Source organism: Mus caroli, unplaced genomic scaffold (genome assembly GCF_978045245.1).
Source record: "Mus caroli unplaced genomic scaffold, Mus_caroli_1 scaffold_13, whole genome shotgun sequence".
In the NCBI taxonomy this organism is placed as follows: domain Eukaryota; kingdom Metazoa; phylum Chordata; class Mammalia; order Rodentia; family Muridae; genus Mus; species Mus caroli.
In genome coordinates, this window is record NW_028227268.1 from 107,228,425 (window position 1) to 107,300,513 (window position 72,089).

At 38.4% G+C, this 72,089-nt stretch overlaps 1 protein-coding gene and 1 pseudogene across 3 annotated transcripts; both read right to left on the minus strand.

The window, feature by feature from the left end:
* Positions 1–6,958: 6,958 nt before the first annotated feature.
* On the minus strand, positions 6,959–39,639 carry Vstm2a (V-set and transmembrane domain containing 2A). 3 transcript variants are annotated; one of them, XM_021177967.3, is made up of 5 exons: positions 39,193–39,639; positions 37,288–37,454; positions 35,736–35,786; positions 33,992–34,328; positions 6,959–12,783 (listed from the first exon to the last, which is right to left on the minus strand). In XM_021177967.3, exons 1-5 carry the CDS (start codon positions 39,269–39,271, stop codon positions 12,707–12,709), a joined length of 711 nt encoding a protein of 236 aa, XP_021033626.1. In that variant the 5' UTR covers positions 39,272–39,639; the 3' UTR covers positions 6,959–12,706. The 3 variants fall into 3 exon arrangements, with proteins under 3 accessions (XP_021033626.1, XP_021033625.1, XP_029340077.1); XM_021177966.3 differs by having other exon boundaries at positions 6,959–12,661; positions 39,193–39,637; XM_029484217.2 differs by having other exon boundaries at positions 12,749–12,921.
* Positions 39,640–57,684: 18,045 nt separating this feature from the next.
* LOC110306045 (large ribosomal subunit protein eL13 pseudogene) lies at positions 57,685–58,304 on the minus strand (annotated as a pseudogene).
* Positions 58,305–72,089: the final 13,785 nt, after the last annotated feature.

Here is a 72,089-nt window from a genome sequence, read left to right on the forward strand (position 1 = left end):
TTAGGTCAGCCTGGCATGTTTCTTGATACTTTCAATTTTTTTTCTATTATTTGAGAGTTTTATGTGTTGGGGGACTCTGTTTTGATCAAATCTACTCCCTATTCTTTCTTTCTCTGTCCATCCAACCACTCTTACTCACCATTTCATGGGCTGTGATTTTAAACCTACTGAGTCCACTTAGTACAGCCTCCTCTATGGCACTAGAGTAGGACGACCTACTGGATCATGTGCAGCCTCTCAGGGATCACATTCCAGAACTAATTCTACATCTGTCTCCCAGAGTGGGAGAAACAGCTCTTCATAGAGGATCGTAGCAGAGGATCTATGAATAACTGTTACTCTTGGTATTGTTATTGCTGCTTGTTCATGTATACGTTTTTATATCCATCAAGTGTCTTTAATGGAGGAACACCATGCTTGGTGTATGAATATGCCATCTTTCTCCATGTCAGCAACTACTAGTTAGAAGTTGTCTGTTTATTTTATGTTTTGCAGCTGTCACTATGCCTCCTTGAATTTGTGATAATTATTTTCTTTCAGGTTTTTCCTTTAATTTTACCATTTTTACTGGTTCAATGATCAGGTAACTATTATATTTTAAATAGTATTGGAGATCTTGTGTATGTTTCTAAGCTAAATGACAGTGTTCATATAGTTTAAATGTTAGCTTAAGACACATTTCTTTTGCCTTGGTTAGAACTTGAATTTTAAATTCAAATTTAAAAAGTGTGTGTGTGTGTGTGTGTGTGTGTGTGTTTGTGTGTATGCTTGGGAAATTTTGTACTGAGTAAGTTCTATGTGTTGTCTATAAAAGTGATCACTATATTTTATAGCCTTCTTAACATCTTTCCTCATCTTAAACTCTTAAAAGTGTGTAGACTTAGAGACAGGTCTTACCAGACAGACACATATGCCTCTACCAGGTGAAAAAAAATCACTATATCACAGTGTATGACTGCCATCTGTCCTTTGAGCTCCTCACTCCATAGAATCTATTGTAGGTTATCATGATATGTTTGTACATAATTTTGTGGTATTTGTATTCCTTATTGATTTACACACATATTTTGTCCACTTTATTCTATAGTATTAATATACTATATATAATATATATATATTGCTGGAAATTACACTTGTTTTATTACTTATTTGAGAAAATTTATCTTGTATTTAGTCTTTGAAGTTTTCTGTAACACAATTAATTATTTTGTCTTTATTTATTTATTATTATTTCTTATATTTTGTTTCACTTACCTGGTTCTTTTATCCTTCTTGGATAGAAATGCCACTTATGCATTTTTTAAAATTTGATTCCAAAACAGTTTGGAATATATATTTTTCTAAAATTCCAATTTCTATATGAAAAACAGTCTTTTCTCACTCCATTTGGGCTGTTAAAAATGCTAGACTAGATGTGTTTAACCATACAGATTTATGTTTCATAATTCTGGAGGGAGCAGCATCAAACATGACATTTTTGGAGGATTACTTCCTAATTCTGACATGATTATCTTCTTGCTGTGACCTCAGTGTGTGGGGGATGCTGGTGTGGAGGGTTAGTGAGGAAGGAGAAGAACATACTGTAGCAGGTCTCCTGTATAAAGGGCACTAACCCCACTCATGGGGCTCTGATTTCCTGATCTCATACTGGAGTTAGAATGTGGAAGAGAACAAATGCTTAGACCATCACAATCAAGGTACAGTTGGTTTCTTTTGTTTCAACAATTGGACATTTTTATGTTCATCTATCTTGGCTATTTATGCTTCCTAAAAATCATAATCATTTGTTGATTTTTTTACATCACTGAGGTGATTTTCTTTATATTACATTAAAAATATGCTGGATATTGAGTTTTGGATCATTATATGTATTGAGGAGGATATTTCTCTGCAGTTCACCTACGAATTTGAAAAATTACATATAATTTAAGTTCCTCACTATTGTTGAGAAATAGGACACTCACAGACACTCCTAAAGTAGAGTGGAATAGAAAATCTATATTACTGACTGGCAACTGCATAGGGAACTTGCCCAATTCACCCAGTCCTGAGACTCTCTTGTACTTCTATGAACAAAACTTATATTCTGGTTTGATGCACTTCAGTTAGAGAGAAGTTATCCAGAAGCAAAAACTACAGAAAGCAAAAAGCAAGATTAGAGATTTCAGAACTTTCCTGGAGTTTGGAACTACGTTCTAGGTCTTTGATAGATTAGGTTTTGTTCCTGTTTTGGCAGATGCTGGGGCCTACCTGCCAGGTTCTAAGGTCAGAATGGTGCCTTAGACTCGGTATTAGTTGTGGTAAGGTATCAGAACCTGTAAATCTTTTCTTACTTGTTGTTCCCTTTCTTTGGCCTCTTTCCCGCAATTATCTATTACTACAGGGTTACTTATAATTTCCATCAGTCATTTGAGATGGTCTTATTCTCTTTCTTTTCTTTCCTCTTTTTTCTCTTGTCCTCACATTCCAATTTTTTGCCGTTTAAGATCTGTTTGGCGTTTAGTCATATTTTGTATGCACTCTAGATATTTTAAAACAAGAGAATTTTCTGGTTGCAAGTCCATTTGTAGGTCAGGTTTAGAATTTTTCCTCATAAATCGCAAGTGCATGTGGTGATAAAGGGTGGACATCCTATATATAGGACTGACAGTGTGATAGGAACAGATACTCAGGCTTATGATATGTTTGTGAAAATTATGTGTTTATCCTATTCACTTTTTCCTATTTCCTTCTGAACTGGCTGTTTTTGTGTGACATCTTGACAAAAAGTAGAGGCAACAGTGAGGGGGAGCCTCTGTTGAAGAAATGCCTCCAGGAGATCCAGTTATAAGGAGTTTTCTCAATTAGTGATCAATGGGGGGCACCCATCCCATTGTGGGTGGTGTCATCCCTGAGCTGGTGGTTCTGCATTGTCTAAGAAGGCAGTCAGAGCACGCCATTTAAAAGAAAACCAGTAAGCGGCACTCCTCCATGGCTTCTGCATCAATTTCTACCTCCAGGATCCAGCCCTGCTTTAGTTTCTGTCCTGACATTTTCCAATGATAGTTTATGATTTGAAAGTGTGAGCCAAATACACTCTTTCCTCCAAACTTTCTTTTTGGTCATGTTATTTTTATTGTAGCAATAGGAACCCTGGCTAAGAAAACTTCCTAACCGATGACCTTGCTATGGTGTTATTGTTGTTCTTGTCTGTTGTTAAATCAGTGACTTGCTACAGAACACAAGACTGTGCTAAAATGTCTGCTTGTCTTCAGCGCCATGTTCTTATGAAGATTTCAGTGGCTGCCAATAATTTGACATTGTTGATAATGAGACACCTTGCACTCCAGAGCACCTATATTATCATACTGGTTAAAGCGAGCTTTTTTATCATTGCCTGGACCAGGCTTTTTCCCTTGGTTTACAGTGAAAATTGGCAGGCTTCCAGGTCTGCAGAAAACAAATCAATCATTGACCTGGTGGTAGCATGTGTTCTTCCAGAATCCAAAGGGAAGCACTAAACACATGTCTATTCTTAGTGTTGGGTACATAAGGGTCCAGTGACTCTTCTTTGAAAACGAATTTTCAGACATGCTTCAGTATCTGATTTAATTGCATGATTCTCTCTCTCTCTCTCTCTCTCTCTCTCTCTGTGTGTGTGTGTGTGTGCTAGTGGGTGAATACCCACACATTTGGACTGTGTGTAAAAGTCCATACATCACTTGCTTGCATTTTCTCTTTATGTTTTGAGACAGTGTCACAATTTGAAGCCCCAACTCATGGATTCAGTCAGGCAGTGTGGCCAATGAGCCTAAAGAATCTACTGCTCTACCCTGCCCTCTCAAGGGAAGGAGTTATAGGAATGTAGCACTTTGCTGGGCTTTAATGTGGATTATGAGGGTCTGAACTCAGGTCTTTGCGTTGCTTGGTAGGCACTTTACCAATGGATTCCTCTCCCAAGTCCTATTTCTATTTTGCTTAGAAAGTAAACAAAATGCCCCCAAACAGGAATTTAATGTATGTATGTATGTATGTATATCTACATGATCATACGTACATACACACATGTGTATACACACAGAATATATATCTATATAGAATGTAGATAATATATAACACACATTACTTTATGGCTTTAATCAGTCAAGATGATTTTAAGATTCATCCATAATGAATGTTATTGTAGAAAGTGCTAGTTTATTATTTTCTCCAGTTTCTCTTTGGTAAACAAACCTATGGTTTATATGCTTTTCTATATTGGCCCTTTATGGTTTCCTTAACTAGAGATCATTAAATGCTTCCCATACAAGCTTTCTCCATTTTTGTCTATAAAGGGCAAGTGTCTAATCAAGAACAAATAGTTAATTTTGCCAAATGTGTTTTGTTTCCTCCTGTGCAATATATGTAAGCTTGTTCTCTTTGGGTGTGGAAACACTTGCTACAGCAGGAGCTGTCATGGCCCATAGTTACAGTAGCAGTTCATTATGTGCAAACACATCCCCAGCTGTCAAAACCTGTACTTCTTTTACTTAATATGGTCTTGGAAGCTGCACAGGGCTTGCTGTATTCTGTTCAGGGATAGTGAATTTTATACTATGTGTGGTTCTTCATGAGGTGAAATACTCTTTGCTAATACATTTTTGTATTTCTTCTTCTACTATTCATGGTCCTGAATAAATAAAGTAATTGTAAACAAGCCCTCATCTGGTGCCTACTGTGAAGTACTCTTTTCTAAGACTACTGAGAATGTCATTGGTGGCTTTTTCAATTTACTTTTCTAGAATACATCATGTTCATGTCATATGATGTATTATATTTTGCTGTGTTTGCTTGGTCAACTGTAGTCATGAGCTAGAGTGATCTGTACATTTCCATTTCTTTTACATGTCATTGTCAAATTTTCTAGCAAAGTAATATTTGTCTCACAAATGAACTGAGGAGTATACCATAAATTTTTATTCACTGTGAAAGACTAGAAGTAATACTTTGTTGGGTATTTAAAATTTTTGAAGCCAAATCTTGTCTATACTTTTATAGAGCTTATCTACCACCATATAGACTGTATTTATATTCTCAGATCTGTAGGGTACTATTATTTCCTGCCGTCTGGACCTTTTGAGAATGCTACCATAGGATCTGGCCGAGCAGAGTGTGGTTAAGACCTGGAAACTCAATTCAACCTTGAGATGAAACAAATGATACAGAGACAATAATTGTATACCTTCCAGGTTTAAAAATATCTTGTTTTAAGGAATTCTAATTACAATAAACTAGAAGGTTACTCAAGGATTGACTTTGTGGCAGGTGTTGAGAATGCTGCTCATTTTTCCCCAGGAAGTAAGCTGCACCTGGACCAGCAGCTATAATTGCATGCAGCATATGATTATGCTATGATTATCCATACTCAAGACTCAGCTGCCTTTCATATCACTAAAACCAGATATACAGGCTTTATCCTTGTAGCTGATAGTATCATAGTTCCTTCATTTTTCAAGAGAAAACTAATTGTTTTCTGTTGACTGTTTTGGTACAGAGGAGAAATTTCAGGACCCTTTTTACATATTTAGCAACTGCCTGGCAGGACAGAAAAATCATAGTGGACTCTTTTTTTTTTTTTTTTTTTTCTATTTCTAAAGCTACACATTTCAATTATGTGCTGCAAGCCAGGGAAATGACTTCTGGTAGAAACAGTGGCCTCATAGGCCTGTAAGGACTCTTACATTCTGCTGGTCATTGGTCCCAGGGTCCTCAGAATGTAACAGTTGTCCTGAGCCACAGTCTGAGAACGCAATCAGATGTAGGCATTTCTCTTTTTCTCACATTTTTTTCAAAAAGCTTCAATTCTGAGTAAGGATAAAAGAAGTATTCCTGCTAGGATGCCCAAAATATTTTTAGGATAGGTGCTTTCTTTTAGATAATGCTCTAGCTTCATTAAATGACTTTGGTAGCAGAGTGGTAGGCTCTGACTTTATTATGACTTTGGTTGTGAACAATAATTTTATTATAATGTTTAGATCTCTGCTCTCAAGGAATGGAGGATTTTTATTAGGCCATATAAATCAAAATCAACTGAGAATTGACATCCTTCTGCTTCCTTCAAGACTCCACAATCAATCTACCATTCAAACTAGGTCACTAAATTCTGTGACTCTTTCCTTGTCCTTGGGCAACAGGGGCAGCATGGAGACTTGCTTGAATGCTGAGGTATTACTCACCCAGGTGCTCCTCAAATCTTCATAGATGAAATGTCTGTTGCCAACTAAACTTAGCTTAGCAGCCAGTTATAGAAGGCAGAAAGAAGAACGCCAAGCCTGGTCATAGTCACCATCAGAGGACAGAGCATGTTTCTTTGTGTCTGGTTCATCTTTGACTGTCCATTTTTCAATAACACAGTGCAAATTTACTTGGCATTTAGTTGTGCTTCAGAATAAAAGATATCTCTGATTGTTTTAAGGTATATTTGTAAAGTCAAATTAATGTGTTATAATCAGCACGAGTAAAAAAGGGATAAAATGAAAGTACTAACATGCTTGAACAAAACAATGGGATAATTTTGCAAATATTTTCATGTATAGTGAAATACTTCACTATTCTTTACATTTAACACAATTTTAAATTTCATATGGTATATAGTTTGTTATGTTTATGTACTTATAGCTCCATGTTTAATTATAGCTGTAGTTGGGACACACAGTGAAGCATTGCTTATTAATGTCCCCACATGTGGGGTTGGCAAGATGATTCAATAGTTAAAAATGGATCCTGTTCTATAGAGTAACTGAGTTTGGGGCTCAATACTCTTGTAGAGCAGCAAACAGTCACCTGTCACTGGAGCTCCAGAAGGCACAAAGACCTCTTTCGGCTCTTCATGGGCATCTTCATCTCATGCACACACACATACTTACATAGTTCAAAAAAATATTAAAAGAGTCAAAATATAGCATTTTTCAAAGAACCTTGTCTATTACAGGGTGTTTTTATTGTTTTAACAGTGAAAATATAACAGAAATAATTTAAGATGATTTGGAGTCAGTCAAATTTCCCCTGAAAACACTGTAATCTTTTGTTTCATTTGTTTAGACAAAGATCTTATTCTGATGTCTAGGCCAGCCTTTCTTCTTGCCTCAGCCTACAGGTATGTAAAGACACACCTGGCTTGGGCTCAAACCACCTAAGTGTTTAATCTACTGTATTCTGAGATATTATTGTGGAGAGTGCCACAATCTTAATTTCTGATTTTTAAAAATAAACATATCTATTTGTGGTTACACCATAGAATCAATTCTCTACCTTTGAAAAAGTCTTTCCAATAAATATGTAAGAATGTGTTTCTATTCTTCTAATCTGTACTCCCTTTCCATATGAATAAAGAAATCCCTCCCCTCTTACTCATTGCAGAAAGGGATGTGTTTCAAGATCCCCAGTAGGTGCCAAATGCCACAGGTAGTACAGCATATTCTGTATACTCATTTTTTTCTATATGCACTCAACTTCAATGTAGTTGAGAACATTTATCACTTTTCTTAAAGTAAGCATTTCACAGCATCTCTTTTTCCTACCTGAATTGCTACCATCACTTCTCTTGTGACAGTAGTTAGTTGAAGGTAAGACCCAGGATATCATTGCAATGCTCTTGCTGACTTAGATAGGTGTCAAGTGCATAATGGGTATATAGTGTGTATTTCCTTAAGAAAAGATTGATTCACAGAGTGATGTGCATTTTATTACACTACTGAACATAACATACACTTGAGTTTTCCATTTACTATTTCCAAACTATAGTTAACAGCAGGTAGCTTGAACTAGAGAGGGAGCAAATGTACCCATGCCTTTATTTTAAATCACCTATGCAGTTACAGTTACTAGTTCATTGCCAAATTTTAAACAGTCCCAAACTTCTTTCAATCTCCTCTTTTGCACCTGAAGAGTATCAACTGTGTATTAGCATTCAGACTTCTTAATGTCCCACATGTCCTGTATACTTTCATACTGATACTATCCTACAGTATTAGTATGAAAGTATGACTCGTTAAGGTCTAGGGAGATAATTCAGTGGGTAAAATCATGGCTACACAGTATGGGCAAGGATGAAAATGCAAGTAAACACAGGAGATGGGCAATTCCTGGACCTGCCATCTTCCAGCATTGGATCCAGGTTCAGTGAGAGACTCTGTCTCAAGGGAATGAGGTAGAGAAAGAGAAAGCAGGACACCTGACATCCTCTGTACACAACATGCACTCACAAACACATACCACACACACAAGCCTATACATCTCTCTCTGACACACACAAACACACATACAAACATACAATGCACACTTACAAACACACAAAGACACACAAAAACATACAAACACACAAACATACACAAAGACACATGCTCACACATACAAACACACAAAGACACACATGGTCATACATACATACAAATTCTCTCTCTCTCTCTCTCTCTCTCTCTCTCTCTCTCTCTCTCTCTCTCATATACACCACAACCAATTTGGAAACTTCAGTGTTGTAACCAAAAAGACTTGCTAACACAATAAATTTCAGAAAAGCTTCAGGATGGCAGAAAAGGCCTGTCTTCTAGGAAAAGAATAAAACTTTTAACAGCTCTTTGCAAGCTCTAGCTTGGCTTTGTGTCTGGTCTCAGTACCCTCTGAAGATTCCTTGACTAGGCCTACATCATGCTCTCTCTCATGTTCCTCCCCTGCCACTCTCTCTTTTTCTGTATGCCCTTGTTCACAGCCTAGGTCTTGGACAAAGCTACCTGACGTTTGCTTCAGGAGCTTGGCATTGCTGCTCCCTCTTTGAAATCCTGCATATCCTATCACATAGAATGGCATGCCTGCATCCCCAGGGCAACCTCCTCTGACTTCTCAGTCACTCTCCTTATAGCCTCCTTATGGGTTTTCATCAAATTTATTGACATCAAATATTTTATTGCTTTTGAATACTTTTTGTTGTCTCTCACTTTGTATAGGGAAAACCCTTATCTACTTCATGACTGAGGCGCTTCAAATTTTACATTTCCTGAATGAATGGCAGGCAAGGAGCTTCCTTTGCTAATGAACAATTCTAAAATAAATTCTTTCGGTATAAATACTTGAAACTTAGTGCACTCAAGATGTTTTAGCTTCATAGTCTTACTTCTAAGATACAATCATCAGTATATGTATTACCCTAAGAAAGATTGTCTTTACCTTTTGTGAATATTCCTTATACAAATTAACAGTACATTCTATATTTTACTTTCTAAGTAGGATTAATACAGGAATAGTATCTGTGTGCTTTTTGCAAAAAATAAACTAGCATATTTTATTTTAATTTTTAATGAATCAGGGTTTTACCATGTAGACAGGTTGAACTTGCATTAACTAGTTTCCTGTTCCAATCTCCTGAGTACTGTGATTACAGGGATGTGTCACCATGCCTTTTTAAAAATTAGCATCTGTTATAAAAGTCAACAAATATTACTCTATCTATCATTCCATCCCATGTATAATAAATTTAAAAAATTTTTCTAGGCCTAAAAATATATGTTTTATTTGCCAGATGTGGGTGTGTATATACTAATATAGTTATCTGAACACATCTTTCTTCTGAGAACTTTTAAGTTAAATAACTTAAAACAAATTGTAATAAGGACTTCTTCGGTTCTCAAAATCATGTATATATTTCTTTATCAGGGAGAACACCATGATTAAATTACTTCTCATAATCAATGCATGCTGAGGATCATCTCTATCAAATGAATATTGGAATATCCATGTATATCTAGCTCTTGCCCTAGCATCTGTAGATAGATGGCTGTATAAGCCAGTCATTGGCTATCAAATTGTGTGGGTACTCAAGTCTCTTAGATAAAATGGAATAATATTATGATATACACAGCCTCCTATACTTTAAATTATCTCCAGGGATTTAATATAGCACAAATACCACATGGATAGTTGCTACAATGTGCTTTTTAAGGACATGGAGGGCTGACTGCAGAGCCGGTTACTAGACTCCATGAAGTCTACTTACTAACACAGATTACAGCTTCTATTTTCAAGAATTACATCATCTTACTTTGTTCAGGAGTATTTTTATTTGCTTTCTTTGCTTTTTAGACTGTCTATAAGTCTTTAAGAAACAGAGTAAGCAATTTCAGCTTTCTATAAGTCTCTCTTATAAAAAAAAAAACAAAAAACTGTATAAACTTGAAAACAAGGTTGAGAAAGCCAGATACTTCTCCTTTGCATTTCTATCCACTTCCATTGTCATGGTTACATAAAAAGTTATATTCCCAAAGGAATATGATGTAGTATACAAGTGTCTAGAATGTCTCATTGATCTGCTGTGTTTTCTGCTCTAATATTGAAAGTTCCATACTCTTTTGGAGTTTGGAGCAAACAGGTGGTTTGCGGTATTCTTTTTACAAAGTGGAGGGTGGGGTGGACTTTGGTCACACAGTGATAAACAGGTCTTTATTATTTTGGACACTGATACAATAAATCTAATGAGCATTCTTCCCAAACTAGCATATGCCCTTTTATTACAAGCATGGTGAACATTACTGATATGGGTACACATTTGGCTTGCTGTAAAATTAGCTGAATCCATTACCTAGACATTGAGTAAAAGTATAATACACGATTTTTTCCCCCAGTTTGATGTTAAATCAGTATTCTAATATATACTGCAATGTATGGGATTCTTAAAGCTTAAAGAAACCGAATGAGTAATATTTCTCTACCATCATTTTATACAACTTTCAGATATTTAACTTAGAAAGAAAGTACATTTGTATATTAATAAAGTATCATAATTAAACCTTTATTTTCTTCATTAGAATGAAATAATGAATCAAATGAAAGAAGAAAAATGGCAAGGAAAGATTTACCATAAAACAATATTTGTTAAAGGAGAATGTCAAGCATGTTATGAAAATATTCACATTGCTTATAAGTGCATGTCAGAGGCCAGTCCTTTACCATAAAAAAACAAATGTATTTCTTGCCTTCAAGCTACAATTTATGGCCTTACATTAGGAATGGATCATTCCTACATATATGGTTTCTGGTTTTATAATGAAAATAAAATAATCTCTCTGGAAGACCATCTGGATATGTTCTTTCTTAAGCCACAACCCTTCCATACTGTAAAAGTAATGTATTGATTGTTCTATCTTTCTTTGCCAGAGAAAGATGTGATTAGAACAGGTCTAAACAAAATATCATAAGGTCAAAAAATAATGATGGACTATTTAAAATTATAATTATTGAGTGAAGATTAAACATCTATTTTCTTCAGTCTGGGCTTTGTAGTCATTTGCATATTGTATTCAGCCAACAATCACATTTTAATTTTTAATTAGTAGACATTAAAATATAATTAGCAGCAAATAACAGAAAGACAAAGCTACAAAAAAGTCTTGAAGAACAAAAGAAGCAACATTATTTAGTCAAGAGTGTGAAGTGCTCTTCCAGGATCTTGGGAAGTCAAAATGTCTTCTTAGTTTTCCCACTTGGTGTCTTTCTTTCTCTGAGATAGAATATTGGTAACGTGAGGAACTCTGTCAAAAACCAGGTCTGCATTCTCCAGACCCAACTCAAGATCCCCAAACCTTAATAAATACATGTTGAAAAGAACACAGCAAATTCCAACATAGCATACACACAACAAAATTAATTCATTTATCAGAGACATACACAATTTTAAATTTTTCCAGAAGGAAGTAGAGGACAACAGAGACAAACTGTAGCGGTCAAAACAGCAGAACAGAGAAATACACTACAAAATTCACACAATACATGAGGTACAAATGAAAAATAATTCTTTAGGAAAAGAAGTTGGTGGCCTAATATGTGCTCATGTATATATTTGTATCTAGAATGAAGAAAGTCAGCTTGCATGAGCGTCATAGCCTATCTACCTTGAAGTCATATCACACATACTATAAGCAATTTACAGAATTTGCCAGGTTTGCCTATACAGAAATTGCCAAATGAATTAAAATACATTGATATATACCACACTCAATGTAAATGAATATAAACCTCCCAGGATTGACGAGGATTGGCCATAATTGGCACTTGCTACCATTGAACGAAAACGGCAATCAAGGAAAAAAGGGAAACTCCAAGATAAATTCCAGGGGGCAAAAAGGAAGTAAAAAAAAAACTTTTCTTTGATTATTCCATATGTAAAATAAAGTTGTCTGTTGTTGATTTGCCATGTTCAGCATTTAGCTTTTTGTTTTGTTCCTCAGCTGGGGTGCTGTTTGAGACAGTTTGTGTTTCTTAGGTTTTCCATCTTTGTTTGCTTCTTGAAGATTAGGTGTCCCTTGTTAGGAAATTGGTGGAATCCATGGAAATATTTAGTATACTGATGTCATTCAGGCCAACTCCTGAGCAGTCAGTGAAATGCAGGTTTTATTTGTTGAAATAAAAGGAAAAAAATTGGTCTTGTAATTAGAAAATGTCCTATCTCTTCCCATTAATTCTCTTGAAATAAAAGATCAGCAACTTCCCAAAGAAAATATTATCAATAAAGCGTGTGACACTGTCTTCACTTATGCTTCCGGAAGCTGATGCTCCTTGTGTAGATAACTAGAGTACAGGGGTGCAGAATGGTGCTTGGAGTATAGGGTCAACTTTGCTGTCCGCTCCGTAGATTTTACAGGCGATTTGCTCTTTGCTTTAAGAAGAGAAAGTGATATTGGAAAAAAGTCAGCACTTTAGATTAAAGCAAAGCACCCTTCACAAAGCCACAAACAAGAAGCAGGACAGAAAGTCCATGGCTTGTAGCTATCCTCGCACCTGCGGAAGAAGTTATAAGATATTCGCTCATCTTGAAGATTTCCAATGCTCCTTATTAGGCTGTTTTAAACATATACATATATATATTTAATTAGCTCGCCAGCTTGGCTCTGGTGCTCATGAATGTCTTGGCATGCACTGCAAACAACAACACATACAAAACATTTCAGTCCCAAGAAGCTGGTGGTGTCTGTTTTCAAACAATGCCATCCCGCGGCTGGGAACTCTGAGAACAAACGAATCCAAACACTTTTCCCTTGAGAAATTGTGTGAGTATCACTTCCTATGGTCATTTGGTTATTCCTACCCTTGTCCCCGAGACAAGGTATTCCAGTAGTGTGTTAGTGTGAAAGTGCAGGAGAAATCCAAATCTTAAGAGCTCTGTGCTGATCAATGCTGAGGACTGTGGTGGAGGATACAGCCTCTTGATAACAACTTAGGGTATGAGCGTTCTCAATCTTTATTCCTCAAGTATAGGGAAGAGCTAGTGATGTCAGTAATGAACAAGCTCTGAAACTAGTTGGTTATAGTAGGGAGGGCATTAAATTGTGTTGTCACAATCCTTCATTACCCAGTCAACTTAATGACATATGAGTAACTATTAGAGTGATGAGGGGCAAAAAACCATGCTTTTTTCTTTGTTTGTTTAGTTAGGGAATGGTTATAAGGAATTGGAAAAGGGTGAGAATTAAAATTTTTCAACGTTTCAGTGAAAACACATCAGTTCTTTAATTGTAATGACAGAAACTGATTCATTCAAAGAGCTGCTGCTGAGTAAATGTGGAGGTTTGGAATGGCCCTTTAAAGACCCACATTTTGGAATTTTTGCCAGGTTTCTCTGATGCTGACTCTAATTTGCTTTCTAGGCAGAAGCCTGTGTAAGGTACCTGGTATCTCTTTCCATCCGCCTAAGGCCTGGAGGCTCTGTAAGTGCTCTGTATTCAACTTGTGTGGAAAAAGTTCAGAGACCCAAAAGTTACCCTCATTCCCCATGTGGCTCTAAGTAAAGAGATCATGCAAAAAAAAAAAAAAAAAACCCACAACAACAACAACAACAACAAAACCCATGTATTCTAATCCACTGTTTGCAATTAAGTGTGTGTTCATGTTAGATTTTGAAGAAAGATATTTGACATAAAGAAAACGACAAATTATGAACAGTTCTCTTAATAGCTGATTGAAATTGATTGGACAAAAGTGTTATTCAACCCAGAGAAATTTTAAAAAGGATGAAAGTAGCATATCTTGAAAAAAGAATTCACTCTGGGTGTTATTTTGTGAAATAGCAGTTCCCTTCCCAGGGGGAGTGCTAGATGTTGGCTTCTAACTGAAATTGCAGTTTTCTGATGCTCATTTCTTAGATCTGCTCTTTCCACACCATGCCTGGTCCATCATCCCTCTAACACATTAATAAAAGAACAGCTGCTTCATTCACACTTGGCATTTCCTATCATATGTCTAGCATGTGCAAGTTAAAGCATAATTTACATGAATGTTTTAATGGAAAATAGATAAGCCAGTTGTCCATGGTTGAAAATATCTGAAGGCCACTGGAAGTCTGAATTGCCTTCGGATGCACAATCCACCATTGGAATACAGAACTTTCCTTTTTCCCAGGCTGGAATCTTTCATCCACTCTAGATGCATGTGCTCACTAGCACACTAGATGAGCTTAATTCTCTTGCACAATCCTAAAATTTTGTTCTATGTGGAAATTCTACACCCTGTTTCATCACATCACGAAGTGGTTTTCACTTCCTTTTGTGTCTTGCGTGGAGATGGACTCCTCAATGAAATTTGAGGCTCTAAACTGCTGTAATCGGTCTTATGTGATTGTAACAAGTTGCCAACATCACTGTTTTCATTAATATTCATACTGTTTTCAAAACACAATATTGTCAGCCAACATACTCTTGTTTGTTACATAGAAATATTAAAAGTACTGGTTTTTTTTGTTTGGTTGTTTTTGTTTTTTTCAATTTTTTGTTTAGTTTTGTCAAGAAAAAAAAGAGCACCCCCTCTGGTACTCTTCTCATTTTCCCATACAGAAACATTTCACTTTTGTGGGACAGTAAGCCAAGCTAAAGTCAGAGGCTCCGAGTTCCAACTTCTATTGTTCACTTCTGAGATTTCAAATGAGGCATTTACTTATTATATGTCTTATAAAATTACCCTAACTACACATGTATTATATATTTTTTCTTTTTGGCCCATTTCACACTATTAAGCCAGATCTGCCTTAGAAAAGAGTCACCTGCTTTATTTCATTTAGTGTTCTTTCCTCTATTCCTGGGTCAACCGTGTAACCTATTACTTGCCCTAAATTATTATACATTTAAGCAATCATTGTCCTCAGGTGACCTGTTGTACACTGTATCTTTTTTTTTCTTCACAGGATTGGACATTCTGGCCTCTGAAATTTGCAAGTATTTTGATTCTGTTTCTCCTGCCTCGTCACATTGTTAATATTGTTTGCAATTAATTTTCTTTATATATTATCTCACTGACCATACCAGTGATCCATTAAAAACAAAGAAGTGAATCTGTTTAAGCATTTGTTAAATATGCACTGTATATATATATATATATATATATATATATATATATATATATATATATGCCTTTAGAGGTTTTAAACTTTCATCTCTAATATAAAATGTTCTGTGAAGAGGAAAGACATTATTTAGGAAACTGTTGGAAGAAAATGTGCAGGTAGTAAGTCTGGGCTAGGAGAGGCCAGATCTGACAAAGAGCTTTTTTCCAGTTTCAGAAGTTATACCCCTTAGAATGTAGCTAGCCAATAATGGCACCTGCCCACACTCTACTGTCCTTAATCATGTTCCTATGGCACTTTCGGGTATTATCCCCATGTCTGTGAAAGCTTCTCTATTGTAAATAGAAAAAGAGATGTCCAAGATGTCTTAAAAGTCTGTGAAATGTGGAAGCTTAGGTCCCATTTCTTTGAGGTATCATGGTTTTTGCATTGTCTCCAAAGATGCAGACAAACATGCAATTCTTTGAGGTGTGAGAAATGAGTCTTACCAAGGAGCAATGAAGAAAAGGCTTAGCAATTCCTTCATCATCATCATCGTCGTCGTCATCATCATCGTCACCATTATCATTGTCATTATCACCACTATCATCATTATTGTTGTATAATAGACTAGGTCACTTGTTTATTTTTAAATAAGTTAAAAAAATGACTCAAGCTCAACAGTCAAGAGTTGGTAACTTCCTCAACTGAGCCAGCAATGGTATGTGTTACACAGCCTTCTGATATCTAATGTTCCACCAGCTCTGCTTTGTCCCAGGTCGTCAACAGAGATCACATTCTAAAGGGGCTCATACTCCATCTTCTCCTTAGTTGTTGAGTCTGTGCCAGCAGGTAAATTGTTTCTTTCCTCTTACCCCATGCCACTCTCCTCTGCCAGATGGAAGAATTTAGCTTCCTTGCCCCACACCATACTTTCCATTAGCATTCATTTGAACTGCACAAGTTATGCTTATGATCTACAAAATAGGTAAGATGTATGGAGGAGCTAGTATGTATCAAGACAGTAAACATTTATAGACAGAGTCTTATTCCTCAGAGCAATACCAGATGCTTAATGCTCAGATTAAGAACACAATCCTCAGTGACATTAAGTCACTCAGTCTGAGATACACAGAAAACAGAGTAGGGAAAAGTCACATACAAGAAGCCTGAGTAGACTCAGCTAAGAGCCCTGCCAAGCTCCTGTCTGAGCTCTGGGGCAGTGACAGTGCTTCAAGAGCCTTAACTTTGTTAGGGCATTATTGGAAGAGTATGCTCGAGAGATAAACCTATTTCACATATATATTTTTTTTTGCTATGACTTGATACATGTTGGATATGGATTCATCCCCATGTCCAAGTGAATTTTAGCTATGACTTAATAATGTTTCAGATAGCACATGGCACAGCGTTTTTAACTTTTCAAAAAATAAACTTTTAGAGTTTAAAGTTTCTTCAAGGTTTCTTAAGTGTTTAAGTGAGATGTGGGTTCACCATTATTTGGACATGGCTTGGCTAAGAATTTCTTTTTCCAAGGTTTTGACCCAAGACAAAAAAAGACAAGGTAGGTTTTGAATATGCCATTATTAATTAGCTATGGGATAGAAGACATAACAAAGCTCATAGTTTGGAAGAGTTATCACCAGGAGCAAATATCAAATGACTAAGTAAGAAGTGAAAAGAAGTACTCCAGACTTTAGCTCATGCAAAGCTCATTTAAATATCTACTCTCTTTTGACTTAGAATGTTTTTTATGCATTATTTTCCTATGCACATGCAACTTTTACTTGGTGTAGTAACAAGACTCTCTACATATGCTTCCTGAGAACCTCCTCTTCTTCTTCTCCCTGACCACCTACTATCATAAACAGGAACAAGAAAAAAAGCAGAGGATATTCTCTGCCTATATGGCTCCACTAGTCCAAATATAGAATATTTATTTTGCAAGAATGAATGTCAGAGATACTCATCAAATGAACTGAATTCCTCCAAGATAAACACAGCAGTAGTCTGATATTTTGTCGTCTGAGAAGTCTGTGTCTCTGTTCTTATAGCTCCAGAAAAGACCGGTCCTTATGGTCCATCGGATCTGCTGGGTCATATGGTCCAAATGGTAGAGCAGCCTGCACAGCAGTCTGGACCTGTTGAAGGGCCGGATCCTGTTCCAGGCCCCACATAAAGCTTTTGTTTATTACAGATGTCAGCTTTAAGAAATGACTGTGGGAACAAATTGAGCTAACTTTTGAAGACAATTTTATTCCAAATAGCTTGTAATAAATCACTAATAAGGGGAAAGATCACATAATACTATGATTTTATCCTAGAATATTTTAAGAATGATAACTTTTTCTTAAAAATCCTAAGGGTCCAGTGACAATTTCCTTGAGAAATTTAGCTTTTATGAAGAAGTGAGTATCATTCTGACTTAATACTTAAATTACTGACTTTGCTGTGTGCTGTCTTGTTGGCAACTTAAGATTCTTTTCTTGCTTTCCTTTGGATGGCAAATCACAGCCTTTTCTAATTAGAGAGCTTTCTACTGAGGATCAAAGAGAAAGTTTAATTGTCTTTCTATTCCAGGTCTAAATGACAAGATGAATCAGTGCTTTGTGGGCTCATTTGAGAGACCTTGGCTCAATATATGAGGTGGAAAGTGATTGAGGAATATGCCCAGTGTCAACCTCAACCTCTGCTCTCTCTATATATATATCTATATATCTATTTATCTATCTCTATATCTATATATGCATATGCGTTCATGCACATGACACACACAGGGCAAAAATGAATACATTTATAAACATTATAAAAGATGTAATTTTATAATGATCTTAGTTGGAAGGAATCAATATTCCTCTTACAGATCCAGTCTTCCTTAGACTGTAGATACCTAAACTTTGAAGTGACTGATTTTAGGCAAAGAGAAAGCCTGGAACATTCTGTATTGATTGGGGTATTATCCAAATGCCTTGCCATTTAGACCTAAGTTTTCTCTGTCTCTGGATTATAAGAGTCCTTCATATATTTGGGGAATGAAGAAGACAATGGGAGAAAAATTGCACTGGAATGTGATGACAGGAGCTTTGCACATGGTCCACTTACCTAAGAGCAGCATGAAGACTGACCATGAGTTAAGAAGGCAATACAAAGTGAACCACAGCTAGAATTGTTGAATGCTAAATGTAGCAGCCACAGAAATGTGTTTTAATGATATATGCATTGATGAAGTAGAAGTCAGCAAAAATATTTAGGTAATTACTCACTAACTGATAAAATAAAGAAATTCTCATTCATTTCCTGTTTTTGTACAGACCTCAATCCTCAAGGCTGTCAAGGGAAATTCCTTATCAAATAAGGAAAATATCTCATGTTAAAAAAAAAAAAGACAGTGGAGGAATTCAGAATGAAAGAGTGAAAGGAAGAAGAACAGCAGCTGTCAAGACATAACTTCAAATTTCCCAAGTCTTCTTAAAGAAATTGAAATGATGTCATCATGATTTGTAAAATAATAATTTCACAGAACTTACAATTTAGCTTTTGCTGTTCAGCACATTTTTGTCTTTGAGGTGGCAACTACTGGAGCACTGAATGCCAACGAAACAAAGAAACCATTAGTGCTATGGCTTTAACAATACCATCCTTCCACTTGTTTGAGTTAATCTTATATCCAGCTACTTCACCGAAGCTATTTATCAGGCTTAGGAGTTCTCTGGTGGAATTTTTAGGGCCATTTATATATACTATGATATCATCTGCAAAAAGTGATATTTTGACTTCATCTTTTCCAATTTGCATCCCCTTGATCTCCTTTTGTTGTCGAATTGCTCTGGCTAGGACTTCAAGTACAATGTTGAATAGGTAGGGAGAAAGTGGGCAGCCTAGCCTAGTCCCTGATTTTAGTGGGATTGCTTCCAGTTTCTCACCATTTACTTTGATGTTGGCTACTGGTTTGCTGTAGATTGCTGTTAACATGTTTAGGTATGGGCCTTGAATTCCTGATTTTTCCAAGACTTTTATCATGAATGGGTGTTGGATTTTGTCAATGGCCTTTCTGTACACAAAGAATAAACAGGCTGAGAAAAAAATTAGGAAAACAACACCCTTCTCAATAGTCACAAATATTATAAAATACCTTGGCATGACTCTTAACTAAGGAAGTGAAAGATCTGTATGATAAGAACTTCTTTCTTCTGAAGAAAGAAATTAAAGAAGATCTCAGAAGATGGAAAGATCTCCCATGCTCATGGATTGGCAGGATCAACATTGTAAAAATGGCTATCTTGCCAAAAGCAATCTACAGATTCAATGCAATCCCCATCAAAATTCCAACTCAATTCTTCAACAAATTAGAAAGAACAATCTGCAAATTCATCTGGAATAACAAAAAACGCAGGATAGCCAAAACTCTTCTCAAGGATAAAAGAACCTCTGGTGGCATCACCATGCCTGACCTAAAGCTTTACTACAGAGCAATTGTGATAAAAACTGCATGGTACTCGTATAGTGACAGACAAGTAGACCAATGGAATAGAATTGAAGACCCAGAAATGAACCCACACACCTACGGTCACTTGATCTTAGACAAGGGAGCAAAAACCATCCAGTGGAAAAAAGATAGCATTTTCAACAAATGGTGCTGGCACAACTGGTGGTTATCATGTAGAAGAATGCGCATTGATCCATTCTTATCTCCTTGTACTAAGGTCAAATCTAAGTGGATCAAGAAGCTCCACATAAAATCAGAGACACTGAAACTTATAGAGGAGAAAATGGGGAAAAGCCTCAAAGATATTGGCACAGGGGAAAAGTTCCTGAATAGAACAGCAATGGCTTGTGCTGTAAGATCGAGAATTGACAAATGGGACCTCATGAAACTGCAAAGCTTCTGTAAGGCAAAAGACACCGTCAATAAGACAAAAAGGCCTCCAACAGATTGGGAAAGGATCTTTACCTATCCTAAATCAGATAGGGGACTAATATCCAATATATATATATATATATATTGGATATATATATATATATATATATATATATATATATATATATAGAACTCAAGAAGGTGGACTCCAGAAAATCAAATAACCCCATTAAAAAATGGAGCTCAGAGCTAAACAAAGAATTCTCACCTGAGGAATACCGAATGGCCGAGAAACACCTGAAAAAATGTTCAGCATCCTTAATCATCAGGGAAATGCAAATCAAAACAACCCTGAGATTCCACCTCACACCAGTCAGAATGGCTAAGATCAAAAATTCAGGTGACAGCAGATGCTGGAGAGGATGTGGAGAAAGAGGAACACTCCTCCACTGTTGGTGGGATTGCAAGCTTGTACAACCACTCTGGAAATCAGTCTGGCGGTTTCTCAGAAAATTGGACATGGTACTACTAGAGGATCCTGCAATACCTCTCCTGGGCATATATCCAGAAGATGTTCCAACCGGTAAGAAGGACACATGCTCCACTATGTTCATAGCAGCCTTATTTATAATAGCCAGAAGCTGGAAATAACCCAGATGCCCCTCAACAGAGGAATGGATACAAAAAATGTGGTACATTTACACAATGGAATACTACTCAGGTATTAAAAAGAATGAATTTATGAAATTCCTAGGCAAATGGTTGGACCTGGAGGGCATTATCCTGAGTGAGGTAACCCAATCACAAAAGAACTCAAGTGATATGTACTCACTGATAAGTGGATATTAGCCCAGAAACTTAGAATACCGAAGACATAGGTTACAATTTGCAAAACACATGAAACTCAAGAATAACGAAGATCAAAGTGTGGACACTTTGCCCCTTCTTAGAATTGGGAACAAAACACCCATGGAAGGAGTTACAGAGACGAAGTTTGGAGCTGAGACAAAAGATCGACCATCTAGAGACTGCCATGTCCAGGGATCCATCCCATAATCAGCCTCCAAATGCTGACACCATTGCATACACTAGCAAGATTGTGCTGATAGGACCCTGATATAGTTGTCTCTAGTGAGACTAAACTAGGGCTTAGCAAACACATAAGTGAATGCTCACAGTCAGCTATTGGATGGATCACAGGGCCCCCAATGGAGGAGCTAGTGAAAATACCCAAGGAGCTAAAGGGGTCTGCAACCCTATAGGTGGAACAACATTATGAACTAACCAGTACCTCGGAGCTCTTGACTCTAGCTGCATATGTATCAAAAGATGGCCTAGTTAGCCATCACTGGAAAGAGAGGCCCATTGGACTTGCAAACTTTATATGCCCCAGTACAGGGGAACGCCAGGGCCAAAACATGTGAATGGGTGGGTAGGGGCGTGGGGGGGGGGTGGAGGGTATGGGGGACTTTTGGGATAGCATTGGAAATGTAAATGAGGAAAATACCTAATTAAAACAAAACAAAACAAAACAACCAAAAAACAATACCAACCTTCAATATAAAGCAAAGGGGTAAGATTCTGTGTGTGCTTTTATTAACTTAGTGCTATGGTTTTTACCCACCCCTACTCCACTTTTTTTTTCTATAAATCTAGCTGTTTCAATTTTTTTCTGCAAGATATTTATATAAGAGAGATTATTTTCTTGGCTATCAGCATTAAATAATTAGAGATTCTAATATGAAGAATTTAAAAAATGTCTCTTTATCAAGACATGTAAATAGTCCAGATACATATGTAGCAGAGAATGGCCTTATTTGGCATCAATGCGAGGGAGAAGCCCTTAGTCTTCTTGAGTCTCAATGACCTAGCATAGGGAGATGCTAGATTGGTGAGGCAGAAGAGGGTAAGTGGGTGGAGGAGCACCCTCATAGAGGCAAAGGATAAAGGGAAGAGAGGGGATAGGATGGTGGTTTTTGACAGGGTCACTGAGAAGGGGGTATCATTTTAAATGTAAATAAATAAAATGATTAATAAAAAAGACATGTAAATCAAAGGATCAACAAAACTTGGTATCAGAGAATGTTCCTTTAACCTTCTAGATACAACTCATCAGAAAGTATCACTTGAAATATCAGTACAGATTTTATCATTAAACCTGTAATGAGGAGTGGTCCCAGTGCTAGTTTCGTTTTCTCTGGCCATTATTATATACGTGGCCAGAAGTTATTTTCTTAAATAGTAGCCAATTTATATAAAAATTTATTAGTCTTTTTTAACAATGATGTATCCTGGTTGTTTTAACTCAGATAAATTAAAACATAAATCTTCAAATCCTGAACATTTTTTTACCCTTATTATATTAGCTAAACTGTGAGGCCCTAAATTAACATTAAAACACCAAGATATAATTCATAGCTCTAAATCTTCTATAATATTTTAGATGGTTTGAAATAGAGTTTTCAAATTCTGTCCATTTTTCTTTTACTACATTTAAAAGTTGTAATTCTATTGATTGCTCCTTTAATGCAGCATCTTTCCACATTAATTAAGGCTAGAAATAGTAAAGTCACCTTCAAACCACATGAGCTTGTTTGATCAGAAAAGTTATAAATGAAATATTTTACAATTGGCTACAAAAGATGCCTTTCCTTATTTGTTCATATGACATCTCAATGACACAAGAAATGAACTGATGCTACCATAGAGTCTGTCAGAGCTTTATCTACACATTCACACAGCAAAACTTTAGAGTACCTGACTGAATTATTTAATGTTCACTAAAATGTTTATGACTTTGAAGATAAAATTGCTTTATTTAATTTCACCTTCTATCTTTATTTTCCCAATAGTTCTATAATTGTCTGCTCAATGAAATCAGGACTTGGAAATTCAGGCTTCACAGTTTGCTTTGGGTCAAGCAGGAGACTTTGAAATATTCAGATAAATACTAATGCCTCTTGTTTATAAATCTTCCTGTGTATGGATTCATTTGACATTCCCAGTGCTGACACATCACCCATCTTCTTAGTATTTCTTTGAATTGTGAGGCTGAGCAACTTCATTGAGAGGGCAACAGATTGAATATTTTATTTATGGCTATTATGTGTGCTCGACTTACAAATTCATCAAGCTCAAATCTTTCTGCTTAGAAACAATGATTTGATAGACAAATTTTGTATTCAGTGTCAAGAAAGTATGGTGTTGCATATGTGTATGTGGATAAAATATTCCTAATTTTATATCCTATATGAAATTCTCAGTATAATACTTTCATAACAGTTCTTCACTATAAACATGTGAACATACATAACATGCATCTATTTTAATTTTGTCATGAGCTTGATGTCACATAGCTGTATTGCTTTAATTCTCTTATGGCACTTTCATGAGATGCCTACTTTTGTTTTTCCACCAGGCACAGTTTAATCATTAAATTGTTTTACTTTTAATTATAGCAAAGAATCAAGTTATTGTACTGACAGTATAATACGAACATGAAATATTAACATCTTTACCTTTTAATGTACATTTTCATGTATCATTTTTATTAGTTTTCTATAAACATAGTGATGCTTTGTAAAACGTGGTAGATAGAGGGAGAGGGCTCTGTAGTGGACCCATACTGAGGCACTCCTTCCCTCCCCCTAGGCAACAGCCACAAGACAGGTCTAGTATGAAATGAAGTTTATAAGAGAAAGAGAGGGGTCAGAGAAGGAGAGGGGGGGGAAGGAGGGAGGGAGGGAGAGAGAGAGAGAGACAGAGAGAGAGAGAGAGAGAGAGAGAGAGAGAGAGAGAGAGAGAGAGAGAGAGAGGGAGAGAGGAGGAGGAGGAGAAGGAGGAGGAGGAGGAGGAAGAGGAGGAGAAAAGAGGCTGGTCATGAACACTTGGAGAAAGAAGGGGTGGAGGGAGGGAGAGAGAGGCCAGAGCGGGAGGTCAGAAAGAGGCCAAGCAATCCATTTATAGCAAGCCAGGTTCCTACTTGGCTATTGCCAGGTAACTGTTGGGTGGAGCCTAGAAGAAATACTAACACATAGATCAGATTGGTTTAAAGTTTTACTTTACATATGTATGGTTTCATTTAAGGGCTTTGTAACCTGTACTTTCACATGTTATATTATATACTGAATCTTCCTATTGTCATTAAATTTTCTGTAAAGTTTAGTTTTAGAAGCTTTATAATATCTAATGTATAGTTTAATACATTCATCAGTTGGCTTCTCTGGTTTCAGTCACTGTGCATTTTTTGTTATAAGAAAACTTGTCATGAGCATGAATGATCAGAAGTTGGCATCTGATTCACTACTGATCTAGAACTTAATTCCCACAAATACAATTTCAGAGAACACAAATATAAAGCTCAACATTTGACCTTCCTTGTCAAATCAAATTGTCCTTAGGAAGAGTTGTTCTGTCCCAGGGCAGAGTGGTAGGACATTGAATTCACTGGAACCTTGATACTCTCATGACCGTAGGCAGCACTTGTTACAATCATATCTGTCCAATTTTAGAAAAATTACTTAGGATTTTAACTTCATTAAACATATGGATGACTGCAAAGAGTCTGACAATTGCAGTACTGAGTCTAGCCATCTCAATGCTCAGAGTGTTTATTTGGCTTTAAATCATCTCAGTAAGTTGCTCCATTTACATTTAGGTGACCTGTTATTATTTATTATCTTTTTCAAAAATGACTCCTTTACATCTTTCCCTTTTGAGTATGATTGAGGAGTCTCCATTATGTTCTGACTTCCTCCCTAGGTATTGTACTTAGATACAGGATTGAATTGCGTTTGTAACATTAGTTTAGGTTTTATTCTTATCACATGATTTCCCCTGCTCAGTAGCTCACATAATCACAGCGCATTTTACTATTGACATGCTTAACTCAATTTCTAAGAGTTATACAAAAATATAACCGGCATTGTTTCAAGATTCCATTAAATTTAATTAAACATTTAAATTCCTTACAGTAAATGTCATTTTCACCTGCTAACTATTTCAGAGCCTCAGATTTCTGATTTGACCTTTCTATTTTTGATTTTATTTTCATTTGGAAATAGAAACTAATTTGCTTCTTTTAATTTCTCTTATATTTTTGTTTCTAACTTTCATCATTTCATAAGATTTCAGAATTTTCCTATCTTTGTTCACTCTACTCGCATTTGTGTTCCTTTGATTTCTTCATTGAATTTTATTTTATTTTTTTCTTTAATCTTTTTTTACAGTCCAATCTTTATCCCCCTCCAGGTCTGCCCTCTGAGTGTTCCACATCCCATACCTCCCCCAACTCCCTGTCTCCAAAAGGATGTTCCCACTCCCCTACTCCACCCTACCAAACCTCGCCACTCCCTGGGTCTCAAATATCTTGAGGGTTAAAAGATGCCCATTTGACACAGGCTTTGGGGGAGGAGGAAGACGGTTCGAAGTAATGACCTCACCTACAGGCTAGGTTTGGTAGTTAGATTGTAAAATCTACTATTTTATTCAAATATGACCTAGGACATGAGCATTGTCATGTCAGTTTTTATGAAAAAAGCATTTCCAAAGTTCAGAGTGATTCCGAGGGAAGGTCACCCACAACAAAAGGCTGGAAGACAGTCGAGGAATCTGTCTGTATCCATCTGGAATTCCAAACTAGACTTTCATCATCTTTCATTATTGGCTTTACCTACTTAATCTTTTCTTTACTGTTAAGGGTTTTGAAACTATTTTCATTTCTGTATATTTCAGCTGTATCTCTAATCATTTAAGATTTTTTCAAAGACTTTGTTGAAGCCTTGAATCTAATTTAGATGAAAGTCTGCATATGTACAGCTTTCAAAGTCTTGCTGCTTATTCAGATCCATTTCTTAAAATTCTCTGAATGTTTATTTTTATTTTAATTATATTAAAGATATAATTGCAACTTTGAGCAAAATAGCTGCTGGCCAATATGATGTGGTTCTATAGATGGAAACCTACCACTTACTAATGGCACTGTGTCAGAAGGAGGAAGAAAGCTTTGGAATGACAAGAGACAAACCTAGAAGACTTTAACTTATCACATCTCCATGCCCCCAAAGGGAAATCTGTGTCATACAACATGTGGACCCAGCCATTTACAGCCTTCCTCCTAAGCGACAGTTTTCTCTTTCTCGGTCTCACTTATTTATGGTCAACAGCTCTCCAAAAATTGCATTTGTCTTATGTGTCTGGAGAGATTGCTCAGTGGTTAAAACCATTGGTTGCCCTTCCAGGGTTTGATTTCCAGCATCCACACAGCAGCTCACAAACATCTAAAACTCCAGGCCTAGGGAATTCAGTACCCCTGTAAGGCCTTTGCAGGCACTGCATTCATGTGTTACACTAGACATATATGGAGTCAAAATACCCATATACACAAAATAAAAATAAATGAAAAATACTAAAAAATATTTGTCTTGATTTTTTATAAAGAAACCACATTGTCTTGGCTCTTTAAATAGCTCTTTTAACTTTGTGATTGCTTTTGCTAATCTTTTCCTATGACTTATTTATAGTTTAAACTGGGTTATCAGCATGTGCACAAAAGCAGAGAACAGTATTCATAGGGTTGATGTTATCTAAAATTTCATGGGTTCTGAAATGCATGCCCTGTAGATTAGGATGAACAAGTGTACTCTCATTACTTTGTGCTGGTAATAACATGCAAGCCTGTGCAACGAGGGCAGTGGGTGCATTGTGACTGGTTACCATTTACTATTAAGATGTTATTGAGTGCCAAGCCCTTAATATATAATTCTCAGAAGTCTGAGGATTTTTGCTTTAGTCTGCTGTCAGAGAATGGAAAAGTAAAACCACAGAGCTATACATTTTTGATCATGGTTCCATTTTCTTTACTGTAGTACGCTATTCCTCTGCTGGCATCAGAGGCAGGGCAAGGAGTCCATCCCCCTGGGCTTCTCAGCCAAGACATGAACTAGGTGTGAATTATCTTCATCTCCATGGCAGCAGTATTTCTTGGAGAAGGACTGCTGCCTTTCATTTCTCTTTCAAGATGTGTGGTCTTTTAACCCAAAGGGTAAAATATGTCTAGTAGTTCTAATCCTTTTGTCATCTACCCAGTAAGATGTTCATTACAGCAGCAGCTTCTTGCAGTTCCACAGCATATCAGAAGACACACCATTTGAGACCCGGTTTAGAATATTGACAGATTCTGTTTTGTCTAATAGATGGCTTATGGATACAGAAAATGTGGTAATTTACACAATGGAGTACTACTCTGCTATTAAAAAGAATGAATTTATGAAATTCCTAGGCAAATGGATGGACCTGGAGGGTATCATCCTGAGTGAGGTAACCCAATCACAAAAGAACTCAAATGATATGTACTCACTGATAAGTGGATATTAGCCCAGAAACTTAGAATACCCAAGTTACAAGTTGCAAAACACATGAAACTCAAGAAGAACGAAGACCAAAGTACCCAAGGAGATAAAGGGGTCTGAAACCCTATAGGTGGAACAACAATATGAACTAACCAGTATCCCCAGAGTTCATGTCTCTAGCTGCATATGTAGCAGAAGATGGCCTTGTTGGCCATCATTGGGAAGAGAGGCCCCTTGGGCTTACAAACTTTATATGCCTCAGTACAGGGGAACACCAGGGCCAAGAAGTGGAAGTGGGTGGGTAGGGGAGTGGTATTGGGGGACTTTTGGGATAGCATTTGAAATGTAAATAAAGAAAATACCTAATTAAAAAAACATAAAAAAAGCCTCAAGTGAACCTTCACTGTGATCTGATAAACCTACTCAGGAAGAAGATAGCTAAGCTTCAGTTAGTAAAATTTGCTAATGGTTTCTGGAAAAGTTAACCTGTCTCGACTCCTCATTTACATAATTCCTATTTTAGCAGCTGTGGTACATTCTTTGGTCTGTGGTATCTAAATCATTGCCTCTCATCTGTTTTTCTCCTTATTCACTGACTATCCATTTACACAGCTGCCTTTTAGTTGATGGAACAATAGTGGTCAAATTAACTTATCCTAAGTATCGACATTAACATCTGAGTTGTGCAATGGCTCTGTACCTCAGTGTGGAACAGCACTGGCTTATATACCACATTACTCTTCATGAAAGGACTTCAACTCCTCAGCCCACTTTTCCAATTACTCTGCAATTCTGATTTAAGGAGTTTTGTACCTAGCCACTCTTGGAGAGCTGCCATGTTTATCAGCAGCTGAGGAGCTCCAGTGAGCCCTGGGCTTCTGGCAGCTTTGCCAGCAGCTGACTCTCAGCTCTAAGGATAATATCATGGTAGAAAAATAAAAATTATGTTTCAGAGTTCAGAGAACCAGCATTCCCACTGAGTGACTAGAGGCTCCACATGTAGCAACAATACTAAAGACATCCTTAACCATTGCCAGCTTTCTCCACTCACAGTTGTTCATCCCTGGAGTGAAGAAAAAAAAAGCTTTGTAAATCCTTCTGAACACTAGAAAAATACAGTAGGCACAGAAAAGTCTCTATGAGTATTTTGAGGTGCTGGCAACCTTGCAAATAGATCTCTTATTCTTTTCTTGCTCCAAATGACTTTTGAAAACTAGTCGTTCTTATAGTTTACAAACATACAGATGTCCTTTTTGTCTTCAGAGGCTATAACTGAGTAGGTATTGGATGGGGTGTTAGAATGGAAAAGTGATGCATGCTCTCTTGCATAGCCAGTGTGGAGGATTCACTTCAAGAATCACTGTCTATAGTTTACATCATTTGGGAGATTGTGGCATAAATATTCACTTCTTGTAGTCATGTAGAGCCGGCTTAAATTCTTACAATATCTACTATCTGTTTCCAAGGAAGAGTTAGTGCAGTACCTGTCCTAGTTGGCCTGCAGAGTGAAACATAAGGTTTGCAGAGTGAAAAGAGGCATTTTTCACAACACAAGGGACAACACTGGCTTCAGAGCAGCTATGACCAAACTGATGAAGGAGATCTCGCTGAAGAAACAATGGATTTTATTTCCTGATTAGGGAGCATTGCTTGTAGGAGATGGACTTGGGGCTGAGATTAGATGCTGGCTGGAGAATGATGGGTGTTCAAGATGGCTTGTTTATGGTCATGGCCCCCAAGAGGTAAGGATGCCTTTGAGTTCTTATAAAGCCTAGAATTGGAATTGCATAACTTTCCCAAAATTTATTAGTCGTATGGTCCCAGGCTAACTAAAACTCAAGCTGAAGGAAAATAGAAGCTACTTCTCAGTATTAGAGCACCAACAAATGTGCTCCTGTCTTATATTTTCACAAGGCTTTGAGTACCCACATTCAGAGATGATTAAAAGGACAATTATGAACGCTTGTCTGGATCTCCTGAGGGAAATTAGAATTGTGAATGAAAACATTTTCTAAGGAAATTAGCAGTCAAAACTACAGGATAACATCAAGAAGTTATGAATGACAGAAGAATAGCATCATAGAAGAAACTGATGTCAAGAAGAAAATAAATCAGAAAGAGACAAAGAACAGGGGACCAGTCTTCACATGCAACAGAGGTCAGAATCTCAGAAGTGGGCCATAAGGAAACCAGTGTTGCCTAGATGTAGGAAAGGATAAGTGATAAGAGAACATGCAATAGACATCAGGGACTTGACAGGTGCATCAGCAGTACTCTTAAGAAGTGAGCAGTACCCTGAGGGACTGAGGTAGAAAGAGGAGAGAGCATGATATCACTCTTCTGGGAGGAACTGGCTTCACATGGTCAAATACAACGATCTGGCTTTGCCCAGTGGGAAGAGAGAGTGAGGGGATGACTTCCTTTGGTTTTATTTGTCTATTAGTCAGGTGGGTTGGAATGATCAGTAAACGAGAAGGAAAGAGAAGAAAGAAGGCAAGCTGACTGGGTCAGTGTAGGAGAAATTTAGCCTCTGAAGGATTGCAGATGGGGAGTGGAGGAGACAGGAAGCAAAATCAAAGACAGGTTAGTTTGATCATTCAGGTTAGCTTGATCATTCAGGGATATTGGGGGGCGGGGTAAGAAGGAGCTAGAGGAAGTCTCCAACTTTATGGAAAGTTGGCTTCAAGATTCCACCCTGACATTTCACATCATCATATTAACCTGTGCCACGATAAACTAGTTTCTTTGGCTCTTTGTATTTATTATACTCTTTGGCTTGTCTATTTAGATTCACATGCTTAACTCTAAATTCATACAATTTTCCTGCCAAGTAATTACTACATCTTCCCACTTTCACCTGATTGGCTCATGCATTAAATCTGATGGCACTTTTTTTTCCTCTAAGCTTTGTGTATTATAAAAATAAAACATAGTAAATCAAAAATATGATGGGAACCTGAGTTTGATATGAACAAATTCTGTCCCAGGTACATAGAACTGGAGAGAGCTTTAAAGAACTGAAGATTAAAAAAAATAGTAAGAAAGTTATGTCTACCTGTTTGCATTATATTTTCTTTATTATTTCAAATTTAGTTCTGGTTATAAGATAAAAATAAAATTTAAAAAGTTTTAAAAGTTAAGAATTTATAACTTTGTCATTTATGAAAGATTTTATAGAGAGAAAGAAAATAATTACAAGAAAGAAAGGAACACATATAATCACTAGCTTTGATGAAATTGTTGAGGAAAACACCTAGGACTAGTTCCACTATTATCTCTGGTGGAATATGGAAGGTCACAGGGTATATAGTAGGTCACAAGGACTTTTTTCTCTCTTTCTTTTCATCTTAATTTTGCTTTAAAGCTAAATTACCTTTTAAAACAATTTGAAGATTTTATCTAAAGTTATTGTCAGCTAATGTTTCCTTTGTAAAGATGCAGGAATTACTTGGCAGGAAAATTGTATGAATTTAGAGTTAAGCATGTGAATCTAAATAGACAAGCCAAAGAGTGTAATAAAAACAAAGAGCCAAAGAAACTAGTTTATTGTGGCACAGGTTAATATGATGATGCTAGAGAAAAGTAATTTCCAACCTGTGGGTCATGACCTCTCCAGTAGCTGAACTACCTTTGCACAGAGGTCATATATCATATATCCTGCGTATTAGATATTTACATTATAATTCACGAGAGTAGCAGAATTTAATTTATGAAGTAGCACCAGAATAAATTTATGGTTTCATGTCATCACAACACGAGGGTCTGTATTAAAGGATTGCAGCATTAGGAAGGCTGAGAACCACTGCTATACATGATGTAAGCCTCCTTATATCTGTTGATAAACTATAAAAGGCTAGTATAGACTTGCCACTCACAGAAAGATTTTCATTTTTATGTCTTCACCATAAAAAAAACTGCACACTCTATGGAATCTATAGATATCCTTTTTCATTTTTTTAAATTTTTAATTATTTTATTTTATTTTATTTTATTTTTTTCCAAATGGGAAACTAAACAAATCCTGTAGAGGGAGTAAGTGCGCCTTTCACTTTTGTGTTCCTCTGTGTGTCATGCCTTCCATACATGGAAGGTAAATGAGTAGATAAAGGAGATGTTGTAATAAGGTGCACTTGAGTCTTTTGTGAAAGCTGCAAAGCAAAATTATTAACTGGGACAGGAGTGTCACATGTATAATGTCTATGTAATGTGTAAATATCCATCTTAGTTATTGTGTTGTATGAGACGATCTTGCAGGCATGAAACTTAGACAACACATTAGAGTGGCTGGAAAGCCTTGGCTTCTGAACAAGACGATTAGAAGCTGTGCATAAAAGTGCATGGGAGATTTTTCCCATATCCACTGGTAGAAGAAGGAATACTGAACGTTTTGAGAAAATTTAGGTTCCTCTTTGCTACAGCCAAGAAGGGAGTGACACAAAGTGTTTACTGGATAGAGGCTTCCAGGAGAGAACACCCTCCTCTCCTTTAACCTTTAGGAAAACAATTTTGCATTAAGGACAGGGCTGATGGGAAGATGCAAAATGGGCAGTAATTTTCCTTGAAAATTGTTTGAAGATATTCAGTTCATAATTTAGTTCCAATCACAGCTCCAAGAGAGATAGCAAAATAAAGTACATATTTTTAGAGTACATTATTTTATATCATAAAGTGGATAGGATATTTTAGAAAGAGAACACTTCATTCCTTTTAGTTTCTCACATGTAATATTTGCTCCATTTGACTTTATCACACAGATTTATGGTGTCTAGCTTGGAATATTCTATATATGCTAATAACTTCTCTTTAGGGTTTAGAATTCTCATTAATTTTATTGTAAATTGACTGCCAAGGACTGCTGTAATTCTACAGGTAGAGTTTAGCCTCTTGGGGTTAGAATATAAAAGAAGATGAAAAGATCACAACTTCATCATTGGAAAATAATAGTTAAGAAATCTAATTGAGATCTACCCATTTGTATTCTCTCACAATGAAACCATTAGTAGCTCTACAGGCTTTGTTTTTGAATTTGCAAAACAAAAGAGATCATAAGAAAAATTAAACAAAGCCAGAAAAAACTGGTTTAGAGAAAGGCTCAGCCATCACTCAGCAGATGGCTATGTTAATGTGATTAAAACATAACAGGAGTCTCATCAGCATCTAGAGCAAAGAGAATGCACAGGACCCCATCTGAGCTCCCTGATCATGTCTATTCAAACAAGAAGCATAAAGAGGAGATGCATGTTGGCATACGTAATCTTATTAGTTTTTATTGATTGATTGATTTTTTTTTCTAAGATGCTGGAGGCTGAATCCAGGGCTTTACACAAATTAATAAAGTGCTGTATAGCTGAGCTATACGCCAGACCTGGCACATATATTTCTTAACCATATTAACAAGCTAGAATTTAGAAGTGTGTATTGACTATTGCTAATGACCTTCAGGTAGGCCTGGGCTTGTGTTGCTGTAGCTCCCTATAGCTGGCTTCAGTCACCCTGCACTTCTGTAAGGACTCATGGCATAAACCCCACTTGGAAATCTCAAGCTTTCAGTGGATAGTATTATCTTGGACTTCACTTCCAGAAAAATTGCAAGTGGAAAGGAAGAAGCAATAACTCATCACAACAAGTGATTCCATTTATCAGGTATGTGCTTGAGCAGGATGCTACCCTTATCCTGTGTTAGGCAAAGCGTTTGAGAAAATAGGACAGCCAGGGGTCTTGTACAAGCCTGCTCAACCCAGCCAGCCTTTATCCCACATCAAGGTTAGAAGTAGAGTGAGTTTCCATTGGTGGAACAATTGCATAAGTTAATGCTGTTCAGAATTGCTTTAACTTGCACAGCTGACTCCAGAGATGTGTGACTAAGTTTCCAAATTGGCATCTAAGGTACATTTGTAGGAGCTGCCTTATCTCTGCACTGTTTCCTTGCCCCCCCACCCCCCGCCCAACTTGCTGCCATTATCACCATCAATTTCATCTCAGGCAGCTGAAGTTTCTCCTTCAAAATCAAAAGCCCTTGGAGAATAGCTCTGCTTAAAGCCAGAGGTCACTAAATATATGGATGATTATGGTGAGTCTTTTTCATTTCCATTTTGATTAAGTGAAAGCCTCTTAATTTGGGTCATTATTGATACATAAATCTGTAGAGAAAATGAACATGCATTTATAATGTAGCCAACATTACATGATTTATTGTTCTTATAGTGTGTAAATACAGAAAGAAGGAGGAGAATAAAAGGGTGCAGCTCTCAGATCCCTGGATATGAAACAGTGCCAGGGATTAATGGAGCAAACTCATCCTGAACGTCCAGCCTCCTGCTCTCAATGGCTCATGTCTCCTTATTTCAATCGAACTCAGTCTCCTATTTGAAAAGCCATTTAATAATAATCTCTCTATGCTACTGAACCGAGCTTTGGGTAGCAGGGTTGTGAGTGATAAAATGAAAGGCTCAAAATGCGTTTTCATACCTGATTGTGGACTTTGCTTGGGGATTTTGGCTACCGCTTGAGGGCTGGAGGTGGAGTGCATTCGTTGGTTGGCAGAGTTGTGGACGCTGCTGGGAACCACCGATGACGCGTTCTTTCGAGGCTTCGTGTCTTGTAGCCACATAGGTGAGGCTTCAAAGGCCTGCATCCTCCGAGCATGGTTGTTAGCATTGACTTTCAGATAGGCCTGGGCCTTGTGTTCCTGAAGCTCCCCGTAGTTAGCGTCAGTCACCCTGCACTCGTATAAGCCTTCATCCTTTTTTCTCACTTTGGATATCTGAAGCTTGTGGGAGATATCATTGCCTTGGACTTTCACTGTCTGAAAAATTGCAGGTGAAAAACAAAGTTTCATATCAAAGGGTTTTATTCTCACTCTTTAAATTTACTAATGTTGGGAAACTTAAGCGTCTTATTGGCTTCGTAGCACAAACCTGAAGGTCATTATTTATCCTGTTCTATGAGCAAGCCCATTCACAGACTTGAGAGGTCATAAGTGCAATTTTAGCAGTGCCAGAGTGACTCTACTGTCCTCATTTCCCAGACTGTCACAACACGAGACTGATCTCTGCCTGGTTGGCTCTGCTGGATGAAACACTGCATAGATTTTTCTTCTTTACAGCTATATGACAACTCCCTCAAATATGGGGCAAGAGGTAGTGGGAGTGTTGGTTATAATCGTTTAAAAGAGGGTGCACTTTACTGAAGACACTACTTATAGACTTAGAGAGTAATATTTTTTTCCAAATTCCCTACTAACAGAGGGTAGCAGGACTCAAGCTACAGAATAAGGCTCAGTAATATGCTCCAGTCATTATATAAACTTGTGATGCTGTTAATGGAACATTGATTTGATTTTCAAAACTGAGGTCAACTCCACTTACTCCAATAATCTTATCCAGATTATAATAAGATCATATGTCTAAAATGTAATATTAAATATATACTGTGTATTATATTTATATATGCAGTTAAATTTGATAAATATTATATATCAACCCATGAATGAAAGACTCAAAGATTACATATGCCAAGTTTAAGGATATGATGGATCTTTATAAACATAGAAATGAAGGATGATGGAGGATATTCTAGCCATCGCTATTGTAATTATTACAAATAATCGACATCTTTATATTACCATCAGGCCAGTTTGGGCTAACAACAGGTGTATATTTACTTTGGTTTTATATTTTTGTGATTTATTTGAATACAATATTTAGAAATACTTTACATGAATTATGAATAATATCCAAATTGGCTTATACTACTTCATTACATTTCAAAGTCCTAATGGATGGTTTCATTTTTGTTTTCTTGAGATTTTTATTTTATATTGAGAGTAGGTACTTCTATTACTTTGAATTATTAAAATTATTAATGTTGAAATATTGCAGGCCTTCATTGTTAGGTGAGTGTGAAAAAGATAAATAAAAACAGTGCAATAATCCCACTTGCTAACAAAATAACACTATGGCCAATTTGTAATTATTTACATGGTTAAAATATGCAATTTTATTTATGGACTCTAAATTTGACTCATTTTTTAGGGATTTAATGAGGTATAAAGAGATAACTGTCTCTCATTCTGAATTTGTAAAGTTACCTCTTCAAGCTCAATGAATTAAACCGTTTTACATCTAAAACCGTTTATACTAATATCCATCTTGGACCCCTTGGCAGTTTACTAAAGGATGTGCCCCCTGTCGCTGGTCCCTGTGACACTCACACTAATCTTGGTCCCATCGTTGTCCGGGTCTCTGTCGGGTAAGAGCTCCACCTGTAGGACAAGGGTGCAAATGCTCAACCTCGCCCGAGTTCTTCAGTCCCAGGCGCCGCGATACTGCAGCGCCCCAACTGCTAGTAGAGATCCCGCCTTCCCTTCTTGAAACGCTTCAGACCAAGCAATTTAAGAGACGGAAAAACGACCCAGGTCCCAACCGCACTCAGTCCCGAGGCCAGGCTAGCGTCTGGACTGCCTCCCTTGTCCCTCCCTGGAACAATCCCTGAATTTCCCCGTCCTCGCGCCAGATTCCCAAGCAGTTTCCGGGGTCTCTATGTCTTCCTTGGGCATCACTAAGTCCTCGGCTCTCCCCAAGAATCACTAAGGTCTCCGTGGTCCCCTCTGTCCTAGTGACACCCTGGAGAGTTCCTGTCATCCCCAAGCATTCCCATGGTCGCCGGTTCCCGGTCACTAAGGGTAACCGAGGTTCTGGCGGCTTCCTCTATCCTAGAGACACTCTGGAGAGTCCCTGTGGTGCCCTGCATCCCTGAAGGCTGTGCTCCCCTTGGATGGTCCGGTGCTAGCGTCAAAGCACTGCCAGGTCTTGTCCCTCGCAGTTCAGTCTGCCTGGCCTGCGGGTTCGGAGAACCCAGGCGAGGACAAGAGTGAGGATAGAAGTTTTCCGGAAGAATTTCCATATCCTCTGCTCTCCCTGCTGACCAGTCCGCAGCTCACTTCTACAGACTTTCTCATCCTCTAGGTCTCAGGTCCGAGTCCCTTTTGCTTCGTGGGCCTCCGGGTTCCTGCTCTTACCACGACTCTTCTAGCTTCTCTTTAGATTTTCCTTCCTCCTCTTCTTCCATTCTCCCTCCTCCTTTACTCATCTCCTGCTCTACTTTCCTCTCCAGTCCAGGGCCTCTCCCTGATTTTCTGATGCCTACCCCATCGCTACCTCCCCTCCTCTTTCTCCTCCCCTTCCCCACCTCCGCCTTCCTTCCCTCCCTTCTGCCCGCCTCTCTCCCTCCTTCAGAGAGAGAGGAAGAGAGAGAGAGAGAGAGAGAGAGAGAGAGAGAGAGAGAGAGAGAGAGAGAGACAGAGAGACAGAGAGACAGAGAGACAGAGAGAGAGAGAGAGAAGAGAAGAGAAGAGAAGAGAAGAGAAGAGAAGAGAAGAGAAGAGAAGAGAAGAGAAGAGAAGAGAAGAGAAGAGAAAAGAGAGGAGGAACATCCCTCTTGATGTTGGGAAAACAGAAGGCTGGTGGAGGTGGAAGGATGCCCTGAACTGTATTAGAGACACACTGCCTGTTTGGACAGCTCCATAATACCCGTTACTAAGAGCTGTTTAATTCCAGTCTAAATTGGGAAAGTCTCCCTCAGATCCTGCGACTTCCTAGGTGTTTTTCACTTACTGTCACTAGGACAAATTCAGCCTTGCTCACTCTCCCAGCGCAAGGAAGCCCCATGGGCAGTGCCTTAGTCCCTGGCTGATGATTACATAGACTTGCACAGAACTAACAAAGTGACATGCGGGGGCTCTGTGGGTTCTGAGCTATGGCTACCTGCGAGCCTGCAGCCTCCGTGCCTTGCTCCAGGTCCTCTGGCCCCCGAAGGAACCACCACTGGATCTCCAGGTACACTGAAGCAGAGCCGCTTTGGAAAGCACAGGACATCTCCACATTTTGCCCTTCGGTCGCAGTCACATTTCTCGGCAACTCGGTAAATTTTGCTGCAAGACAGAAATGCACCGTTTTGGTGTATCTACACCAGCTTTGCCAATGTCTCTTTCCTGGAGAACTCAACACAAGTTTTTGTTTGCTTGGCCTTTCTTTTTCGTGGGCCTTGAAAAAAGAAAAGAAAAACAGTAACAACAAGCCCTTAGCACACCCCTGTGGGGCTCCCCATCCCCACTGTTCTGCCTCTGCATGTCTTGTTCTTGGTGTAATGCCTAAATCACTTTGTTGTTGATCAAGTCCAGATAATGGAAAGGTTAATGAGCTTGCCAATAGCTCTTGCTGCTAGCCAAGATGCCCAGAGTTAGAGCCAAACATCTTTTGTCAGATTGCAGCATTCCCTAAAACTTACTGAGAGACCCAGGGAGGTGCAATTTAGACCATCTGTCAAAATGATCTATGAGGAAGCCTCTAGATTCTTAAGTTTCTGAACAATGTATGACTAACTGGGATGTTTCCTGTTAGAAGTGGGTCATAAGTATATGTCAAAATGCCCATTCTTAATCTCTCAAAACAGTGGTTAGCAATTTTGTTCAGGAGCCCACAGTAGTGAAACAAGTTGCACACTATCTAAGAGGCATACGTTTCGTCTCCACAAGTTAACCTTCACATTTGTTCCCTTCAAGCCGTTGTAAATTGCAATATGTCAGGAGATATAAAAATCATACATCGCGTGTTTAGATCAGATCAAAGATTATTTGAAAGATACCACAGAGACTCCGTCTAGCCCCTTTGCAACTAACCTTGACACTGCCAGCTTGTAAGATTAATAGATCCATGTGAAAGTCACAAAAATAAAATCCCCTCCCTCCCTAGAGGGATCCTTGAACATGGAATTTTTGTTTTCTTGTTAAGAAGACGATTGTTCTTAGCTTATCTAAGGGGTACTTTGCAAAGAGCTGATGTCTGTCTAGAAGGAGCCTTTTATTTGTGGTGGAGAGAAGAGGACAACCACAGGCACACATATGAAAGGAGGGTGATTGAAAGGCTGGCAGGAATGATTACAGCCACTTTCTCCTCTTTTCTTAAAGATAGTGAATCTGGGTGTCTCTTTTCACTGTTTTATGAAACCCCAAATTGAGCAATAATTAAAGTGAACATTTTATGTTTTATAGAAATGGACACTATTCAAAAGATACTGTCTGAAAAGGCTTTTCTGCTTACATTAGTTAGTGGACTGGGGCATTTCTGCTTGCAGAATTGATTCAGTCTTCAGCAGGCAAAAACTGTGATTTGCTCATGGTGTTGAAGCAACCACTGCAGCCTGCAAAGTCCTGAACAACTGGGCCCAGCAGGCTGCTGTCTCTTATGATGCAATTCATAGCTCCTTGTGGGTCCTCTGGTAAACACATGGGGAAGAAGTCACAGGGACCAGAGAAGGGGACTAAAGCTTTCTGCCTCCAGAGAGAAGCCCCTTCCAAAGAGCAGCTTTGTATTCCTGAGTGCTTGCCTTGTTCATGCACACACACACACACACACACACACCTGTGTATGTGCTCACTGAGGAACTCACCCATCATTACCTGGCTGGCATCTACTAGATTTTTCTCGGAAACCTGGCTTGCTTGCAATTAATAAACTTTGGGAGAAAAAGCCCAAATGAACACTATTCATACTATCTAAACCCACTATTGGCTTGGTTTGAGCCACTCTCCAGCTGTCTGTCCATTCTTCGAGTTGGTTCAGCAGCACACACACGCATCACCACAAACACATTACCAGCAACCGACTTACCTTGAGAAGAAAGCCCTTGTTGTACATATAACACGGAAAAGAACATAAATCCAACAGACGCCAAAAAGATCCCCATCATGCCAAGGGAGTGGGGCACATCCGTGTAGCCCAGAGCCCCAAAACCTAAAAAGACAGGCAGGCAAGCGTGTCCGCAGGCTGCTCTCAGAGCCTGGGGCGCGATACTGCACGCATGCTGCCGCTCATAGCAAAGAGTAGCTTGGACACAGGGGATTGCGACTAGTGAGGGATGGACCGAGCTGGCTGCGATCCGGAGGCTTCAGGCACAGACCCGGGTTGCCACGCCGTGAAGTGTCTCCGCCGCCCGCTGGCTGCTTCCGCTACCTGGCAGTTCGTCCCACGTCAGTCGCTCGGCTTGCGTGCTCGCCGCCCTCCCCACGCCCAGCGAGCCCGCGGCGAGTGGAGCGGGCGCAGGGCGACGCGGACTGGGCTCGCGCGGCGCCCAACTTTGCCTCTAATGGCTGCAATGATGCCTTTAACTCTCTGAGCGCCGGGACTGCGCACCTGCCGGCCAGGGGTGGGGTGCCGGGCCCTGGCAGATCTCTGCTCTCCAGTCCGCCTTTACTCCCATCAGTCAGCTCGGGTTTAACTGGATCAGATGGCGTTTTGCAAAGAGAGGACAGGTTTAGGGTCTTGGCGTTTGCTCTGGGGTAGGGGTTAGGGATTTCAGGAGGAAGTTGAGGCATTGTTAAAGACGGAGGAGGAGTAGGATGGGTTTGGAGTGACTGCTTTGGGGAGATAAAAACAGCCCACGGAGGAAAAAGGCGCTTAACCAGTTATTAACTGCTCCAGCTAAAATGATCTTATGCTATTATTTCACCAGAATGTATTGTGAGCAGTTTACAGCCCAGGAGAGACCATTCATGCAGGCACCAGATCACTCCAGCTGGCGAATGGAAGGCACAAAAAGTATAAAAGTCATGTATTAGAGAATGCTCTAGAAAGGAAAAGTCCATAACGCTATGCGTATCATCTTTTTCATGCTTATACCCATTGCCTGCGTTGCCTCCCTCCCACAGTATTCTGGGTGGGGGAGGGGTTTTGCAAATCATTAAGGTCCTCTTTACAAGATTTATTTTTGTTTTGTTCAGTTCCTTTTGCATAACATTAATTACATAATAGTCTTTAGGATTATGTGAATAGACAATATTTTAGCAGGCTTGCTCTCTATCACACACACACACACACACACACACACACACACACACACACACGCACAACCCTCCAGTAAGTTTCAGGACTTGGAATAAGCCTAGTCATTTGCTTTGGAAAAGCTTGAGTTGTGTACTGTATTTTTAAAATTAAGAATCTTAAAACAACAAATACACTCAGAAACTCCTATCAGTTCTTGTCCAACTCAACCCTGAGTCAATGAGCTTGCATTTTAAAATTTATTTTCATCCAAAAGCACAGAATAATTTAAATTATTTTCATTATAGTTTCCTATGTAGATAGACATATAGTCTTCCTTAGTAATTGGAAATGTGCATTAGTCTTAATAATGCTACCAGAAACCAATGAAGTTTATATATTTCCATCTTATAAGTTAAGAGTTTGTGCTTGGCTGATGGCTTTCCTGTCACACAAAAACTTAACCCTACCATGGCCATAGTATTTTAAAGCACGTGTCTGCTACAGTTGAATGCATCAGGAACTTTAAATATCAAAAAATAAAAATAAAAATGAAGGTACATGAACTTCATGGCGAAACATTTTATTTTGTGAAAATATAGTTACTCCCATTACAGATAGGCATGGGGAATATTTCACATCTGTTCATGTTTAAGCTAGACATATTCTTCATCTTCCTTGCAACTAATGCAGGATTTTGAAGGATTTGAAGGAAAAGGATTTTGAAGTCTGTCATAATTTTTTTTTTAAAAAAGTCTTTCTTCTGTTCTAACATTTTGTCTTGGAGAAGATGTTCAGTGCATAGAAACACAATGCAGGTAAACACTCCACAGCAACCAATACTTCTTCAAAAACCAAGCAACATATTGCACGCATTAAATGCTCATCTGGCAGGTCATCTTCTCATTTAAATGGTACGCCTAACTTGGCATGTGGGAAGAGATTACAGGGCTTTAGCTTTCTTTGCAGCATTCAGCATAAACACTAGCTTAATGTGTCTTGAGAATGGCCTGACTTCATGATTATCTGCTGTCCAAATAGTTTCCAGTCCGGAGGAAGAGCTCCATCATAAACAAGGGGTCTGTGTGAGTCTGTTTAGCAAGGCAGATGGCAGTAGACGGGCAAACTGAATCCTGGAGCTGGATAAGTTCAATGGGACAAGTTCTAAAGTGCAAAGAAGAAAGAAAAGAGCGATTATTAGACACACCATCCAAATTCATAAACAGGAAGTGATAGCATCCAGATAGAGGGAAGGAGGGAAAGGGGGAGTGGGGAAGAGCAGAAGGAAAGAAAAACCTACTTCTTAAATAAGATAAACAATGTTGGCAAACACCTTCATTCAGTAGGAAACCTACCTTACTGAAGACAAAATATATGCTAACAATTAAAGACTGGAAGTTTTCTGAAACAATGCCTGTAGTATGCTGCGGTTTCCAAGACTGGTGCTGAAGTGATTGTAAAGGCCAGCTTTCTGCATCAAGATGTGCAACAAACATTTCCTTCCCGTTCTTTCTCCCAAAAGATGGGTAATGTGTAGTCTTATAAAAATGACTGCAAACTTCTTAATGTCACTTAATATTTGCCATTTTGATTTCTAAAAATGTAAGCATTGTGTTTCCACCGTTCTTTTCTCCCAAGCTCCTGCTAGAGAGGATTACCTGAATGTCTTTCTCCTCAAACATCTTTTAGGCCCTTTGAGTCTTTCCATTGTTTTCCATCTGGCTTCTATGTAGGTTGCATTTATGCAGTTTTTGCAAACTCAAAGTTGCTTAACTTTGTCTTTCAAACAGTTTCTTTACAGGCTTTTGCATAAGCTTTGAGATGTATTGATCACTGAGTCAAAGGGAGAGGAAGGACTAAGAGCCCTCTGGCTAGGGACCATGTAATCTCTTTACCCTAAGAGGTACACAGCGGGTATTTTCCCATAGTGAACTTGAAAGGATTCCTCACTTTCAGCTCTCAAATGCACAGAATGTGTTTACTTTATATTTTACACTATCAGTTCTTTTTAAACCAAGTCCTGTGTACCAAATGAAATTTGGAAAAAAGTTCAGAATAATTTAAAGACACAAAAATAGACATTTTCTTCACGAATAGTCTTTAAAACATTTAAAATATCTATGTGCAGAACCAAAGGTTAATCCCCATGCAAGAAGATAAGTCTCCTTCCTTTATAGGCCTTGCTGGCATCTCCCTGACTTAGTTGAACTGGGTTCATATGCTTTCCCATCTGCAATCCTGAGGGTGTTCTTGAACACCTTTGGAGATGATAGAAACTGCATAAGGAAGGATATTCTAGGGTATTGAGAAACATTTTCACTCACAATTTCATGCCTGGATTAATTTATTTCTTACTTGGGAAAATAAAAGGAAGTATTACAAAGCTTAAATGTTGCAGTAATATAAAATTCTACAGAGAAATTTTTATTTCAAATGAGGAAAATAAGAGTCAACAGGAAAGTCACTACTTAGAGTTATCAAAAATGGACAATAAAATTTTGTTTTCTATGGAATTATACAAGCCAAGAGATATAACATTTAAGTTTTCTTGGCATGTTGAAATGGAAAGATATGCTAAAGTTAAGGGTGAATGGTAATGTCAGAAAAAATGTGACTGTCTCTTGCACACGTGCAGCTCACATCATTAGAAACTGGGTCCACTTCTGAACTTTTACAGATTTCAAATGCTTCCTGCTGGACCAGTGAGAGCACATGGCTGTTCAGGAAAGCAAACTCATACTTTATTTCTTTAAGATGCTAAGATTTAAAATGGGTTTGGTTCTACAAGCCATCTGATAAAAGGCCCATGCAAGCCTCACCATTCTTTCTGAGACAAGGTTAACAAGTCACTTGGCATTCAAGACAGTGATAGTTTTCTTGAACACACTTCATGTTGCCTTATGGGTTGTGCTTTGTAAAGCAAACAGTTTATGTGGAGAGACTAACTGGTGTAATCTGAAAGAAACTAAGCAGGGCACAGATAGCTCAAGGATGTCAACTGCCCACTGCACAGCTACTGTTCATTTAAATCCCCCACATAACACACGCCTTTATCTTTTCCTCTTGTACATGACAAAAATGTAAATTACTTAGATCTGCCTTTTATGCTGGGAAATTCTGTGTAACTTTGCAATTGAAGTTCATAAAGTTAGAATACAAATTATTCATGAGGCCGTCTTATGTCATTTTAGAACTGTAATGTCTGGCCTACAGGCGACCTCTGGAGAAAGCAAAGAACAGAGTCACATTTTCTTTAAAAGTTAATATCAAAACCTTAGCTGCCCTGTACAAAATGTACAACCCCTCCCATTCTCTCTCTTTCCCTTAAAATTGTCTTATATGAAGATATGTCTGTTAATTTCATTAGCAAATAATTAACATCTCGTGAAAGCATCTTTAGCTAGCCGAGAAGAAAGGCTAGGATTTTGTGTGGGAAGCTGCTCTCTCTAGAAAGTAACTGATAGTTACTAGCTTCAATCTTTTTGTTTTATTTTTTTGTTTTTTGTTTCAAATTCAGTGGGTTTGATTAGACACAAGTAACCAGAATATATCTATTTTTGAATAATTTTTAATTATGCTTCTGATATTTTTAAGAAACAAAGCAATTTGTAGACATTTAATCAGTCTAACATCCTGAGTATATATGTTATTGAATTAAATGTACATTTTGCGTATCAGAGACCTGGCATTAGCTTTTTCCTAATATGTATTATTTTAAAACCTTAATAAGTATCTTAAACTCCTTCAACCGTATTCGATTTCCTTGCAAATAAAGATCCCTGCTTCAAACTGTGCTGATGCAGTGGAACAGGGCATGCCATTAATTATTACAATGTACACCTTACAATGCTAGATTTTCTGATGGTGGTCATTCAAACCCAGGTGAGATGCTAAACTATAGGTTTATAGTACTTTTAATTTTATTTATCCAATTACTAGAACTGTTGTTCACTTTAAAAACAATCCTTGGTCATTTATATGTCCTCTTTTGAGAATTATATGTTCATTTTATTAACACATTTGTTGAAGGACAGTTTTGGTGTGTGTGTGTGTGTGTGTGTGTGTGCACGCATGAGTGCACACATGCTTCCTAGTACTTTATAAATTCTGGTGACTAACAGTGTGTCTGAAGTATAGTTGGTGAAGCTTTTCTAGCAGTCTGTGTGGTGGGTTGGTTGGTTGTTCCACTCATAGTTTCTTTCTCCCATTTGTTCGTCCTTGAAGCTAATTGGTTCCTGAGCTATTGGCATACTGATCAGAATGTTCTTGCTTAAACCTATATCTTAACATTCATATCTCATCGTTTCCTCTACTCGTGTTAGCATTTAATGTTTCAAATTAAGGTCTTTTAGTAGAAGGGGGTGTGTCTATAAAACAGACTTGGTTCAAAGATACTTAAATGATAGCTAATACATTACATTCTAATTTAAAAAAATTAAAACAAAATGTCAAATTTCTGGTAAATACTCATGACTGAAGTTTTATGAAACTTTATAAACTGAAAAAAGTCTCAGTATACTATACAGAGGTCTATTTAGGAGTGTTTTATAGGCATAATCTGAACTACCTCAGAAGCACACTAGAAAAATTATATTCTATTGGTACTGAAATAACTAAGAATTTTCATAATATGAAGAAAAAGCCCGAGAAGTTAGCTCAAAAAGTAGACTAAATAAAATGTGCTAGGAACTTGAGATTGTATTCATGAGACATATATGAAAAGCAACCCTTAAGTTTAGCTTAGACATATTCAAAAATAGAATTATCCTGGGAAAGGGGTGCTTGTGTGACTTTAGTATAAATGTCATAACACCTGCTCCCATCCCCAGGTAAGTCAAGCCAGAAATGTACTAAATAACTGTTAAGTGATTCTGTTTGATAATGTACTTTATTAAAGTTAATATGGCCATAAAGAGGGAGAAACAATGACTCAGATAAGGGGTCTACACTTCATAAAACTTTGACTGCTAGAACTCCCAAAAGCCCAGGACTTAGGTGAGTATCAATGAAGTCTTAGGGTGATTAAAGTATTGTGAATCCAGTGGAACAATCCTGGCTCATGGCAACTGCACCTGCATAGGCACTGAAGTGGCACCTTAGCCTTAGAGTGTAATGTGGTTTTGATGAAAACAGTGTAACTGTACTAGTTAAAGGGGAATGGGAGGGTCTAGATGAATTAAGGATCATGACTGGGAAACTTGCAAGGTCCAAGCTGAAAGACAAAGTAAGGCTGCTTTGAGAGGTCAGGATCCAGCAGTGTGAGGCTATTTGAGGTTTGATGAAAGAAAAGATTGATTCCCAGTAAGCCTATTCTATATTCAAACAGAAGGAGTCAGCTCACCTTCTCTTTGGAGAGCCCCCTAGGCCGTGTGGGAGTAACTGTGGATGTCTGAGCTGAATCATCAATTAGTCTTCATTTTGCAAAGAAGGAGCAAATGCACATTGAATTTAGGAAAATGTGAATGCAAGATACGAAAACTTGGGGAAAATGCATTACAATTTAAGAAGGTGGGGGAAACAAAAACAATGTTGGGGAAGGGTGTCTGCTCTGAGTTTGGAGGGCTTGATTGCTAACAGTGGAAATTATGCCTGTTTCTCTTTCAATGTGAGAAGAGAGAGGAAGAGGGAAGAGGAGAGGGAGAAGCAGAGAAAGGGAGCACATTGTGCTGCAACAATTGCACACGTGGAAGTGGGGAGAGGGGAGTAAACAAAGGATATGGAAAAGTGACAATGGAGAAGTATGGTAGGTATTCTTCCAACAGGTGACTTCCAAGGATCACTGGTGCACAGATAATAGGAATATGGGTGAACATTTTGGTGTTTCTGAGTAAGTATTAGGACAGTCGTGCTTAGAAGCTTGGAGAATCATACTGAGTAAGGGTATAAGATAAGAGTAAGATAAATTAAAGTGAAAACACGACTACTCTAAGTTTGAGGACGTAGAAGAGAAGAAGGAGCTAAAAAAGTGTCAGAATAGAGGATAGGATGGAGTTTGTGAAGGAGCCAACTGACTACTGTTTTGGGAGTGATGGAGTAAAACAGCTTTAAAAAAAAAAGTGGTGGGGCATAGTATCCAAGTGAGTTATTTCTGTGGAACAATGATTTTAGGAGACAATGAAGTCAACAATTGAAATATATCCACTTTATATAAAAACAAATGAACCAACCAACGAACTTCAGTTTGCTCAAATTTCAGAATTTTAAAAGCATCATCCTCATCTGAAGGCTGAGGTAACTAAGTGAGGATAGTGAGACATTGAATATTTTGTTCAATGATAAGGTACCAAAAATTAGAAGGAGCATTGAAAATAAAGACTGTTATATTCGAGACTGAACAACCACATGTGGCTTAGGCCACTCCATACCATGTTTCAAATATTTAATCTATTATTTAATACTTTGAAGTTAGAAATTTTGAAGTTGTAATGTTTAGAATTTTGAAGTTAGAATTCAGTCACAGTGAGTAAAAGTCCTAAGGGCGCTGTACTGGCTAGTTTTGTGTCAACTTGACACAGCTGGAGTTATCACAGAGAAAGGAGCTTCAGTTGAGGAGATTCCTCCATGAGATCCAGCTGTAAGGTATTTTCTCAATTAGTGATCAAGGGGGAAAGGCCCCTTGTGGATGGGACCTCTGGGCTGGCAGTCTTGGTTCTATAAGAGAGCAGGCTGAGCAAGCCAGGGGAAACAAGCCAGTAAAGAATATCCCTCCATGGCCTCTGCATCCTGCTCCATGACCTGCTTGAGTTCTAGTCCTGACTTCTTTCAGTGATGAACAGCAATGTGGAAATGTAAGCTGAATAAACCCTTTCCTTCCCAACTGCTTCTTGGTCATGATGTTTGTGCAGGAATAGAAACCCTGACTAAGACAGGTGCCATATCACAAGGATGAAATATGTATATATGTATGTATGTATGCATGTGAGTGTGGGTGGGTGTATATGTGTACATATGCATGCAAGAGAGCAATCGTAATGATGTAGAGAATCTAGTTTGCCTTAGTGGAAATAACTGAAAATATACTGTAGGGGAGGGGTGAAAAATGCATAACCATCCTGGGTGATGTAAATTTTGACTATGAATTGCTCTCTGTACACATTCCATCATGAGGAATGAAGGTGACTCTTCTATGACTTATGCATTAGCTGGTTGGAGAATTTCAAGTGTCTGTGTGTGTGTGTGTTTGCCTGTGCACATGTGTACTCTTTCAAAAAACATGCTTTCTGGACAACTGCATTTTTTTTTTTTTGGTGTTAGAGGAAAAATGAACATCTGTAGACAAACCAGAGTCTGTTTAAAATAAGCTCAAATAAAAATTTTTGACACAGTATTCATGATATAATTATGAGAAGAAGATAAAAGCAACAGTTTGGACTTTTTTGTTTGATTTAGGTATGTTCTAATAAACTTACACTAGGTAAATTGGTTTAGAGTGACTCCAGGGTGTGTGGAGGCCGTATTTTTGGTTCTACTGTTTCTGAGCATGGTGAAAGGATGTTCTTTTTGGTATGTTTAATGACTTAAATCATGCAACAACTAATGTTTTGTTTGTGTTCTCTACCTGTGTACACTGGTGTTACTTTCAAAAATAATCATCCATTCAATTTCTAGTGTCTTCTGTCCACACCTACACCAGTAGCAGTTGTGAATAAGTGCACAGAGCCACCCCAAAGCACTGCCTGCCTCCAAAGAGGCCTGTTCCAACCTGACACATACAGCTTCACCTGCCTCCCAGGAGGCATACTTCAATCCAGCTGACATCACAGGCAACCAGATAGAAAAAGGCAGGCCAAAGAATACAATCAACAGAAGCCGATGCAATTTGGCACCATCAGATCCCAGCTGTCCTACTACAGCAAGGTCTGGATACCCTAACACATTTGAAGAGCAAGATTCTGGCCTTAAATTCCCAAATCATGAAGATGATAGAGACCTTTAAAGAGAATATAAATAATTCCTTTAACAGAATATAGGAAAACACAGGCAAACAGGTAGAAACGCTTAAAGAGGAAACAAAGAAATCCTTTTAAGATATACAGAAAAATACAATCAAATAGGTGAAGGAAACGAATAAAGCAAGACCTAAAAATGGAACTAGATGTAATAAAGAAAACAAAAATGGAGGCAACCGTGGAAATGTAAAACCAAGGAAAAAGAACAAGAACTATAGACACAAGCATTACCAACAGAATAAGGAAGAGAGAACCTCAGGCATAGAAGATACCATAGAAGAACTGGATACATCAACCAAGGAAAATGCGAAATGTAAAAAGTTCCTAACTCAAGATATCCAGGATATTTGGGACACTATGAAAAGACCATACACAAGAATAATAGGAATAGAAGAGGGTTAAGATTTTGAGTTCAAAGGGCCAGAAAACATATTTAACAAAACCATAGAAGGAAACGTCCCTAACTTAAAGAAAGAGATGGGCATAAACTTACGAGAAGCTTACAAGACACCAAACAGATTGGACCAGAAAAGAAATTACTTCTGCCACATAATAATCGAACCACTAAGTGTACAGAACAAAGAAAGAATATTAAAAGCTCTAAGTGAAAACGGCCAAGGAACACATAAATGCAGACCTATCAGAATTATACCTGACTTCCCAACAAATACTCTAAGAGCCAGAAGATCCTGGATAGATGTCTTGCAGTACCAAAGAGACCACAGATGCCAGCCCAGACTACCCAGCAAAACTTCCAACCACCATAGATGGATAAACCAAGGTATTCCATGACAAAACCAAGTTTAAACAATACCTTTCTGCTAAGAAGTTAAACTCCACCAACCCAAATAACCCAATTGGCCCATGGGAAGTGGCAGTATTAGGAAAATATGACCTTGTTGAAGTAGGTGTGGCCTTGTTGGAGGGAGTGCATCACTGTGGAGGTGAGCTTTGAGGTCCTGTGCTAAAGTTCCACCCAGTGCACAGGGCAGTATTTTTCTGGCTGCCTTCAAATCAAGATGAAGGACTCTTGGCTCCTCCAGCACCATATTTGCCTGCAGGCAGCTATGTTCCCACCATGATGATAAGCCTCTGAAACTGTAAGCCAGCCTCAATTAAATGTTTTCCTTTATAAGAAAAAAAAAAAGGCGGGGGGGGGGGGATACAGAACTGAACAGAAAATTCTCAACAGAGGAATCTTGAATGGGAAGCACTTAAAAAAATGCTCAACATTCTTAGCCATTAGGGAATTTCAAATCAAAGGGACTCTGAGATTCTACCTCATGCCAATCAGAATAGTTAAGATCAAAAACTCAAGGGACAGTACTTGTTGGCAAAGATTAGAGAACAAGAACACTCCTCTGCCACAGATTGGGCCCAGTAGGCCCCCCTCAATCCGTGGGAATCAGGGCCTTGGACAGATGGGCATAGAGTCAGCAAGAATGGGGTGACAAACAGACAGGACACAAGAGAGTGTGCTGGATCTGAATGTAATGTCACAAAGGAACACCAACCAGTCTTATATAATACAGAAAACAAAGGAGTAGGATGTCACAGCAGGTAAAGTACATTGAAGTTATCTGACACAAAACAGAGGAATGACTTCAAAAGGATGTACAGGAACCAGGTAATGTTTACAGTAAAGATAAAACTGCCCTGCCTATGGTCAGCTAATGACAGGTGAGGATTTCACACCCTAGTCATAATTTGTGCTACTCCTTTGAGCCTTGTGAAAGCTAGCACTAGGGGGTTCTGCTCTAGCAGACCTTCTCATGAATAATGCAATACCACAGCCCCCCTATTTCCTAGGTCTTGGTAAATTCTTGCATATGACTGTAAGTTGGCTGTTCTTTTAAGTATCTGTAGGGAATCTCTATTTGTCCGAAGAATTCATCAATTTGTTTCTAATATGCAATGTAGTCTGCTATACCTGGCTGTAGTGAAGATTCTAAGACTACTTTGCTAGACTTGCCCTGAGATTTCTAACTCTTATCCAGTAAAATACTGTAAGAAAGCATGCAAGACCCTCCAGGATATTGCAGGGACATATCTGGGGCATTCTAGCTATGGGAATGCCAAGGTTCCAGGAGACTAAGTTTCCTTGAAACTCTGCCTCAGGACTGCTTCCAGGTTTCTAAACCTGTAATGCGAGTCACTACTGGAGTAGATGTAGCACTCTGCCATGGCTAAAGGAATTGCAAATTTGTACAGCCACTCTGGTAATCAGTCTGGTGGTTTCTCAGAAATTAGAAATATTTTTTACTGAAGGTCCAGATAGCCTGCTTCTGGGTGGTATATACCCACAAGACACTCTACTATATCCCAGGGGCATGTGCCCCACTATGTTCAAAGCAGCTTTATTCATAATTGCCAGAAACTGGAAACAATTAGATATCCCTAAAGTGGAGAATGGATAAGGAAATATGGTTTATTTACACAATGGAATACTATTCAGCTATTAAAAACAATGCCATTATTAATTTTGCATGGAAGTGGATGGAAGCTGAAAAAAAATCATCCCGAGGGTGGTAACTCAGACTCAAAGGAACATGCATGGTATGTACACTGATAAGTGCATATTAGCCATAAAGTACAGAATATCTACGATAAAATCCACAGACCCAAAGAAATAAACAAAAAGAAAGGCCCAAGTGGGAATGCTTGAATCCCACTTAGAAAGGGAATCAAAATAGTCATAGGAGGCAGAAGGAGGGAGGAAATTAGGTGGAAGAGAGGAGGGGGATGGAAAGGGAAGTCAGGATCAGGAATGGGGGAAGACTGGAGAGAGGCCAAGAGGGCAAGGAGAATGAATGGAAATCTGCAGTTGCCCGGGTGTAAGAAGGGGAGAATCCCAAGGAAATCACAGAGACCTGAATAGGGGAGGCCCCCAGGAATTAATGCAGATTACCTTAGCCAAGATGTCTAACACTGGGGAAATGGAACCTGAAGATGACACATCCTGTGGCCAAGTAGTGAAGAAGTATAGGAAAGTAAAAACAAAATTCGAGGCTTTTAGACCCAGGCTTGGGAGTGTGGTCTTTGTGGCTTAGTGCTCCAGGTGCTGGTCATAAAACAGATAGCTACATTCCTTCCTCCACCCACCCGCTTCCTGGGTTCAAAGAGTGTTCATTCAAAGAAAGTCACCCTGACCCACCCTGACCATTGCTGGAACCTGCAATAAAAATGTGCTATCGTTAGGGGCTCTTAGAAACTGTCTTGAGAAATAACCCTCACAATTACCAGGTATTTCTTGTGACATTTGTGACTTTACACTTCCTTGTGACTCTTAACTGGTACTTTTGGTATTTTCTAACAACGCCCTCCCCACCTCCTTGAGTTGTGGTTTCTTCCTTTAAATACCCCCTTACTCAGCTACTCGGGGCTCCACGGTCCTCTACCTCTGCGTGGTGTATGACCATGGGCCCGAGAGCGCTCTTGAATAAAAATCCTCTTGCAATTTGCAGCAAGACCGTTTCTTGTGGGCGATTTTGGGGTGTCGCCTCTCCTGAGTCAGAACTTGGGGGAGTCCTCACGTTGTGGGTCTTTCAGTAGGATGTCCAATGGAGAGATAAGACACCAACACACTTAGAAAATTTTTGACTGAAAATTTGTCCTATCTAAAAGAAATGTAATGATGGGGCAGAGACTGAAAGAAGGGCTAACCATTGACCTGCCCAACCTATCCCAGGGGCAAGCACCAATCCCTGATCTTATCCATGATACTCTGTTTTGCTTGTGGACCCGAGCCGAGCATAACTGTCCTATGAGAGGCTCTACCCAGCAGCAAACTGAAACAGATGCAGATACTCACAGCCAAACAATGGATGGAGGTTGAGACACTTATGGAAGAGTAGGGAGAAGAATTAAAGACCCAGAAATGGATGGGAACCCCACAGGAAGACCAACAGAATTAACTAATCTGTACCCTCAGGGAGCTATCAGAGACTGAACCACCAACCAAAGAACATGCATAGTCTAGAAGGAGGCCCCTGGCACATATATGGCAGACATAGTTCAGTCTCCATGTCTTCCTTGTCTGGCCTCAGTGGGAGTGGATGCAGCTAATCTGGCAGAGACTTGATGGTTCAGGATTGGGGGTTGAGGATACCCTGGGAGGAGAAGAGGTGGAAAGATGGGAAAAGGGACTTTGGACTTTGGGAGATAGGGACATGGTGGGAGTGCAGTGTTTGGGATCTAAATAAATAAAGTGGCTAGATTTTATGTAAATGATCAGTGGAAGAGCTTTTGATTAATTGGTAATTTATCAATATGATGTCTGTATGGAAATAAAAGAATATATGATTGTTAAATTATGATATGCAGGGAAATGACCCAGGTATACTGTTATTTAATATCAATGGAAGACATCAACATTTCTAAAACAATAATGCTAGATAAAATATCCTTCATTTTAGCAGAGAAAAACACTACTTAACATGGTGCAAAAATCACCATTCATAAAGAGAAGGATTAATAAATTTGAACTCCATTTAGTTTAATATGTTCATTTCACCTAAAGACACCATTAATTAAATAATAAAGATAGGAGTTTAGTGTCATAGAGAACTGAAACACCAATAACCGATAAATATTTCATATCCAATACAAAAAGTATTATACGTTAATAACAAAAGAAGACAACGTAAAAGAAATTACTTTCATTCCCAGTCTCCAGGGAAGCAAGAGGCTCCCAGTACCCAACAGTGATGACTTTAGCCAAATTACCCAACGATGGGGAGATATAACCTGTAGAGACCACCTCCAAAAGATAGGCATGGACCTCTGAAATGTTCCTGTCAAAAAGAAAGACAGGGACAAAAAATGGAACAGAGACCGAAGGAAAGGCCATCCAAGAGACCACCCCACCTAGCAATCCATCCCATCTGCAGACACCAAACCCTATACTATTGCTGATGCCAAGAAGCGCTTGGCAACAGGAACCTGTTTCCTGAGAGGTTCTACCACCACCTGACCAATACAGATGCAGATCCTACAGCCAACCATCTGACTGAGCCCGGGGATCCCAATGGAAGAGCTAGGGGAATGGCTGAAGGAGCTGAAGGGGATTGCAGCCCCATAGGAAGAACAATATCAACTGGCTGGACTACCCAGAGCTCCCAGGGACAAAACTACCAACCAAAGAGTGTACAAAGAGGGATCCATGGCTCCAGATATATATGTAGCAGAGAATGGCCTTGTCTGACATCAGTGGGAGGGGAGCCCCTGGGTCCTGTGGAGGCTCACTGCCCCAGTGTAGGGGAATGCTAGAGTGGTAAGGCAGGAGTGGGTGAGTGGTTGGAGGAGTATGGGTTTGTGTAATGGAGGCTTTCCACAGAGATCTCTGGCCAGGCCAGGTGTGAGGGTTCAGGCAAAGGGGAGAGAACATGAGCAGGGAGACGGAATGGTCTCCACTCCCTCAGCTGCTGTAGCTGCCTCCACCTCAGTCTCCACTGCTGCTGCTTCAGTTGCTACAAGAAGCTGCACCAGTCACTCTGTGCTGAGTCGGGCCAGGCTGAGCTGGTGCCAGGCTGACTAGCCAGAGAGGAGTGTGGGGGAGCTTCTGGTGGCGTTTTCTTTTGGGGAGAGCAGATCTCTTCCCCAAGCAACAGAGTTACAGCTTTTATGACAGAAGCTTTCAGAGACAGAGTAATTCTCACACACTTTTATTCCTTCTGGATAGGATCCTTACATACAATTTTGGGGTGGGTCATGGTCTGACAGTAGGTACTTTCTATTGGTTTGGTCTGAGAGCTTGGGGATACCTTATCTACATGTGGAAGGGCTTGGAGGACTGCTTCTCAGTGACTGAAGGCCACAAACCTATCTACGGGGGGATATGGGGACTCTATCTACGTGACACGGGCCTGGTGCCCGGGAACAGGTTACCCATTCAGGGTCTCTGGTGGTTTTGAGTCTTAGTTCAACCGGGAACCAACTACCTTTTATAGCCCATGGCCCCACAGAGGAGCACCTTTATAGAGAAAAGGGGAGAGGAGAGAGTCAGGATGGGATGAGGGGTTTGTGGAGTGGTAACTGGGAAGGGGTTAATGTGAATAAAATGATTAATAAAACAATTACTTTTATTATTTTACAAGATCTTATCTTTTAGTCAATGAACACCTTAAAAGGTGTTTTGTCATTTTGTTAATTACTAAATGTAAATAAAAAGTACAGTGACATGTCAGAGCACTTTATAACGGTCAAATTCTCTATCTATCTATCTATCTATCTATCTATCTATCTATCTATCTATCTATCTATCTATCTATCATCTATCTATCTATCTATCTATCTATCTATCTATCTATCTATCATCTATCTATCATCTATCTATCTATCTATCTATCTATCTATCTATCTATCTATCTATCTATCTATCTATCTATCTGATCTGAGACAGGGTTTCTCTATGTAGCCCTCTTTTCCTGAAACAAGGCTAGCTTTGAGCTCACAGTGATCCCTCTGCTTCTGACTTCTGAAGGCCACCTTGGTTTATTGTAGCTTACAAGTTCAGGTTATGGTCTATGATAGCAGAGAAATCAAGGTGGGAAGAATTTTAAGAAGTTTAGCCAGGTCCCATCCATATTCAAGATCACAAACAAATGCTTACATACTTTTTGCTGCTTACTTGCTTGTGCTTAGGTCAATTTCTGTACTGACACAATCAGGACGCCCCTGCCTAGAAAATGGTGCCACCCGTAGTGAGTTAGGTTTGCTCACATCATTAGTTTAAAACCCTCTTATGTAGATATGCCCACAGGCTGATGCAATGTACATTGTCTCATTGAGACTCTCTTTTCAAGTGATTCTGGATTGTGTCTGTATGGTCTATGCAACCAATGCCATAAAGTCACACCATGTGACAAATCTCATGTGGGAGATTTCTTGGTGCAGGGATACAGAGGATACATACCTTTAGATGAGGATAGAGAGAAGAAGAGAGTGGGGAGAGGAGGGACTGGCCTTTTATAATGGGATGTAGCAGCACATGAGCAGGGAGGCTATGCAACTCTAGGCAACAGTGGGAATATATTGCATCTTGGCAGCTAGTAATGACCCTGGTTGCTGAGTCCCTGGAGCAGGTGGTGGAGATGCCTGATTGCTAAGTGTCAAGTTGACTGATAATCTAAATACCTCATTGAATATCCAGAGTTAGTCTGTATCTGAAGTAATTTGGGGTCTCTTAAGCAACCTGGTGGGAATACTACAGACTCAGTGCCAGTTTTTAATCACAATTAATATAATTGTGAGATATAAATATATTTATACTAGGAACTCTATTTTCACTCCTGGATACATATTAGAAATAATTTGGACATATGTACAGTACTAAATTTGTATAAGAGTATCATAATAAGAATTTAAGAATTCACAGTAGAAATTTTAATAGCTCAAAGTAGAAAATAAAATTGATGTCTATCTGTAGTAGAATATCAAATGGGTTACTGTGCATTAATACAGTAAATTATGAAATAGCAAAGAAAATTAGGATTTTTTTTTTTTTTTTGGTTTTTTTCGAGACAGGGTTTCTCTGTGTAGCCCTGGCTGTCCTGGCACTCACTAGGCTGGCCTCGAACTCAGAAATCCGTCTGCCTCTGCCTCCTGAGTGCTGGGACTAAAGGCGTGCGCCACCACGCCCGGCTGGAAAATTAGGAAATTTAACTACAAAAATTGATAAAGCATGTAAACATATTGAACACTGGGAGTCAGACACTGAAGGATGTACACTGGTTAGTAGTACTCAATAAAATTTCATTAACTGGTTGAGCTATGTTAGAAACTAGTGTTAGGAAAGAGCAGAGGGTTATATGGTACAAGGCTTAAATGAAGATGGTCTTATTCTAATTTTGATGTGGGTGTGTTCTACATGGAGATGTATTGATGTGGACATCAATTTTTCAGATATTTAAAAACAAAATATATGGGAAGAAGTAACCAATCAGTGTTATTAAGCTTATATTACTGAAAAATGATTTTTAACTAATTCCCTCAGTCATACTTACAACTGTGCTTTTCACAGTAATAAGATCACCTTCCCCACTTCTGCTTGGGTCACTTCCTAGTTTCCATTGTTACTATTTCTAACACTTGTCAGTTGCCTGAAGTCTCCATGCACAGGCTTCTTCCTTTGTGTGTACAAATACCTTCTGCTGACATAGCGAATGTTAAGTAGAGGCAACTGCAGGAAAAGTTCTTCCACTTTGTCACAAAATGCACAAACTTACCTACATAGTTGAAGCTCTTATTTTTAGAAGGCAATCTTATTAGTAATGACTAAACTTTATGTCTGATAAAACCCACTGATAACAGTGCCTCAAGCAAGCGGGTGCTTCTCTTTGTCTTCTATCTATCTTCCACATATATAGTACGTGAGGTCCATGATCAAGGCTAACATGAAAGTCTGCTCTTTAAGCACTAGAGAGGCTGAGTATGGCCTTTGTCCTCTTGTCTCAGCGAGGCCACTGTACCAGACAGATGTGAGTAAAAAGAAAGGAAAGTACAAACCCAGAGGCGAGCAGCAGGCTTGTGTTATGTATGCAACCGTGTCCTCTAGATAGGATTTGAGGTGTTCTAATTTTCTATAATACATGCTACACAGATAATGTTCTGGTCACGTTTTTCTACTCATCTGTCCTCCTGGGACAAGTTACAATAGTTTTAAACAACCAGTTGTGCTGGCATATGCCTTTAGTTCCATCAGAGGAAGGTGGGTTTCTGAGTCAAGGCCATTCCAGTTTATAGAATGAGTTCCAGGACACACAAGCCTACACAGGAAAACCCTGTCTCAAAAATAATATTAAACAAACAAACATCTTTCAAAGCTTGTTTTCTCTCTCCCTTGCAACGTGCCTTACTAGATGGGCTGCCCTCTTCACTTCAGTCAATGCCTGCATCCAGCACACTACCACAAAAACCATCGCTATTAATTCAACACAATCTGGACAGGGCCAACAAATTTTACTGACAAATTTTTCAAAAAGGTGAACAGAAAGTTTTCTTCCAAAATAAAATGAGTGGGTTTTCTTTCAATGCCTTATCTGACTTGACCTTTCAATATAAGTGTCTTTGACGGTCACCTCCCACTCCCCCATTTTCCCCTTGATCAATAAAAGTCAGTCTTCTATTTTCCTCCTGCTTCTTTGTCTGCCCTCATACTCTTTTTGCAAATCCTCTGTTTATGTCCCCCAATCAGTGCAAGCACTGTTACAAATTCTATTCCCTGACATCTTCTCTCTATTTTTTTTTTTTCAGTTCTGAACAATCTCAGCCCTTATGGTTCCAGACACACCATTGACAACATACAGACACAGCATCCTCTATACAATACAAAACATCATTTTTTTTTCTTTTTTGCTTTATGGATAATTTATTACAACTTTCTAACCACACATCATTATTTCTTTTCAACATCTTGCTCTGCAGGTTCCTTCGCCCTTTTTGCTTGGATGCCAAAGAGCCGGGCATTGGCACAGATCATGAGGAGACTGGCAAAGCCTTGAAGTTCTTCTCTTCTTCTGTGATGACTTTGTCCTTTTCCTTTTTGTACACATTCTGGATGGGCATCACAGGTCCTGTTAGCTGGATGGCTAATTTAAGTTCTTCAGCAGAACTATCTCCCTTCTTTGGAGCAGAAGGCTTCCTGGGGAAAGTATGAGCTTGGAGCAGCACTCCTTCAGGCGTAGAAGTTGATGTGTTGTGAGTCAGTGGATTTGTTTCGCCTCCTTGGGTGCTGATGGTGTGAGTTATTTTCTTGTGGATACTAGCCACCCTGAGTTCCTCCAGACTGAAGCCCCTGCCTGCCCGGATCTTGTTGTAATATCTAACTGTAGGGTACCTCACGATGAGCCTGATGGGACCAGATGTGGGATGAGGGACAATGTGGTGTGCTTTTGCCTGCCGGACCTTGCATCTGAGGATCTTGTCTGCCGGCTGGTTGAACCAATTTTCTTTTTGCTGCTGCCAAGCCTTGTAGAAGTGGGGCTTCAAGGTCATGCCGTTCCGGCTGGGTGCCATGGTTGCCTCCTGTACTACAGAACGGCTGAGCAGAAAGGACAAAACATTATTCTTAAGTCTAGAGCTGTCAGGAAAGAAATTATTACATTAATATCTCCTAGACACCAAACTAAATATATGGTCCCCCCCCCCTTTTCTGGCAACCTTAGCAAATCAGTACTCATTTTTTACTTCCTAATTCATCTGAGCTATTGTCAAATATTTTTTTCTTTTCAGTAAGGAAAATTCTGAATCCTCCTGTTTGCAAACTGAGAACCACTCATATTCCAGAATCAGGTGCTTCCCCTATCCTGCCTTAGTGATCCAGCATCAGCCGTCTCATCATCACCAGCCACCAAATGCAACAGAATTCCACTGTTACTGTGGGTTGCATATTCTTCCGATGCATATGTGTCATATCTTTTAAAGTCTCTGCCTTCATGGATTACTCTCTTTATCTTCCATAGGAAGCCTTTTCTAAATCCATCTCAACGCTCAATGAATCTCTCCATTGAGGTCTGTTACCTGGTGTAACTTTGTGGCATTTGTCCATCTTCAGATTGCTGGGGGAAAAAATTTCCTAGCACCTTCTTTTTGTTTTACCTCTTTCCCAAGTTACTGTTTATCCTACTTTGAATTTCAGTACCTTTCTTGTGCATCATCACCAGTTCGCTAACATCTTTTACCTGGATGGCAGCATAGCCTTTGGACATACTTTTGTTTCATCAATCTTGATGAAGCTACTTACAGTCCTTTTCACTAATCAGTAATTGACCCATCCAGCAGGTCCAGTTATTCGAGGGTCTCGAGTAAACCTTCTCCTAAGAACCAAATGTGGGGGTAGAGAGAGACGAGAACCCTGTGCAATGAACGACACACAGAAGCAGTCTGAGTAGCATCAAGGTCTCACTGTACTAGCAAGGTTCAAGTTTAAATGCACAAGCAAAAGGGGAAGTACTTCTCAGCAGGAGGAATGGGGCATTGGAAATGCACCTCAGCAGGAGGGATGGGGCAGCAGAAAATTTTCTTTTGGCGACTACATGGGGAAGCAGGAACTTGGTGGTATCAGGGTACATCTTGAGGTCAGGACATCCGGTGCTGAATTAGGGCTGGAACAATCTGTGGTTGTTCTCGGAGCAGTGCGTCGGTGGCTCGCTTTTGACCCCCTTTTCTTCTCAGGGGGAGAGGCCCAATTCAGAGATCAGGACAATAGTGTTGTCTTAATAGCTCCCAACAAGTAATAAGCTATTTTCAAAATTACAAACTGTATTTTGTTATTCTTTCCAGACAATCATTAAAATAATTTTTCTAACAGCAAGGGAAGGATACTTTGTAAGTAGATTCCTGCTTGTTTCATTAGTCTTATCTGTTGTACTGCCATAGAAGTTTATGTTTCTCTTTCATGTCTATAAAACAACTATTTCCTGTTAGTGTATAGGATGTTTTTCTCTTTCTGAGCACCATGTTATCTCATTCTCCTTTTAAAGTTTTTACAAGGTTACACTAATTCAATGTAAAGTTATTTTAATATCCTATCAGGAAACCCTCACTGATCCATTGTATTAAATATGTTTGTTCCATGATCAAACAATTGTATTGTTTATAATTAATAAAACTTAGTTGTGTTTGTTAATTGGTTATTACATTTTTTTGTCTTTCATGATACTCTTTTTGATTTGTTTATTTACAAGTTGAGTTACGTTAATTGCAATATCTAATGCTGTGTCTGTCAGTTTTAACACTTATACCTATGAAGTATTTATGCGTATAACACATTAAAACTGAGAACTGAGAACCTGAATATAATTTTGTTCAATTTTACTACCATTGGTGAAACAAAAGCCTGCTTGCCTAAATAATTAAACTTGTTTAAATCTAATGTTGTTGTTTCAAGAAATTTTAGAATATATCTTGCAGCATTAAAAGATATAACTATGCAAAAGGAATTCAACAGAAAAGTAGTATTCCTATGATTAACAGTAGAAATCTATCTATCTATCTATCTATCTATCTATCTATCTATCTATCTATCTATCTATCTATCATCTATCTAATCACTCTCAAAAGTTGGCTCAAAAAGTATAATAATTGACCTTTCAGAAAACCAGGTAGACTGCCAGAGAAGAAAAAGTCTTTCACTGCATAAGAATCAAAACCACTAAACATGCAGAACAAAGAAAGAGTATTAAAAATTATGAGCGACCAAGTAACATATAAAGGCAGACACATTAGACTTACTCTTGACTTCTCAATGAAGACTTTGAAAGCCAGAATCATACTTTAAAAACCTATACACAACCAAATTTGAATATCTAAAAAAATTAGATAATTTTATTTTTAGGGATCACCTACCAAAGCTAAACTATGTTCAGATAAATAATTGAAATAGACACATAGCTTCTAATGAAAGAGAAGCAGTTATTAAAAGTATTCCCACCCTTCATAGCCTGTGGTAAGATGGTTTTAGCACAGCATTAATTCTACCAGTCTTTCAAAGAAGAATTAACACAAATATTCCTTAAACTATTCCACAAAATAGAAACAGAAAGAACATTGAACAACTCATTTTGTGAGTCTCAGTCACTTATTCTTATATCCAAACAACATAAAGACAAATGAAGAGATACATACCAGATTACCCAATGAATACAGGTATAAAAATACTTAATAAAATACTTTCAAACCACATCCAAGAACATATAAAAAAGATGATTGAACAAGATTGAACCCCACCTGAAACTTCTTGGGTGATCAAGAACCAGAGACTAAATTAAAGCAAACATCACTGGTCTAAACAAAAACAGTATCAATAAAATAATTTCTAATGGTATTGTACTATCCTCAAATAGCAGAGCCTTAGTCAGTCATTATTAGAGAATCTTCCTCCAGCAGCAGATTGGAGCAGTTGCAGTGACCTACAGACATACATACTCAGAAAGAGAATCTAAATGGGAGGTCTCCATCAATCTCTCCCCTCAGATCTCAGGAAACCTTGTAGAAGAGGAAGCAGAAAGGATGTAAGAACCTGAGGGAAAGGAGGACACCAGGAGAATAAGGTTAGATGAATCAACTATACAAGTGTATATGAGCTCAGAGAGACTGAAGCAGCTAGCATAGGGCTGACACAGGTAGCCACTAGGTTGTCTACATATATATTACAGCTTTTAGCTTAGTATTGTAAAGGTACAGCTGAGTGTGTGAACAAGTGGGTCTCTGATTTTTGTACCTGCTCTTGAGATTCTTTTCCTCTTGCTGGACGGACATATCCAACTTTGATATGATGGATTTGCTTTATTTATTTATTTTGACACTCTTGGTTATTATATTTTAGAAGTCTGTTGTTTTGTAATGAGAGTATATCCACAGGGGAGAAAATATTGAGGAGGAACTTGGAGGAACAGAGAGAAAGGAAGCTACAATTAGGGTATATTATATGAGAGATTGATTTTCAGTGAAGGGAAAAAAATCTTCCATAATAAAGAAGTGTAACAATTAAGTTCAAATCCATAAAACTTTTATTGATATAAGAATACATAAAAGAAACTCAGCATATTTTCCCTATGGGAAATGGAAACATGATAAGTGAAAAGCTAGACTAAATATTTTAAATTAAAAAATATTTTAAAATACACATTTAATAAAAAACTCGCATCATGAACATAGAAAACTCTTAAATCTAAACAAAATGTAACAAAGTTAAAATTTGCAGAAAGAGAAACTGACACCTTACACCAAGGATTACAGGTTACAAGTAAGTGGTCACTTTCCGTATGAGACACATAATTTGTCTAGTAATGAGGCACCACTGATGTCGACTAAAATAATAAAATATAGTAAATTAATAAAAATTTTAATAGCAATTGGGTGAGTGTTCAGGGCAATAGGCATTTAACATGGAGATAAAATATAGTTCTACCATATTGAAAGATAATTTGGCATGATGGAGAATATAGACTTCACATAATGACTAGCATAAATGGTAGAAGAAATTTTGTTGATATGAGCCAGAAGCACCTGAGATGTCTTTCAGTAGTTGAATAAATGATAAACCAAGGAGCACTCATAAAAGTTTTTGCTTCACAGTGGGGTAAAAAAAGTGTTAATGAGTCCAAAATTCATGTTATTGAAATAAATTAAATTGTAAATATTCATATCATGAGCCCACTTATAAGAGTAGATATCAAGAATTCAAGGGAGAATAATAGAGTTTTCATTGCCTCTCAAAACAACAGTACTGAACAAAGAAGCCAAAACATAAGCCATTGGGAGTATCTCAGATTTAATCATTAATAGTATTAAATGTTGAATATAATAACATAGTAAACATGTGTGAGATAATCTCACTGAGTAGATAAAAGAAGAAGAGTTGACTTGTGGTAACCTTGGAGACTACTTGAGTCTACAAGATCAAAAGGAAGAAAATAGGATAAATTGTACCCTATTTAATAAGATTGTTTCCTGGAATAGGAGATAGCAATCCTGAAAGTATTACTGAATGCTGAGAGTATTACAATATGCTGAAATTGGACAGTTTTAATTGTTTAACTGGAAGATAATGGGGAGCTCAGTTTCTCATTGTTCGAGCAGGAGAATTATAACAAGGAAAAACATGAATGACCCCTGAAGTAATAGATTGTAATTGTTTTGTGTTTAATGTAGAAATTGGTTTTCCTGCATAACTTGGGAATTTTATATGCCATTGCTTTAGAGCTGAGAAGTCACAGAGGGAAAAAGAACGCAGCAAAAATGGGCTCCTCTACCTCAAGAACTCACATTTCCATTGCATTCTTTAATGAGAATAACCAGGATATCTGGGAAAATACCTGGGAAAGTGCATAAATTACAGGAGATAACCCTTTCCTATCATGCAGAAAGCAAAGAAACAGTGAAACACATACAGACAATAATGAGGATATGGCACAGAGACACAGGAGCTAACTGAAAGAATTTTCAATGGTCAATCTTGAAGAAGTGCAAGAGTAAATTGTTTTCACAATTAAAGAATACAGTAAATGTATTTAAACTAAACACACACTCACTTGGATTATTTGCCCCCAACACTCTATTTTGCCCCTTCTCTTTGATAAACCCTTGGAGATTTATTTCCTCAACCTCACAACTTAAGTATAACCAGGGAAAAGCTTTTTGGTAATTATTTGTGAAGTATTTCACACTTATGAGGTAAGAAGATTTCAAAATTCTCAAGGCCATTAAAAACATGGGAATATTCCGTGACTAAGAAAAACCTGTAAAATGAAACTAAGTGCATTAACGTATATTGAATAGTAAGCGATTTAAACAAAACCAGGAAATATGGATAAGGTCTATGAGACAATAATCTGTTGGCATCTATGTACACTTTGCAACAAAATTCTTTATAGACCGAGTCTCTAAACTCCCAGGTAGGTTCATTTCTACAGATTCCAAATTAAGGAGTTTTTCTGTAATGGAAAAGTCCTTGAGTTGCCATAATATAAGGCTTATTCTTCAGTTGTCTTCATGGCCATGTTACAGGATTTCTCCAACACTAGGATGGCTCCACAGACCCAGCCTCCTGGCTTCCCTCACAAATACAGGATGTAAAACTTTCACTTCAGGGACAGGCTCCAGAAATACTAATGGAACCCAACACTATATAAACACACATAGACCCAGGCTTCATATTTTTAACTCATAGGTCCAAATGCTAGGAGAGAAAGCCAAGAACTCTCATAAGTAAGTCTACCCATATTTCCTTCTGGCAAGCTTAATGAGAGTCTGTGGATGTGTTTTTTTTTCTTTTTTTTTTAAATTGGGTATTTATTTATTTACATTTCCAATGCTATCCCAAAACTCCCCCACATGCTCCCCTACCTACTCCCACTTCTTGGTCCTGTCTTTCACCTGTACTGAGGCATATAAAATTTGCACGACCAATGGGCCTCTCTTTCCACTGATGGCCGACTAGGCCATTTTTTGATTCATATGCAGCTAGAGTCAAGAGCTCCAGGGGGGTACTGGTTAGATTATATTGTTGTTCCACCTATAGGGTTGCAGATCCCTTTATCTCCTTGGGTACTTTCTCTAGCTCCTCCATTGGGGGCCCTGTGATCCATCCAATAGCTGACTGTGAGCATCCACTTCTGTGTTTGAACGCCCCGGCATAGTCTCACAAGAGACAGCTCTATTTGGGTCCTTTCAGCAAAATCTTGCTAGTGTATGCAATGGTGTCAGAGTTTGGAAGCTGATTATGGGATGGATCCCCATATGGCAGTCTCTAGGTGGTCCATCCTTTCCTTACAGCTCCAAACTTTGTCTCTGTAATTCATTCCATGGGTGTTTTGTTCCCAGTTCTAAGGGGCAAATTGTCCACACTTTGGTCTTCGTTCTTCTTGAGTTTCATGTTTAGCAAATTGTATCTTATATCTTGGGTATCCTAAGTTTCTGGGCTAATATCCACTTATCAATGAGTGCATATTGTGTGAGTTCCTTTGTGATTGGGTTACCTCACTCAGGATGATGCCCTCCAGGTCCATCCATTTGCCTAGGAATTTCATAAATTCATTATTTTTAATAGCTGAGTAGTACTCCATTGTGTAAATGTACCACATTTTCTGTATCTGTTCCTCTGTTGAGGGGCATCTGGGTTCTTTCCAGCTTCTGGCTATTATAAATAAGGCTGCTATGAACATAGTGGAGCATGTGTCCTTCTTACCGGTTGGGACATCTTCTGAATATATGCCCAGGAGAGGTATTGTGGGATCCTCCGGTAGTATTATATCCAATTTTCTGAGGAACTGCCAGACTGATTTCCAGAGTGGTTGTACAAGCTTGCAATCCCACCAACAATGGAGGAGTGTTCCTCTTTCTCCACATCCTCGCCAGCATCTGCTGTCACCTGAACTTTTGATGGCCCATGTATTTCTGAGAGTGGGTGATGGGGACTATGATTTAGCTGTCCTGTTCTCAGAGGAGGCCTACATTTAAGGTAACTAGCAGAGAGCTCAAGGAAATGAAAGTCTAAGCCTAGCAAATCTTTGAGGAACAATTAGATGTGGAAGGGGGAATATTAAGCAAATAAAGTATCAGAAAAGTTTTGTTAGAATTGCTGAGAGGCATCCAGACTGGCCTGTGTCTGAAGATGTCTGGAGGAAACAAATTATATTAGAACCCTAACCTAGTAGAGCATTTCTCCAACTTTGTTCTCAGGACATATTGCTTTCTTAAAATAACTGAAAACCTCAATAATTATTTTATGCGATTTATATCTGCTGGTACAATGTCGTAAAAATTAAAAGAAAAAGTATTTTACTTTAAATCATTAACAAATCATCAATATATTTCTATTAGCATAAGCATTAATGAACAAGAGCCTTACTTGTCAAAATGAAGTAAAATAAAGAGGGGAGTATTTATCACCTTGTATGTCTCCAAAATTAAAAGTTCCTCCAAAATTAAATAGTTGCCCGTGGGCTAAATATACAACATTGGAACTTTGAGGATAGCAAAGCCATGAATCCCATTCCTTTTGAATGGGGTGTGATGCCCTCTGAAAGAGTGTGTTGGTAGGAGTCTATTGTCTTTGCCTTAGTGCCTTGAGAGATCATGAATTTTGTAACCTCCAGCAAAAAATGTCAAACAACCAAACTAACTGACATGTCACTCTTAGAGTCACTAATCTCTAGGCATGTGATAACATAATTTTCTATACTTTATAACTACCCTCATCTTAAGTAATTGTTTGTAGCTGTATAAATAGACTAATTTAATTGTTGTTGTTTACATTTTATAAAGATCTTTGCAATGTTTGACTAAATGGAAGAGAACAGTATTTCTTTTCCTATGGATTTTAGGCTAGAATCTTGCAGTTTGTTGTAGCAAAAGTACATGAAGAAAATCTGTTCTCACAGATATAGAGTTGGAAAAGAGATGAATATATTTTTAAAGAATTATTTATTTATTTATTACATATAAGTACACTGTAGCTGTCTTCAGACTCATCAGAAGAAAGAGTCAGATCTTGTTACGGATGGTTGTGAGCCACCATGTGGTTGCTGGGATTTGAACTAAGGACCTTTGGAAGAGCAGTTGGGTGCTCTTACCTGCTGAGCCATCTCACCAGCCCAAGAGATGAATATTTTAATAGACTCTTCAGATCATTTGAAAACTTCTCTTTTGTGATTCCATCAGGATTCCACAAGTGAGAATATCTTCAAGCGATGAAATCAGCTAAAATGTGAAATTTGATGAGAGTCTACCACAAGAGGTAGGTTTATTTGTAGACAAAGATATATCACTTTATCACACAAGGGAAGTAAACCAAAAGAGAAAGTTGATTATGATTATTATAAGGGTCGCTTAACTTCTAGATAACATATAATTGATGTGATGGAGCATGTGAGGTGATAGGATTGATGGACTGACAAGGGGTTGTCTTGACAAAGACATTCAAGTGAGTGAGTGTGCTGTAAAGCATAAAATTAGGTAAGAATCAACATTTTAGAAGCACAATTTTAAAAATATACAAATGTATCTTATAGCAATATCAGAAGTAACTTATTGTTGGAATTAAACATGATGTGGCTAGATTTAAAAAAAAAAAAACATGTTTTTTAGAGCAGAATTATAACCATGAGTCTTAGAATGCTTTCAAAAAAACACTGACACTCAATAGAATCAAGCCCCTTCCTCCTTTTAGATTCAAGTTTTAATTAAATATATAATAAGATCATTTAAAAAATCATAAAGTGGGTATATACAAGAGCATAGCTAGTAAATTTCAAAAATCTAATATAACATGATGACTATATTTAGCTATTTTACTGTTCTTAATATTCTGTACCTGCTAAGAATGTATTTGTCCTACTGAAATGGGTCAACATCATTGTCTAATGGCTGCTGAAGAAAGATAAACAACGTAAGAAAATATAATTATTTTGAAAAGGCTATCATTATCAAAACCCAGGTAAAGGAATATTTATAATTGGTCTGAAGTTCTCTATCTTTGTTGGGTCTTTTTGTGGTTTAGGTATCAGAGTAATTGTGGCTTCATAGAATGAGTTGGGTAGAGTACCTTCTACTTCTATTTTGTGGAATCGTTTGTGAAGAACTGGGATTAGATCTTCTTTGAAGGTCTGTTAGAACTCTGAACTAAACCCATCTGGTCCTAGGCTTTTTTTGGTTGAGAGACTATTAATGACTGCTTCTATTTCTTTAGGGGATATAGGACTGTTTAGATCATTAACCTGATCTTGATTTAACTTTGGTACCTGGTATCTGTCTAGAAACTTGTCCATTTCATCCAGGTTCACCAGTTTTGTTGAGTATACCCTTTTGTAGAAGGATTTGATGGTGTTTTGGATTTCCTCAGGATCTGTTGTTATGTCTCCCTTTTCATTTCTGATTATGTTAATTAGGATGCTTTCCCTGTGCCCTCTAGTGAGTCTGGCTAAGGGTTTATCTATCTTGTTGATTTTCTCAAAGAACCAGCTCCTCCTTTGGTTGATTCTTTGAATGGTTCTTCTTGTTTCCACTTGGTTGATTTCAGCCCTGAGTTTGATTATTTCTGGCCGTCTACTCTTCTTGGGTGAATTTGCTTCCTTTTGTTCTAGAGCTTTTAGGTGTGTTATCAAGCTGTTAATGTGTGCTCTCTCTAGTTTCTTTTTGGAGGCACTCAGAGCTATGAATTTTCCTCTTAGAAATGCTTTCATTGTGTCCCATAAGTTTGGGTATTTTGTGTCTATATTTTCATTAAACTCCAAAATGTCCTTAATTTCTTTCTTCCTTCCTTGACCAAGGTGTCATGGAGAAGATTGTTTTTCAGTTTCCACATGAATGTTGGCTTTCTATTATTTATTTTGTTATAGAAGATCAGCATTAGTCCATGGTGATCTGATAGGATGCATGGGACAATTTCAATACTTTTGTATCTGTTGAGGCCTGTTTTGTGACCAATTATGTGGTCAATTTTGGAGAAGGTACCATGTGGTGCTGAGAAGAAGGTATATCCATTTGTTTTAGGATAAAATGTTCTGTAGATATCTGTCAAATCCATTTGTTTCATAACTTCTTTTAGTTTCACTGTGTCCCTGTTTAGTTTCTGTTTCCATGATCTATCCATTGGTGAAAGTGGTGTGTTGAAGTCTCCCACTATTATTGTGTGAGGTGCTATGTGTGCTTTGAGCTTTACTAAAGTTGCTTTAATGAATGTGGCTGCCCTTGTATTTGGAGCATATGTATTTAGAATTGATAATTCCTATTGGAGGATTTTACCTTTGATGAGTATGAAGTGCCCCTCCTCTTTTTTGATGACTTTGGGTTGGAATTCGATTTTATTAGATATTAGAATGGCTACTCCAGCTTGTTTCTTCAGACCATTTGCTTGGAAAATTGTTTTCCAGCCTTTCATTCTGAGGTAGTGTCTATCTTTTTCTCTGAGATGAGTTTTCTGTAAGCAGCTAAATGTTGGGTCCTGTTTGTGTAGCCAGTCTGTTAGTCTATATCTTTTTATTGGGGAGTTGAGTCCATTGTTATAAAGAGATATTAAGGTAAAGTAATTGTTGCTTCCTATTATTTTTGTTGTTAAAGTTGGCATTCTGTTCTTGTGGCTGTCTTCTTTTAGGTTTGTTGAGGGAGTACCTTCTTGCTTTTTCTAGGACGTGGTTTCTGTCCTTGTATTTTTTCTTTTCTGTTATTATCCTTTTAAGAGTGGGATTCCTGGAAAGAAAATGTGTGAACTTGATTCTGTCTTGGAACACGTTCGCTTCTCCATCTAATGTAATTGAAAGTTTGTTCTGGGTATAGTCATCTGGGCTGGCATTTGTGTTCTCTTAGTGTCTGTATAACATCTGTCCAGGCTCTTCTGGCTTTCATAGTGTCTGGTGAAAAGTCTGGTGTAATTATGATTGACCTGCCTTTATATGTTACTTGACATTTTTCCCTTACTGCTTTTAATATTTTATCTTTATTTCGTGCATTTGTTGTTCTGATTATTATGTGTCAGAAGGAATTTCTTTTCTGGTTCAGTTTATTTGTAGTTCTGTAGGCTTCTTGTATGTTCATGGGCATCTCTTTCTTTAGGTTTGGCAAGTTTTCTTCTATAATTTTGTTGAAGATATTTGCTGGTCCTTTGAGTTGAGAATCTTAATTCTCATCTACTCCTATTATCAGTAGGTTTGCTCTTCTCATTGTGTCCTGGATTTCCTGGATGTTTTGAGTTAGGGTCTTTTTGCATTTTCCATTTTCTTTGATTGTTGTGCTGATGTTCTCTATGGAATCTTCTGCACCTGAGATTCTCTCTTGTATTCTGTTGCTGATGCTCGCATCTATGGTTCCAGATTTCTTTCCTAGGGTTTCTATCTCCAGGGTTGCCTCACTTTGGGTTTTCTTTATTGTGTCTACTTCCCTTGTTTGGTCTTGGATGGTTTTATTCAATTCCATCACCTGTTTGGTTGTGTTTTCCTGCAATTCTTTAAGGGATTTTTGTGCTTCCTCTTTAAGGTCTTCTGCCTGTTTAGCAGTGTTCTCCTGTATTTCTTTAAGTGAGTTATTAAAGTCCTTCTTGATGTCCTCTACCATCATCATGAGATATGCTTTTAAATGCGGGTCTTGCTTTTTGGGTATGTTGGGGTGTCCTGGAAGTGGGAGTGCTGGGTTCTGATGATGGTTAGTGGTCTTGGTTTCTGTTAGTAAGATTCTTACGTTTACCTTTTGCCATCTGGTAATCTCTGGAGTTAGTTGTTATAGTTGTCTGTAGTTAGAGATTGTTCCTCTCGTGATTCTGTTAGCCTCTTTCAGCAGACCTGGGTGACTAGCTCTCTCCTCTGAGTTTCAGTGGTCAGAGCACTCTCTGCAGGCAAGCTCTCCTCTTACAGGGAAGGTGCACAGATATCTGGTGTTTGGACCTCCCTATTGGCCGAAGATGAAGGCCCAAAACAGGACCTGTCCCAGAAGCTGTGTTACTTTGGCCTGTCACAGAAGCTGTTAGCTTCTGTAGTCCACACTCTCACCTGTGCAGACTACTTTCAGCAGAGTCTCAGATCCAAGATGTCTCTTGCTGATGCTGAGGCAAAGCACTCCCAGGCTGGGCGGACACCTATCCTCTGGCTGGGAAGGTGCCTGAATGTCTGGAGCCCTAAAAGGGGGCTGCCTCAGAAGCTCTGTGGCTCTTGCCTGTCCCAGAAGCTGTTACCTTCTGTAGTGCACACTCTCACCTGTGTAGACTACTTTTGGCGGATTCCTGGATCCAAGATAGCTCTTGCCAATGCTGAGGCAAACGGCAAAACCCTCCATGGCCTGGCAGACAACTGTCCTCTGGCTGGGAAGGTGGCCGGATGTCTGGAGCCTGAAAAGGGGGCTGCTTCAGAAGCTCTGTGTCTCCTGCCTGTCCCAGAAGCTGTTACCTTCTGTAGTGCACACTCTCACCTGTGCAGATTACTTTCGGCAGAGAGGATGTGTTGTTGATAAACTTTCTTTACTAAAGCCAATGTATAAAAGAGATAAGTGGATTTATGAAAGTATATAAGTACAAGGATAGTAGCATAGGCTTCAAGGACAACAAATAATTGGGAAAACATCAGACTATGGAGTGGGTTGGCTTGATGTTGCTTTTATTCTAATGCTAAATGGAGGTCCCCAAGATCTGTAGTCTGCACATAGACCTGTGTCACTGCCTTTATGTTATTTATGATTGGTAAATAAAGAGGCCAACAGTTAGTATCTAGGCAGAAGAGACACAGATAGGGTTTAAGTTTCCTGAGTTTGGGGTCAGAAGAGAATCAGGAAGAGAAGAAGAAGGTACAGGAGGAAGAATGAGATACTGCCATGATTAGGTGAGCCATAAAAATTTGACCCTGAGGCCTGGCTTATTGGAGTCAAGAGTAGTCCAGATAGTAACTAGTATGTAATAACTCAGGGGTTATTGATAAGAAAGTAGATTCTAATAGCACAGAGAGTAGATATCTGCCCAACTCTAGTACTGGTTAAGGATATTGTAACTATAAAGGCTGTGTGTGTGTGTGTGTGTGTGTGTGTGTGTCTGTGTGTCTGTGTGTTTTACCCTGAAACTAAAGGGTTAAATGCAGAGTAGAAACTCTGGGTCAGGATTAAAAATCTCTACAATACTACCCAATGAACAGTATGGAAGTCTTCAAATTGCCTGGCAAAAAATTAAAGAATATACTCAAAGAAATTTTGTGAGTTAAAAATACAGCATTCAGACAAAAAATGGCAGCAAGAGAATGATCCATGAGCACAATTGGAAGCTAAAAGTAATCTTGAACTGAAGTGCAATTAGAAAGCAGTTGGTTACTACTAAGATATGAATGACACTATTGTATCCTTAGGATTATCATGCCATGATGTTCAGTGTGGTTCTCAGATGACACTTTTGGTTATATCTTAGAAGAGACTGTGTTTTTGAGAGGAAGAAGATCATTCCATGCCCCTTGGTTTGTCACTGTCTGGGAAAAGTGATGTTTCTAACTTATACAGAAAAAAATTTTTAAAATATAGTACCATAGAAACCCCAAATAGCAAAAGCAACCAGGGCAAGAATAAAACTGAAGGCATCATACTACTTGACTTCAAAGGAAACTATAAAGTTTTCTTAAGTAAAACAATATCATCCTAGCATTGAAAACTAAACCTTTTTTGCTTGGAGAGGGAGGCAGTGGCATAGGCACTGGAAAATTGTTCTTATAATTCCTCCACTTACTCTCATACAGACGACCCACACTAAATGTAATGGGTCACCAAAAATAAAAATAGATAAAAACCAATATGTAGGCTGGAAGGAGACTTGCTTGGAACAAGAAGGGTTTTGTTGAG

What these genes read in the sequence shown, in the direction of transcription:
- Vstm2a (XM_021177966.3), bottom strand. Translation starts at nt 39,271, where the DNA reads ATGATGGGGATCTTTTTGGCGTCTGTTGGATTTATGTTCTTTTCCGTG. An exon ending in ACGATGGGACCAAGATTAGT is followed by an intron (nt 34,329 to 35,735) that starts GTGAGTGTCACA and finishes GCAATTTTTCAG; the next exon opens with ACAGTGAAAGTCCAAGGCAA. An exon ending in CAAGCAAAGTCCACAATCAG is followed by an intron (nt 12,662 to 33,991) that starts GTATGAAAACGC and finishes CTCTTCTTAAAG; the next exon opens with CAAAGAGCAAATCGCCTGTA.